General features: G+C 37.6%; 3 protein-coding genes across 10 annotated transcripts; all 3 read left to right on the forward strand.

Annotated features, from left to right (window-relative positions):
* The first annotated feature begins 360 nt into the window (after positions 1 to 360).
* LOC104000646 (amino acid permease 3-like) lies at positions 361 to 2,241 on the forward strand. Its single transcript, XM_009422742.2, has 6 exons — positions 361 to 490; positions 569 to 802; positions 887 to 980; positions 1,070 to 1,284; positions 1,369 to 1,508; positions 1,594 to 2,241. The coding sequence occupies exons 1-6, from the start codon at positions 361 to 363 to the stop codon at positions 2,239 to 2,241; spliced, it is 1,461 nt and encodes a 486-aa protein (XP_009421017.2).
* Positions 2,242 to 5,795: 3,554 nt separating this feature from the next.
* On the forward strand, positions 5,796 to 27,973 carry LOC135599192 (ubinuclein-1-like). 5 transcript variants are annotated; one of them, XM_065094040.1, is made up of 14 exons: positions 5,796 to 6,223; positions 7,062 to 7,145; positions 7,298 to 7,387; positions 8,651 to 8,727; positions 11,616 to 12,252; positions 13,783 to 13,879; positions 13,970 to 14,079; positions 22,288 to 22,374; positions 24,551 to 24,640; positions 24,722 to 24,847; positions 24,975 to 25,112; positions 25,411 to 25,458; positions 25,875 to 25,976; positions 27,262 to 27,973. In XM_065094040.1, exons 1-14 carry the CDS (start codon positions 5,942 to 5,944, stop codon positions 27,679 to 27,681), a joined length of 2,388 nt encoding a protein of 795 aa, XP_064950112.1. In that variant the 5' UTR covers positions 5,796 to 5,941; the 3' UTR covers positions 27,682 to 27,973. The 5 variants fall into 5 exon arrangements, with proteins under 5 accessions (XP_064950112.1, XP_064950111.1, XP_064950114.1 ...); XM_065094039.1 differs by having other exon boundaries at positions 5,797 to 6,223; positions 13,780 to 13,879; XM_065094042.1 differs by lacking the exon at positions 24,975 to 25,112 and having other exon boundaries at positions 5,797 to 6,223; positions 13,780 to 13,879.
* Positions 27,974 to 44,911: 16,938 nt separating this feature from the next.
* Positions 44,912 to 59,059, forward strand: LOC135599193 (uncharacterized). 4 transcript variants are annotated; one of them, XM_065094044.1, is made up of 7 exons: positions 44,912 to 46,659; positions 46,890 to 46,945; positions 48,953 to 49,258; positions 49,387 to 49,623; positions 50,762 to 50,881; positions 51,096 to 51,224; positions 58,747 to 59,059. In XM_065094044.1, the coding sequence occupies exons 1-7, from the start codon at positions 44,955 to 44,957 to the stop codon at positions 58,852 to 58,854; spliced, it is 2,661 nt and encodes an 886-aa protein (XP_064950116.1). In that variant the 5' UTR covers positions 44,912 to 44,954; the 3' UTR covers positions 58,855 to 59,059. The 4 variants fall into 4 exon arrangements, with proteins under 4 accessions (XP_064950116.1, XP_064950117.1, XP_064950118.1 ...); XM_065094045.1 differs by having other exon boundaries at positions 48,953 to 49,228; XM_065094046.1 differs by lacking the exon at positions 58,747 to 59,059 and adding an exon at positions 58,049 to 58,305.
* Positions 59,060 to 72,089: the final 13,030 nt, after the last annotated feature.

The following is a 72,089-nucleotide window of genomic DNA, read 5'->3' on the forward strand; positions in this document are numbered from 1 at the left end:
GTTACATTGAATGTGAAACTCTTCTCATCAAACTTGAATTTGATTTGCGTTTTGCATGAGATATCACTTTTTCACATTTTAATGCAATTAATAGCCTCTTGGAATTCGGACAGATTTATGTACCAACACTTATTCCCCCGCACTCAATGGTGGAAATGCGACGCTTAGTATGCTGTGTTACATTTGCTTGAAGGCAACCTTTTCTTTCTCTCTCTCTCCCTATAAAAAGGCCACGCTCCTACTCTCTCTCTCTCTCTCTCCATCTCTTGTTGGGGCTTCTTCTTCCGCTGCTCCACTGCGGTAGAACTATTAGTACAAGCAAGGAGAGGTACATTGTGTTTTGCGGTGGTGTGGATGAAGATGGGCGAGAGTGGCGATGCCAATCATTACAATCATATAGCCTTGACACCCGCTGAGGCGTCCTTGGAATTTAGGCTGCAACATGAAGCCTCGGAATGCTTCGACGACGATGGCCGGCTCAAGAGAACTGGTAAAGGAAACCTGTTTGTGTTTCGTCTTGGTTTACCCTCTCTGTTATCCATGTGCTTCTCACGCTGTCTGCATGCAGGGAACGTATGGACTGCAAGCGCACACATCATAACAGCGGTGATCGGTTCCGGGGTGCTGTCCCTAGCTTGGGCGATGTGCCAGCTCGGATGGGTCGCCGGCCCTGCTGTCATGCTCCTCTTCTCCTTTGTGACGTACTACACATCTGCGCTTCTCGCCGACTGCTACCGCTCCGGCGATCCCCTCACGGGCAAGCGTAACTACACCTACATGGACGCGGTCCAGGCTAATCTCAGTAAGTTCCCTCTCGCATTTTGTTCCTTCCTTCTTCCAAACAAGCGAACAGATCTAGCAACTTGTGTTTTCTTTTGATAAACAGATGGGATTAAGGTCAAGATATGTGGCTACCTCCAGTACCTCAATATTGTTGGAGTCGCCATTGGATACACAATCGCGGCTTCCATTAGCATGGTGTAAGTTGGGAAAGAACTTGCAGTCATGTTCTTCACTCGTTTAGTAGATTTCTTTTGTGTAGTTTGGTCATTTGGATTTCTTGGAGCAGGGCTATAAAGAGGTCGAATTGCTTCCACAAGATTGGGGACGACGGACTCTGCCCAGTAAACAGCAATCCTTACATGATCATGTTCGGCGTTGCGGAGGTTTTCTTGTCTCAGATCCCTGAGTTCGACCAGCTTTGGTGGCTCTCCATCGTGGCCGCCATCATGTCCTTTACGTACTCCTCCATCGGTCTGGCTCTTGGCATCGTCCAAGTGATCCGTAAGCCAATTTACCGTCGCTCTTGCACCGCCCGAGTTCAGCTCATGCCGACTCCGTTTTTTACTTTTGAGCTCCTGTTAACAGAGAATGGAGGATTTAGAGGCCGCCTGACGGGTGTTAGCATCGGCACCGTGAGCCAGATGGACAAGATCTGGCGGATCTTGCAAGCTTTAGGCAACATCGCCTTCGCTTACTCTTATTCCATTATACTTATTGAGATCCAGGTATTAATTCCCTACTCTCGATTCAATCCAACAGTAAAGTTCAGCCGTATCCTTCACTCGCATCGTCGTGCTGGTGTGCGCTCAGGACACGATAAAGGCTCCGCCACCATCGGAAGCAAAGGTGATGAAGAAGGCGACCCTTGTTAGCGTGGCGGTGACCACCATCTTCTACATGCTCTGCGGGTTCATGGGCTACGCCGCGTTCGGAGACTTGGCTCCCGGCAACCTCCTCACCGGATTCGGATTCTACGAACCCTACTGGCTCCTCGACATCGCTAACACCGCCATCGTCATCCACCTCGTCGGCGCCTACCAGGTCTTCTGCCAGCCGCTCTTCGCATTCGTCGAGAAATGGGCTGCCCGGGCGTGGCCGAACTCGGAATTCGTCACCAGAGAGATCCAGGTGCCCATCGCCTCCGGCACATCTTACAAGCTTAACCTCTTCAGACTAACATGGCGCGCCGTGTTCGTGATCGTGACCACCGTCATCTCGATGCTCCTGCCCTTCTTCAACGACGTGGTCGGCTTCCTTGGCGCGATCGGCTTCTGGCCGCTGACCGTGTACTTCCCCATAGAGATGTACATTGTGCAGACGAAGGTCCCGAAGTGGAGCACGAGATGGGTGTGCCTACAACTGCTGAGCTTCGCGTGCCTTATCATCACTATCGCCTCAGCCGCCGGCTCCATCGCCGGAGTAGTAAGCGATCTCAAGGTTTACAGGCCATTCAATTAACGTCTCACGGTCCACACAGAATATGTTGGATTGTTATGATCTACCATTGTTGCTGTTGCTTCTGCTGTTCCGTTTGTGTTGTAATTTGATAGTGAATACATACAAACTGTTGGGCTTCTTATTTTTTAGTTGTCAATGAAATTGATGATAAGAACATAACTTAATATTTGTTATATTCAGTTGGTTGTCATAAGAATATAACCCATGATAAAAATATTTATTCTTTTAGTTGCTAAGGTTGAGTATAAATCCTTGAGTGTTCTATCATCTGTATAATTAATTCAATCCTATTAGTATAAAAATATAATTTAAAAAATTTTATCTACTCATAACAAATGTCATAATTAAAAATTTCCTTGATATATCTAAGATCTCTTTTAATTGTTCCAAAATAATCCTTGCTAGGTCTATGAATAAACCTGGACAGCAAAGTAATTATATATGTGCTGCTTCTCATCTTTTTTTTTTCAATTTCATCATCTAATATAAATTTATTATTTGTATTCTTACAAATTTTTAATAAATCTCTTAACATATTTTTCTTGGTACAAAACAAATTCATTTGCATCTTGAATAATTTTTATTACTTGGGCTTTTATATATATAATTAGTTCATTTAAAATTTTCTTTGTAAAATTATGTTTAAGAAATTAATTGTCGATTCTACTATACCATAGCCTAATGGGATATAAACAGGAATAACCTTTGTATATGAACAAATATTAGAAGATCATAATACGTAGCGGAATTAAATGGAACCACAATCAAATAGAACACCAAGATATACGTGGATAACCCCTTCAATGTGAAGGGTAAAAACCACGGAGCAAACTAGAGATAATCCACTATGAGAATAATGAATATACAAATCTCAATCTCTTGTCCTAAACCCTAGCAACAATCACAAGAGAATAACTAGGATATAAGGATCACGTCATTGTCTACAATATCTAAAACCTCCCCAAGTAATCACAGCAAGAGTCTACTGTAGATTTGATCTAAAATGAGATGAGAACACTACTAGATGATTGAGAACAGTTTGTCCTTGTCTTCTTCCCTTTCTTTCTCTACATTTCTATCTTGTTTTCCTCATATTCTTTGGAATATCGTGGTTGTTTGCTTCTCCCATATTGCTGCCTTATTTATGCCTTTTTCTGCCTCAAAAAACGTAGCCACCACACCCTCCAATGTTAATTAGGGTTAGATTAAAAGGGGGTAAGTTGTGGGATGCCAAGCCCACTATGGGCTACTAAGCCCAACATAGAACTGTAAAATGCTTTCCCAATTTATAGACCTTTTATCTTTCTACCTTTTGATTTCAACACCTTCTGGCTACTTGAAATAAAATTTCCCTTGCAACTTTTCATTCACTAAAATTGATTTAACATTAAATTGATAAACCTACTATCGTTTCTAGGTTGCCTAAGCTAACACTATTTTAATTGTATCAATTCTAGCAATTGGAGTCAAGATTTTTGAAATATCATTATCTAAATTTTGAGCATACCCTTTGATAACTAAATAAGCTTTATATTTTTACAACGAACCATCAATATAAATTTTTGACTTATACACCCAATTGAGTTCAATTTCTTCTTTTTTTCTAAGGGCAATTTTACTAGCTTCCAAGTCTTGTGTTTTTTCATTAGCTTATAGTTTATCATTCATTGCTTATACTCATTCGTTTTTTTTAGCTACAACATCAAAATAAGTAGGTTCTAAAGCAACACTTGCAATCACTAAATTGATATATTTACAAAAAAATATGAAATTTCCTTGGAGGTGTTTTATTATCACTAGAGCGACTAGAATTAGAATCACTCAAAATACAAGATTTAATTGAGGTATTAACAATAGACAATGTATCATATGCCTTTTAGACTTCTTATTCTCCTACAACTATTGAAATTTTAATTATATTAAAATTTTAGACTTCTTCTTCATTAAAAATAATATTACATTTTTTTAGTTGTAATTTGTAGTCAATTCCCCTTATATTTTTATAAAAAATAAAAAAAATAAAAAAAGAATGAATTCACCGCCTCTATCAATATGTCTGAGTTTTAATAAAATAACCATGTTGCTTTTCAATATAAGTTTTGAAATTTTAAAAAACAAAAAAGGCTCAGCATTTTATGTATAATATGCAATTATTCCTTGGTTCTCCAAGGATTTTTTGTACTATTTTTTAAAAATATAAAATTCACAAATAGCATGTTTATTATAATTTTTAGTAAATCAACTATCATATTTTTTTAATTTAACAGTTCTAATCCACTATAATTTAGATCTACATCAGACATTAGCAACCTAACTCTCAAGCCTTGAATCCAAAATCTCGGATTTGCCCACTAATCTATCACCTCAGTAAGATTGTGAGGAAATCAAAAAATTCTTTAAATTATGGTGTCTCTATTAGACCTCTTGCCAATTATGTGAAGAGGTCTAAATGTATTAGAACATGGAAACGGGGCTCAATTGATATCCATTTTGAACCTTGACATGTAAGAAGGAACATAGTTTCTATTTATTAAAAAAAATTCTCTTTTATGAATTTTAGCGGCTATCAGCTCATCATTTCTGCAACTACGGAATGTAAATCAAAGATATATAAGCCATTTAATGGATTTCTACATGCGGATTGAGAGCCCTTTTAATAAAGAAAACGAGGCAAGTATATTTTTTTATTAAAAACGTTAAATATGGACTATTTACAATATTTTTATTTTGACTCTCACAAGCATCATTTTTTCACGATGATTTATGTATTTTTACTTTTTTCATAATATATATATATTAGGGTAATTACATATTAGTTAGTTATCTTTAGCATCTTAGTCCTTATATTTTAGAAATTATATTAATTTTTTTTAACTATGAAAGTGAAACATCTATATCCATTTATCTTAACGTTATTGGTTTTACCAATAAAAATATGAAAATAAATGATAAAAACTAAAATTTAACATTTTAATTGATAATGACGGATGATAATATCGTTGGAGGCCATGAATGGTTGTTGTGTATGAGGAGAACAACAATGAGAGATGAAGACCGCTTGACAACTGCGTTAATATCGACGTAGTTGTTGAGCGATAAAATGGCTACCAATGCAAATGCCTAGTAATTCTTTTGTTGCTTGAAAACTATATTAATACCGACATAAATGTTAAGCGACAAAACGATCGCTCGACAACTGCATCGATATCGATGCAGATGTAAAGCGATCCTCACATCTCGTCATCGCTCTTCTCATCCACAACAACCACCCATGGCTTACAGCGTCATCATTGTCCCAACTACCAACGTCATCCGTTATCATCAACTAGAATGTTAAAATTAATTTTTTATTTTTATTTTCATATTTTCGTTGATAAAATCGATAGGGATAAATAAACTTAGATATTTTATTTTTATAATTAAAAATATTAATATAATTTTTTAAAATATATAGATCGTAATTAATGAGATAATCCTATACTTTATCACTTAATATGGGGGGAGAGTCCAAATATGATCGAATTTAAAATACGGAGACGGCTTGAAACGACGGCGTATCTTTGTCCGATTAAGACCTTGACATTGGGACAATACCGCGCCTTCCCTCGCGAGCCAAAGCGATCGGTCCGATCGATCTCTTCCCCCATACTTCTAACCCTAAAAGTCTCTCATCTTCTTTGCATTAGGATCCCCACCCACCATGGATGACCAGAAAGGGGCCCACGTTAGGGCCTCCTTATCCCTCTCCTCTGTCTCAGCTTCGTCTTTCGCTGCCGCCGCGCCCCCGAAGGAGGAGCTGCTGCCTCCCGTAGGCGGCGGCCAGAGGGTGCGGTTCTCGGTGGATCTCAAGCCCGGGGAGACCACCATCGTTTCCTGGAAGCGGCTGCTTAAGGAGTCCAGTAAAGGGAGCGGGGGTGGATTCCCTCCCAATGCTTCAGCGGCTGACCCACTTCTTGATTCCCTCGCCCAAGCAGGTGGTCCGGTAGGGTTTCCCAGCCTTCGAGAATTTATTATTATTATTGGCTTCTTGTTTGTTTGTTCCTGCAAATTCTAGGGTTTTGCTGATTTAAAAGTTGCTTCCTCCTCTGCCATTTGAGTGTGTAAAATATTTGTTCATTAGGTTATAGTCATGCTCAAAGTGTTTGTAATGTGCTACCTGACATCGATGGCATACACTTTATTTTCTGACTGGTCAATACGCTCAATTGCTATATGCATTTCTTTGTTCTTCAGCTTCTAGATGCTCAATTACTAGTGAATGTCACATCGTTAACATATTAATTAGTTGTCATCGGCTCTTGAATATGACAATGATTGCACTAGTTCACTGCTGAAAGAAGAATGGCCGAATAGATGACTATACTGATAGTAATTAAGTTTCAGCAAAACACCAATACCTGTAGTTGAATGTTTGATGCTGTTATTATGAGCAGTCCAGTGTTGACACTCATATTGCAATTAACTAATGTATCTGAATTATCTAAAGTCATCTGTTACCTATTCGGTTTAGTTCTTGTTTTCAGTTTTTTAATATGTAAATCTTGTGTCCATGCACATTGAAGAATTTAATTGTCTTAGGAGAGTTATGGTTTTTTTTTTTTTGCGGGCAGAACTACTTATGTGCAACCATGCAAAAGCCATGTTTCTTCATTGAGCTTTTTATATCTCCCTATTACATTTCCTCTTATCTATATGCATGAACATAGACATAGCAATGTACCAAATGTGAGAAAATTGATGACCCATGTTTTATAATGTTATTGTGTATTTGCTATCATCCTTGAGAATTCTTTTTAAATTTCTCTAATTGTTGAGTTCAGCCTGCAGCAAATGAATTAGAAGATGCAGTTCCACCTACAAATCGTTTTAGTGCAGTTATTGAGAAGATTGAACGCCTGTATGTGGTATGAACTATGAAGTGCTTTTTTGGTCAAATGGTTTATGAAAAGATTATTGTTATTTTGAATATAAATCTTGTTGGCTTGTGATTTGGTGATTTAGCTAATCTTTAAAGTTCTTTGATACAGGAGCTAATCTTGAAAGTTCTTTGATTCAGGGCAAACAAAGCAGTGATGAAGAACTTGATGATATCCCATGTGACGATCAATATGACACCGAGGATTCTTTTATAGATGATACTGAGTTGGTTAGTGCTGTTTACCTACGTATAAATATTATTGGCATATGGTCAGATTCTATAAGCTATTGATTGCTGGAACTCCTGACTTATTTTTTAAATCCAATGATCTTTGAACCATTGCTATATTACACTAATGAACTTTTTTATTTGCTGTTTTCTAATGAAAGTGCTTGCTAAATTTTTGGAAAAAAAGCAGTATCTTATGAATGCTTTGAATAATTAATCTTTTTCAAGTTTAACTTAAATGCTATTGAAGCTGGGACTGTGAGGAGTGACAAGGATAAAGAGGCTTCAAATTACCTGGATAGGTTTCTTTTTGTGGCTATGATCTCTCTACACTAGAGTAGCTGGAAAGTCAAATATATCAGATTTGTTCTTCACTATGCTGAATCTGTCCTATCAAGAAGCACCTCTACTCTGGACATAGAAAAGAGAAATTTGCTTCTCCAATGTTTCTAAAATTTTCTTGAGAAACCCGAAAATTAAAAAAATGTTGTGAAAATTCTGATTCTTCTGGTAAGTTATGTACATTTTCATTGTTTAGCAGGTTAGTTCTGTTTGGAGGTTGTATGTTTTAAGAGATTCTGAGATCAGTTCCACATGTATCTTCATGGAAACACTTTCTCTTGTGGCCTGATCTCTCTATTCCAATTTTGGTAGTTTAGAGCTGAGTTTCAAAGTTTTCTTTCGATAGTGTGAGAAGCTGCGATGAAGGAGGGGAAGAGAGAGGAGGGAAGAGAAGGGAGAATGCAATGGTGAAGGAAGTGCTCGCTGGAGAAAGATGCTGCCGCTGCTACCGCCATTCACAACCATGGTTTGCCGAAGAAAACACTGGATTTCCTGGATAAGAAGACATGCTGCGATTAGGGCTCGGGTGCGTTGGAGGGGGGGGGGAGGGGGGCATGGTGTTGACACTATTTCATATAGTTCAATCGAACCAGATGACTCACAATTGACTCGACCTAGCTTGATTTGAATCAAGAGGGTGCCTGGCCCGCCCATCACTTGGGCCTAGGCGAGCACCTAGGTTGTGCTCGGTCAAAGTCGCTTGCCTGACCCATCTATCGGGCGCTCGGGCCTCACCTTGCATCGCTTGGGCACCTAGACAAGCGTCCAGGTGATTGGTGACTTCACCAAATGGATCTAATATAGCAAAACAACTGTGAATGAACAATTTATTGTTTATTATGGATCACATGACTTAATTTTTTTATTTTTGCCACCTTTACTTGTTTAACATTTAATTTTATGGGTAATACTATTTTGCAGGATGAATATTTTCAAGTGGACAAAATGTCAACCAAGCACAATGGGTATTTTGTCAACAAAGGAAAGTTAGAGCAGATGTAAGTTTTCTCCACATGGTTCAGTTTTACGATCGCCTTCATATTTCTCTAAGCCAATCACTCTTTTGGTTAGTTGATTAATGCAAAGCTTTTTATTTGTTTTCTACTTTTAGATCAATCTTTCTATTGGTAGGTTTTCTTGTGTTTGTATATGCTTTTTTTTTTCCTTTTTTTCACTAGAATGTTGTCTTCATATTTTCATAGCCATTTTTCTCAACTCCGTTTTATAGCAAGGATAACAATGCTGATTGACAAAGTTAGAATGTGCCATGCTAAAAATTATGGAATTTGCCACGTTGACTAGTTTCATTCATTGTTTCATTTTATTTCTTTTTTCATTGACATTGACATTGTCTTTGACGATAATTTAAGGATAATGTATAATCCATAACAACACTTAGAGTTTGATGAGGGGAATGGTATGATTTACTCCTTTTTTATGGGTTCTTTTTTTCCAAAGTAGTTCCTAACCAAAAGGCTCTTGCTAAAGCTTTATGTCTTTCATTTCTTAATTGATTTGCTATTGACATAGACATGAGCTAACTGAATTTGGGTATTGGAGGTGCCTATTAACACAGCCTTGGTTTTTGGTAAGTTTGGCCTTTTATGATTTAGGTAAACTAGGTTCCAGTTAAAAAAATGTGCTTTTTTCTTGCAAGGGCTGTTGGATTGTGCACATCATAATATTTAATTTTAGCCTACCTCTGTTGGATTGGTATGTAGTTCCATACTTGGTGATATGTTGATTTGCACCAGCTGATATATTTGAAATTATAATAAAAACTGAATACCCAAGCCATATGATCCAATGTTGATGCATGATCAAACAGGTAAACCAGTCAGTACATAACAATCTGAACTCTGCTTGAACCTTGCATTGGCAACAGCCTTGTTCATTTAGCTATTCTTTCTAGAGAATGAATTTAAGTAGCATGCAATAGTTTTGCATATTGGGAGTGCTCCATTGATGGTGGTTGCGGATATTCCAAAATGTGATCTATGATGTTATATCACCATATTTCTTTGGGTTATGTAGCTTGACTGACTGCAGTGATTGCATATATGGTCTACCTAGACATGTATATGTAGCTATGTTCACAACCATGAATAGTCATGTGGTTGCATGTGCAGTTCTCATAAGCAAGAAATATGTTATTGTCTACTGTTATATTGTTTTGATATCATTTAATAATTTGATTATATACGCCTTTGCACATATATTATATCTTTTCACTTGATCTCTTTGCAGTGTTTTTCTTACATTTGATTGTATATATAGCTTTTTGATATTTTAATATTTACTTCATGCGTACCAATTGCCCACATATACATCTGTATTATGTATGTTTTGCCTTGATCTTCTGCATATTGAGGACATTTTAGTAAATTGGTGGTTTGGTTTAAAACAATTTGTAGATGGTAAATTTTATCTAATATGGAAACATCAATTACTGGAGCTGAGTTTCTCTTCTATTTTCTTTGTCTTCTCTTGGAATTACTTTTTCTCGGTAGTGCACGACTAGTGATTGTGCTGGGAGAAGCATCAATTATACTTCATTCTGTTGGTACCATTGGTCGGATATCATGGGCAAACATGTGAGGGAGGCTGCCCTAAGAAAGTGTGGTACTTGGACATCAAGAAAGTCCAACGTATTTAATATAGTTGTATTCTTGCCAAGATATTCTGGTTTGTTTGATTTTTTCTAGCTTCAGTGGCCATTAGCTTTTTTGTTTTATCTCTCTGTATTTTTTAAAAATAGAAATTCACGTTAACCATGTGTTTAGTTGTGGTCTCACCTATGAGTTTTTTTTTTTTTCCTTCAGACAAGATTTTAGAACTGCATGTACTTTTTGACCGTTCACTCTGTCCCTGTGACCAGTGATTTCAATAGGCGCTCGGGCGCTCGCCTAGGCGCTCGGGCGAGGCGAGGCGAGGCCCGAGCGCCTCGCTTCATGTCCAGGCGCCTCACTTCAAAGAGGCGCCGCCTAGGCGCTCGCCCGAGCCCAGGCGTCGGGCGCTTCGGGCGAGCGCCTGGGTTAAACCAGGCGACCGAACCAGATTTTTAGGTCTGGTTCGGTTGTTAGTTGGTTCAATCGAACCAACTAAACCGATATACCCCCAACCCTAACCTGCCGCCGCTACCGCTGCCGATCCCGATCCCGATCGCGATCTCGCTGCTCGTCGCTCCTGCTCCCGCTACCGCTGCTCGCCGCTGTCGCTGCTCGCGCCTCCCGCGAGCCTTCCCGCTGCTCGCGCCTCCCGCGAGCCCTCTCGCTGCTCGCGCCTCCCGCGAGCCTTCCCGTTGCTCGCGCCTCTCTCGAGCCCTCCCGCTGCTCGCGCCTCCCGCGAGCCCTCTCGCTGCTCGCGCCTCCCGCGAGCCCTCTCGCTGCTCGCGCCTCCTGCGAGCCCTCCCGCAAGCCTTCCCGCTGCTCGCGCCTCCCTCGAGCCCTCCCGCTGCTCGCGCCTCCCGCGAGCCCTCTCGCTGCTCGTGCCTTCCGCTCCCTTTCCCTTTCCCGCTGTCGCTGCCGTCGCTCGCCGCTGCTGTTGCCGCCGCTCGCCGCTGTTGCTGCCTCCGCTCGCCGCTGCTTCCTCGATGATTAATTTTTTGTTAATAGATTAATAATATATTATTTTGATTTTAATGTTGTTAATTTTTATTTATTTGAAATTATTAATTATATTATATATTTTTATATTTTAGCGCCTCGCTTCGCTCGGGCGAGCGCCTGGGCGAGCGCCTAGCGCCTCGGGCGTTTGTGGACCTTGGCGCCTTTTGGCGCCTAGCGCTTTTTAAATCACTGCCTGTGACAGTATCATCTAGTGCAATTTTGTTTGTAAACAATCAAACAACAATTCTAAGTGTTCTATTTGATCTTCCTTGTAATAGTGAGCCTAGCACGTCACTTAAGGAGGCACCAAGCAAAAGAAGAAGAAACGACTCCACAAAACTGCATGGTGATGGTAATGTCCTTGTTCCCAGTGGCCCTGTAAATGTTGACAATATGCACATCAAGGATGCTGCTAGGAATGCACCAGAGGTAGGAAGGAAACCAAAGCCTGGAAAAATTTATGCAACATATGGTGTTGGTGAACATTACAGTGAAGAAGGCAGACATATAAAATATAAATCAAAAGGCACTACAACAGCCTACAAAAGTAAATCTTCTGATTTCACCATCAAATCAGAAAAACAATCAACCAAGGTATCTGATTCCTTGCAATCAATCATGAGAGTGCCGTATAAGGATGGTTTTTTGCGACCTTTGGAACTAAAGTGTCTTGATAAGCATAAAGATGTAGTACTTGCTTTAAAAAATACTGGCCACAGGTCAAGAGCATGTGATTCATTTGGTCCCTTGTACCAAGTATCCTGCAATGAAGGTCACATGGAATTTCAGTCAAAAAAATTGCTACATAGTGATGCTGGAGAAGTATATGCTACAATTCGAAGTAAGGAGAGATATGGCTCCGGTGATTTTCTTGCTATGAATTCTCCTGGGAGTGCCCATCCTATGCATGAAGCAGTGAGTTTTCTTCTTTACAAGTACTTTTGAGTTGTTACGTATTATGTTTGTTATACACTTTATGTTAAGAAATTACTTCTTTTAAACTTGCTTTGTATTAGTTTTAAGTGTTTTAATTTTTTATTAGTTAAGGAACTCTATTCGGTGTCAATCTGAAATTTTAAATTCTAGTTAAACCAATCTGTTGTCTATAAAATACGTCATATGTGATAATATCTTTATAATATCAATTTTACAATCCTGTTAATTGCTGATAGCTGCAGATATTATAGATGTACATGAAGTAAATGACCTCACAGTAATTCTAAACTAGTAATATTATTATATGTTATGATTATCTTTCTAAATATATATGGCTGTGAACAGATGTTTTGAGTCTTTTGACAACTAAAAAATTACTAAAATCAGTATCCGTAGTAATGGTACAAATCCACAATGGATGGTTTGAAATGAAAATTCCTATTTCTTCCTTTTGTTTGAAGTTGTTGATAGGATCATGAAATAAACTGAAACAAATAGATAAATTTGCAGCCTTTAGGTTACTCATCTGCCTTCACTGTGACCTGCTTCTTTGTATAAAGAGCTAATCCTCCTATCTACATTTTCTTCCATTTTCCTCTTTTCACAAAGAAAATAATAACTCTTGAATCTAATAATGTATGTATTTAAAGAGGCATGTTTTGGTACCTGCATATCTCCACTCAAGATCATGCACATGAAGAAAACTGCTCTTGGAAGGATTGCTGTGGTTCTTTGAATGCCATTTTCTTTCTTTACAAGACCAATGAAGTCCTATCTCTAGTCTTATACTTGTGTTATGTGCTCTTCTTAGCTTTGATCTGACTAGTCAACATTGACCGTGAAGTAGTTATAAATTGAATGACTATTTATTGTTCTCTTGTCAGAATATATTCATTACTGGAGCAAGAATTCTACAATGTGCCTGTTTGCTGTAACTTATAGTGAGTCAGTCAGTTAGGGGAAGAATTATGGATCTTATTAATATCTTAATGGGCTAAATCTATCATGTTTCCCTCCCAAAAGGGTAAGAATTTGAAAGGAACTAATATAAGATGTTGGCATGCTTGTAGCTGCTGCTAAAAGTTGACCCATATATTATTCTATGTCTTCAGGGACATTTATCTTTATCAACATGGGCAACCTGCAATGACAACCCCCTCCCCCCAATAGAATTCCTGAAAGATTAATATTTTGCACACACTAGCAACTGTGATAAATTATGATGCTCCTATTAGCTCTTTGGATCTGTCCTTTGGAACAAGTGAATTAGTTCTTACATGACTGCCTATGTAGTTATCTTCTATCATTGTTTGGGTACAGTTTGGAACTTTGGATGGAGGCTGGAGCAATTTATTATTATGATAAATAGAAGCAAGTGGTTTCTTTTGTTTGTTGACCCTTCAGTTGGATATAGTTCCTGTTATTCATCATCTGAGAATGACAATGTTCTTCTCTATGTGCTCTGTTCAACGATTTTATGTTGCTATTTGATCTTATCTACTGCAGCAGCATCTGTCCACAAGGGCGAAAGGAAGTTCCTCTGTCAGGCCTAAAGGGACCACACTTGAACGAGCCATCTGTGACCTCGAAAAGATAGTGGCTGAGTGTTATGTCTCTGAGAATATCAGTTTGCTTTTTTGTTAACAAGAATCTTCCTTATTTGTAATTAGTTATTAATTTGAAATTATCTTTATAGGTAGACCACCAAGTCTTGATGTTCAGGAGGTGGATCTGGCATTTCAAGGCACTAAGAGGAGACTTCCGAAGGAAGTAAAGCAGAAGCTTGCTAAAGTTGCAAGATTATCGGTATTACTGAGTAACCCTTATTTTTTATTGCTGCTTAGTGATTGACCTAATGATCTGCACAGCTATCATCGGGCTGTGTACTCAAAACCTATGACTTTATGTTTCTTACTTTGATGCCTACACTTACTACTGAAATATTTTCCAACAGTTTGATATACTTCAGTCTTCTGCAAGGCACCTGGAGTTAGTAGCCTTTACTTTAGAATAACAGGACTTTCTAAGAAATCTTTGCGTTGAACTTGAAAAGCATAATTCATGTTATGACTTAAGAGTGGTTTATCAAATGGGAATGCAAAACCAGTCGTAGTAGTCGGTACGGTTCAATCGGTATCTATCATTCCGACTGCCAACCGAGATGCAGTCCGCCACCATTTCAGGCAGTCTGGTTCAAATTATGCTAGAACTCCTACCCAATCCTGGTGCACCAGTTGAAATGTGGTTATCACTATAGATGATTCGTTGGATTGACTCAATACGCTACCACTACTGCTACCACTGCCATACTGTGAGTCCCCCCGACTGATGTCTCATCGCTTCCTCATTTGTGTTGGTACTCCAAGGAAGCCTGTATGAGAGCTGTGAGGTCTGGGTCAACATCATTGTTGTGACCTTGTACTCATCATAGACTTGTGGCTTTGTAGAACACTTACCAAATTCCTCCAGTTGGCCTTCCCCTGCAGCTGCAATGCTTTTCAGGTATCAAAGTTCTTCTTGGAGGGCCCTTCTTATCTTTTGAGAAACTTATATGCATTTTGCAACATTGGGAGATCCATCGGCCACATGTTGCTTCAAATGGATTAATCCTCCACTCCTATTGATATAATTGTAATGGATGCATTGCCAATGATGGCATTTCCCCAAGTGACAAGCATGCTACCATGCCAGATTGTGAGATTATTGCTTTGGGGCTATTTTCCTATGAAGAAGTTGTCAAATTATAACCAGATCCCCAAATTCATAATCCTACCAAAATGAGGACTTGATCCACACAGATCCAGGCTTGATTCACAAAGATCGTACTGGCCATACCGTACCGAACTGGCCAAATTCTCATTCCATGGGTAAAAGTAGTCAAATAAGACTGGCTTACATTTGTTCATTGAGGTTCAGTTGAGTTATTAAAGTAGAAGCTTTCAACTATTATTGATCCATCTGAAGAAAAGCAATTCAAGTATAATAAAAAATGTTATATAGTTGATGGAGAAACTAAGAAGTGAAAATTAAGTTTATGAGGCTATGAAAATGGCACCAGAATGCTCTTGGATCTTACCCATAAATATATAAGAAATAAAGATTTAAGATGTAATTGCATCAATTTCTAGGTCTCACATTGCAAGATCTCCAAATCTGCTCTATACCACACTTTTGTTTCTCACTAGGTTTTTCTTGCTTTTTCGTCATTGTCCTTGACTTCCCTTATAATGAAATTGAGAATAATTTCAGGCATTCTTGCATAAATTTTTGAGAGATTTATAAGAAATAAATAGTCAAAATACGATTACAATCTTTGGCGATTTGATGATGGTTTTTAGGCACAACCGACCTAATTGCATCCTTCTATTTTTATGTTATGTTTTTTGCAAGGTCTGCATCTTCACTTGTGGCGGTCCCCTAGTCCATGCCCGGACTAGTATCGGGACATGTCGTGAACCTTTGGGGGAGGTTGAGGGAAGGAAGAAGAACTAGGAAAAGAGGAAGAAGGAAGAGGAGGATGGTTGAAGATGAGGATGAGGGGAAGGAAGAAGGAAAAAAAACAAGACAACGAGAGGAGGGATGGTGAGCCACGAGTGGCGAGCGTCTGCCATGCGAGCGATGGTTGTACGAGTAACGAGTTGCGGTTATGAGAGTGACAAGCAATGGCCATGCAACTCGTGCGGCTCATGAGCATGAGGAGTTGTGGAACTATAACTAAAAGGGGGTAAAACTGTTTATATATATATATATATTTATATATAAATAATATTTGAACCATTAGATTTCTCAGTTTGGGCTGGTCTGTGTACAGATTGGCGGTCAGATTGTTACTTTTGCGTGTTTGTCTGCAAAGGGTCAGACTCCCGAAAACCTCTTATGGTTCTTTAAGGACCTATAAAAGAGAAGACGGGTTAAAGAAAGCGTTTAACTCGAGATTCACAAGTAACCATTTCATCAAACATTTGATAGACAATGCAAATTACAAACATGGACTTCGCAAGCTCTGAACGGTTATGAGACAAAGGGCCTAAGGTGGTTTGCCACAGCCTAAAGTCCCCGTAAGTGCTCACATGACACTATTGTAGAACAACACAGCGAACTAGCCTTAGACACTATCCCAAAGGCCCATCCAGTCATGTGCCACCCGAGTAGCTCTTGGGTGCTATATTGGCTGACACTCCGCACCACTTTACGGAGCTAGAAAACCCTCAAAATGACTGTCTAGATGGTTTGTTTCTAGGTAGTTTTACCTTTGCATGATGACTGCACACAACCTACGTTTACAAGCCTGAAACGACTATAAAAGCCAACCAAACATGAACAAAACCGAAAGATATGGGCATACATGAGTATTACATCAAACACTCTATTTATAATTTTATCCATGACATTCTCCCCAACTTATTCCTTCGACATCCTCGTTAAAGCCTTTGCGGATGCTGCATCTTCTCGCTACACTCTACTGCTGTTGATGAGTAGTTGAACTTTGATCCGCTACGCTGCTTAAACTTTCCAATGCTTTGACTCTGGTGTGGGGTCGGTCGAGTTGTGCTGATCCTTGTTGGTTCTTGCGGATCCTTTAGATAAAGTAAATGACTTTTCTTGTTATGCGTCAATATCTCAAACGTTTCATGTTGCTTGAACTAGGTGAATGCTTTTTAGAGCTCTAATGAGCATTGCCTCACAAACTTTGGAGTTTTTGGGGTCTTTCCTCCATAAAATTTGCCCATCGAATCTTCTTCTATTTAGTTATCGCCTCTAAGTAGGTTTGCACCACTTCTGCTTTCGATTGACATTCTGTTGGGAAATGAAGCGAACAATTTACTTTCGATAGAACCGATCACTATTGATGAGGATTTAACAACTGTTGTTTTCTATTAAGTTTTTTGAAGGGTTTTTGAACCTGTGTAGAGCTTCTCTACTGGGTAAATAAGAGAACTAGGTTACTCGGTTTTGCCCATTCTCTCAAGAGTTGAGAAGGCAAAGGTTACTCGACTTTGCTCGCCTCCTAGAGGGTTGTATTCTATGCATTGAGTTGGTTACTAGCCTTCGTCTACTTTTTTCTTGCACTTCTGAAGCACTCGAAGTGTTTGCACTCCTTGTGTTGAGTTAGCTACTACGATTTGCCTTCTCATTGCCATCGAACTTCTGGAATGCAAGAAGTTTTGCTCGAAAAAAGCAAAATTTCTCCCCAACTTGGAGCAAGTCTCTAATAGTTTTGGTCGCATCTAGGATTATACCATCATCTTCATTATTTTTGTCGCCTACTCTTTTGAGTATAAAAGATACAACACCGTGTACTGCTTACTTCATCCTTTAGTCAAGCATTCCTGCGTCGACCTAAAGTCCTTCATTTTCGAGTATTTTGATGAGAAGCCTGTTGACATTGGTCTTACGAAGTTCCCAGGCCTCCATCCTTCAGCCTTGCTTCAGTGCTTGGAGTTTGCATCTACATTCTTTACCTCCTCGGTCCCTTTTGTGACCAAACACTCTCCCTTCATATGAGCAAGGGATCAATGACTCCACGAAAGTCCCACCTTTGTGGTACCATGGCACTATAATGCCCATGGCCCTACTATCCGTTGCCTCGCACCTGTGTTCTTTTCTTCGTGATTGGTAGATCTGCCTTTATGACATCGTGACACTCTTCCGAGTTCATCTCTATTCTAGCCAATGCTCAGTTTTGAGTAGCTGAGTCCCTCTGGACTCGTCGTCGCTTTCTCGCCCTTTTCAACCACTTGCTTCAACACATTTGTGTTCTTCCAGCAGTTTCCCTTGGTTGATGGAAAGATAGATTGCAACTCCTATCATCCTATGCATGGTTTCAGCCATTATGTTGCAGGGCTCGCGTCGATTCTGTTCTCCCTAGCTTTATTGGTAGCAATGTTCGTTTACTTGTCTTTGTCCTTTGACTTGCCGGGCTTCCTTAAGCGAATATGAGCCTTGGAGTAGTCTAACTCTCTAACCGCTTTAATCATACCTTTGTATGATTAAGCCCCCCCATGGGACTCACTAGAACTTGCACTCGAAATTCTCCCTCGATGGTGTATAGCCCCCATATGTTGATGACCAAGGTTTTCATCCGATGCAAAATTCGATTCACGCACGGAAGAACCGCCTCTACAGTATCATGACATTCACTCCTTGAATCCATAGCCCTTTTTATCGTCATGTTGTTCACCGAAGTGGAGCTCCCAATAGCTTCCAATCATTCCTTCGTATGACCAAATCCCTCACGGGACTTCTCTTGTGTGTCTCGTATTGTCTCGAACTGTTCCACCACGATTCGCTACACTATGTGTTGCCTCTTGGTGACATCTCCATTATATATGATCTTTGTGGGATGAATTCGGACTGCAATCTCTCTATGTGTAGCCTCTGCCAGCACATTGTAGGGCCTCCGTCATCTCTGATTGTATTCGCTCCTTTAGCAACGAACCTTCGTCCACCCACTCTTGGGTCACACTCGGACGAAGCATAGCTCTAGGATAGTCCGTCACCCAACAGCTCTCGAAGTCCACTGACTTCGTTGAAATTGGTGCGCTATTGTCTGGATCCTAGGCCTTTGTCCCCATAGCATACTCTCCGTTGTGCATTGTTTCCATCACGACAACTTGAATGGTAGCACTGTGGCATATTCTTCAAAAGTACCCGCCTTTGCGTCCTCTTGCCTCGTGCCAAGGCCTTCTGACCCCAACTTTGCCTCTGCTAGTTGAGCTGCCTTAGTTCCTTCGTCAAATGCTTTGTCGAGATGAGGTGCATGTGTCTCGAAGCTCCTTTCATCTTGGGCACCATGAAGGATAAGTCCACTCCATTAGAATGAGGGACCTATGGAACGACATGTTCCTGCTCTTGCCTCTGTAAGAGTTCATGTCCTTGACCTTTGGCCAAGGAAAGCTTCGTGCCTATGTTCCATGTTCCGTCTTCTATGTCGACTCCCTTCGTGCGACTTTGGCACTTCACCAAGTGCCACCGAAGTTGCTCCGTCCCTTGGTTTGCATTGAGTTGATGGTGGCTCTCCCATGCATCATTATACGAGTTAGCTCTCCATTGAGTTCGATTTCCACATTGGCTCCAAGTGTGTCTTCGTTTGGTGTTGCCTTGGGTCGGTGCCCCACTTGATCTCACAATGCATCCACCAACGCATTACCTCATGCGAGATTATGCGATGACTCATTGTCACTTGCTCAATTCGTTAAGCTTTGTGGAGTTACTGTCTTGAGGTACTCCTCAACATGTGCGATCTGTTGCACATGATTCTCCCTCTGGAGAACCGAGATTTATCTCTCTTGGATATATGTCCCGTTGAAATAACTTTCCTCTTCGCATTATTTCCTCTGGAAGTTTCAAAGACCGCCATCCCCTTAAACTACTTCGTTTTGCTGAACAAGTTGTTCATTGTTCTACCCCTGTGAACGCACTTGCTAAATTACGACTCTCCGCCAATACAACCTCCGCTGCAACCCTCAATGCCTAGTAACATGCTGAACTTGTTGCACACTTCAGCCTCCTACGGACGTATCCTTCCCATGCCGAAGAGAGTTTCAATGCTCCATAGCGTCGAGTTTCGGTCGCCTTGGGATGGCCATGGATAATCTATTGTCCGCATACAAGCCCTTGCACGAGTACTAAAATTTTCAAGTTAGCAATTCCCTCACCTTTGTGAGCTTTGCACAATTCTTTCGGTCATTGAGCAACCCATCCCACCTTGCACAGTCTCATCCTTTGCCAAGCACCCCGCTTGCCTTGAGCACCGTCAAATTTAGTTGCTAACGTCGAGCCATAGCTCGAACTCAGCCATCCCAATCTTTGTGTGCTACGCGCTCTTTCTAGCTTGATTGTCCTCGTGGTGTCTCTCACGCGAAAGGTTGGTCATTCCTCTGAATGCCAATCTTGGATGTCGGCTCCTCTGAGCGACTCCTTTCCTTACACCTCAACGCTCATTTCCCCTAAATGATCGCACGTACTAGTTGCCCTCAATGTAGCCTCGTTAGGTCCCTCATGTTTGCATGCCAAGTGTTTCTAAGTGTGCTTGTCCTACTCTGATACCATCTATCATGAACTTAGCTAGTTTTACTTAAGTCGTGCAATAGTGATTTAAAAAGCGCTAGACACCATGGTCTAAAAATGCTCGAGGCGTTAGGTGCTTGCATAGACGCTTGCTCGAGCGAAGCGAGGCACTCTAAAATATTAAAATATAAAAAATATATAATATAATTAAAAATATAATTATTTAAATAAAAAATTATTAAATTAAAAATATATTATTAATAGTATATTACTTAAGTTAGAGGGAAAAAATTTCTCTAAAATATTAAAATATAAAAATATATAATATAATTAAAAATATAATTATTTAAATTAAAATATGATATTAAATTAAAAATATACTGTTAACAGTATATTACTTAAAGTTAGAGGGGAAAAAAAAAGTTAATAATAACAAAGGGAGATAGCAGCAACGGCGGGGGATTAGTTTAAGATAGTTACGATAGCGTTGTGAACAACAGCAACATCGATAGCAACGATGGAAGCTGTGGACAGCAGCAGCGGCAGCGAGGGAAGTTGCAGACAGTAGCAGTGACAGCGTCGAAAGCTGTGGACAGTAGTAGCAGCTACGGCAAAAGTTGCGGACAACAGCGGCGGCAACGGCGGAAGTTGCAGACAACAACAGCGCAAGCGATAAAAGCTTCAGACGACATCTGTTAGTGGTGGAGGAACCTGCGGTCCTCTCCCTCGACAGTGGAAGGAAGCGAAAGCGGAAGGAAGCTACTAGGGCCGTCAAACTCGTTCGTCGACAATAGAGGAAGGCTTGGCCCGCTATGTCTGCGGCGGAGGTAGAAGCAACGCTAGGGTTCCTCGGGGTCGCACGAGCATGAAGCATGGCTTTTGAGGTAAGAAACTACGAATTGAACTAACCTTAAACCGATTTGGTTTGCTTAATTGAATTGGGTGCTCACTCAAAGTGCCCAATGCCTATGTGCGGGCGAGCGCCCAGGCGGCGCCTCATTTAAGCGCGTTGCCTGGTGCGCACACGAGGCGCTTGGGCCTCGCCTCGCCTCGCCCGAGCGCTTAGGCAAGCGCCCGCGCGTTAATTTAAATCACTGTCGTGTAGCATCTTTGCATGTCCGTCCACAAGGGGTCAGCATCCTTGAAATCTCTTATGGTCCCTTGAGGATCTGCAAAAGGGAAGATGGGTTAGAGAAAGCATTTAACTCGGGATATACAAGCAACCATTTCAGCAAACACCTGATAGACAATGCAAATTACAAATATGGACTTCACAAGCTCTGAACGGTCGTGCGACAAAGGGTCCAAGGTGGTCCGCCGCGGCCCAAAGTCTGCGCAAGTGCCCACATGACACTGTTGCAGAACAACGCAGCGAACCAGCCCTATACACTACCCCAAAGGCTCATCCAGCCATGTGCCACCAGGATACCTATTGGGTGCTGTACTGACTGACACTCTGTACCACTCTACGGAGCTAGAAACCCAAAATGGCTTCCTGGATGTTTTGTTTCTGGGCAGTTTTGCCTTTGCACGATGATTGCACATAACCTACATTTACAAACTTGAAACAACCATAAAAGCTAACCAAACTGGGGCTGCCAAGCCTACTGCAAGCCAACTACATGCTATGCAAAGTATGAACAAAACCGAAAGATACAGACATACATGAGTAGTACATCAAACACCTGTTTACAGCTTTGTCCGTGACAGAATGGGTAAATATAACTTATTAGTCAAACCTCTTACTTTTCAGTGTATCAATTATAATGCTGTAGAACACTGACCTGCATTCGAATACTTGATTTTTTTGCTCTTCCCTTATGCACTCCCCATAAAGTATGTTTTGGATTGTACCTTCAATCTGTACAAAAATAGCTTCTACCAAATGTATTTTGGCCAGGATTTAGAGATTTCTTGTCTCCTAGTTATGATTTGACAAACACTTAGCTTTGCCTATTGAATTTTTGGCAACATAAAAGCAAATAACGCCCATTGTTATTGCAGGCAAGCCAAGGTAACATTTCTGAAGATGAGCTGGTTGATCGGCTTATGGGTATTCTAGGTCACCTAGTACAGCGCAGGACATTAAAGGTAACATTTTAGAAAATCTAAGCCTTGTTTTTGACTGTTTATCAGGAGCTAAAGTTTGCTCATCTATTATATCTAGATTATGCTAGTCATGAAACTTCATCTTGCATTTTCTGTGCGATAATATGGCATCATTTAATAGGTTTCCCATACAGTGGACATACAAAGATCTATGCTGATAATATTATTGATATTTATTCAAACATTTGGGTAGTTATTCTTTCAAGAAGCAACTGAATTTTGTTTGGTTGTTTTATACTCACAATTATCTCTTTCCTCATTAATTCATAGCCAGATGAATGGGTTTGCCAATTAGGGGTGCCTCACATGGTACAGTTGAATTAGTAACTTCCATAGCCCACTTTGCCCTCTTTTCCTTTAAGATCACTCGAGTAATGAAGGCTTACATTATTGCTGTCACTTTTGCCAATATAGAGATCATTTTTTTGAGAAAAGTTGGTCTTGATAGTTTGACAAGCAAATCCACTTCTGTCAATGAAGTTCTAATTCCTAAGGGATAAAATTGGTTGAAAAAAAATGCTATTTTTCATCTTCAAGAATTTTTTTAGACTCTTTTTACATGGATAAAATAAGTTACAAAATTGAAAATTGCTTTATCAAAATTTCCGTGTTGGACTAATTATCATTCCCTGAACTCAAAGGATAAGCTGGATGTTTACAAAGGATTTTTCTCCTTAACATAATGCTAGGCCTTTAGTGTACACATAAGAGAAGACACCTAACCTCAACACTAACATAGAAGAAACATATTTGTAGCCTTGATTAATATTACCTTAATATATATTGTCTTGGATGTGGGAAAAGTTCTGTTCTACAAATTACTTCTCTACTGTGTCATGTAGGGTCAAGTGAACTATCACAAATGACTAACGCATGCTTGTTAGAAACATCTTGAAGATAGTCAAGCTTTCAGCATGGAACAATCATGAATTGACTGATGTGAAACATGAATGTGATCTAACAGTAGTCACTCATGATATTGGAATGTTTCTGTCATACTTGGATTAGGAAAAAGTCTCCTTACTGCATCTGAAAACAACATGTGCCAATAAAATTTTACTTGGAAGTCCTTTTGTTTGCTTTAAAAGCTAAAAAATTGAAAATGCTGCGATGATTTTCTACTGCAAGAAAAGATTTGCTAAGGGAATTATGACAGTGGTTGTATATGATATCATTTGAATACCATAGAATGTGTAAATTGGTACTCCAAATTTTCAACATTCCTTTGTTTACGAGCCTGTGGATAATTAGAATTACTGCCGCAGACTAATAGATACAAGGAACTAAATACTGTTGGATCGTTCTATACAACCGGTATTTTCTGGTCTGACCAAGGACCAGTACTGGTTGGTATTAAATTTTTTATTTTTATTTTTCTTGTGATACTGGATGACATCCTGTATTGTACTGGTCAGTTTCCCAAATCAGTATCCGAGATAGATTTAATTCTTTTAGCAAAAACTTCTGCATTTATCAATGAAATAGCAAAACATTTGTCACATGGGACAAACAAAAGCTAATAATGCATTGCTGTTGGCATGTCATTGTACAATTATTAGAAATGAAATCTTAGTCAAAATAGAAATTAATAACTCAATGTTTTTGGTCATTTTACGTTTTATTTTATGATTTTACTGTTAGCAGTCCACTTTATTTAGTTAAAGGCTTCAAAATACTTCTAATATACATTGTGATCTTACAAAGTGCATAAAGAGTTTTGGTCAAAATATATTTGGAAACTTATTTTGTAGATCTAGTTAATATGGTTGCAATGCTGTTGATAGTAATAATTAATAAAAGATAAAATAGGTACTTTTGTTTTTAAAAAAATAATCATGTTGATGAGATAATTTATGGAGTTTTTCTTTTATATTTTTGTTATGTGCCATCACAAAGATTTAGCTGGAGATGGTGCCGGCTTTTTCTTTGTTGTTGATGGATATTATATGGTTGTATGCATGGTCTGATGTATGGCCCGAAATGGTCCGAAGTGAGTGGAATGCTCTTGTTATTAGTGAAATATACTAATCATATATTGTTATTAGTATGTACAATAGCCTAGATAATTTTTCATCCTTATAACCTAAACTTCTTTTTCATTTATGTCTTAGATATACTTTATTTTTATCTAAATATACTTTATATATGGAGAATTTAGGAGAAAAAGACTCTTAAGGTGAATTTAGGAGAAAAGAACATCGGTGCATACTGTTCCACCTATATTTGCACGAGACAACATGCCTTGATTGTATGTAGTATTTTGGTTTACTTCTAAGGTTTCTGCCATTTCTGTTTCCTACAGTCTAATAGTTGATATTTCTTGCTGTAGAGAAATATGAGAGTGATGGTTGAATTAGGTCTTTCAGCAAAACAGCAGAAAGCTGATAGATTCCATCAAGTAAAAGGGGCAGCCACTGAGATGATCAGAGCACGTGTTTCTCAGTTGAAGTCCAAGGTATGCTTATCATGTTAATGGAACCATATTTCATTGACTGGTTGACAAGCTAATTGAATCTGGTTTATTTTTAGAAGTCCACTTCAGCTATTGCCTTTTCATTTCTTATGATGTCTTTCTGTGACAGTTACCTGAGCTACAAGATGGTTCAGCTGATAATTTTCAGAAAATTAATAATGATGAAAAAAGAGTTTTGAAAGGAAGATATAGTATGGATTCTGCTCTAGAAGACAAGATCTGTGATCTCTATGATCTTTATGTTGAGGTACCAAATGTAACTAATATCTCAAGGATATTTTGTATCAAGATGAAATCTGGAAACCTATTTTCCAATGGGAAGAGAGGATTTTGGTTGAGGAGAGCATTTTGAGATGATATGTTCTCTAGAACTGGATCTTCTTAAGGCATTGTTAGAAACAATTGGCTTTTAATTTTGGAGTCTCGTCTTATACTTTATCATTTTCTTTTGCGGATCAGAAGTTAAATGCTGACAGTCCAATAGAGTCTAGGCATCTTATGTAGATGTATTTGGTAAATGTCTTTATCTATGTTCTCTGTTTCAGGGAATGGATGAAGACAAAGGCCCTCAAAGCAGGAAGCTCTATGTAGAGGTAGTGTTACTAGTTCAAGGCTTCTCTTGATTTGATGTTTTATTATACTTTTTGTTTCTTGATATATTTTTAGTAAAAGTCTACTTTTAGAAACTTTGTAGCTTTCAATAAAATTTGTTTCGTATGTTTAAGAATTTTCTGTTTAATCAGAATTTTGATTTTACTGGAAAAGTTTCTCTTGATACAGATTATCAGTCTCTCTTTGTACTCAGGAGTTTGATTTTCTTCCTGTATGCATTTGTTTTCGGTTGGTTACTGTCAATGAGACCCAGCTAGTTTATCATTTATTTTGCCTATAGGTCAAATCATCAATTGAAAGTAAAGTTTAATAATGTCATTTTCTTTTTTGCTTATTTTCATCTTTAAGCTACTTTATTTTTATTTTTTTTATTTACATGTTTATTCCTACATTCCAGCTTGCAGAACTGTGGCCCAGTGGTTACATGGATGATGTTGGAATTAAAGATGCCATTCAGAGATCAAAGGAAAGGAAAAGAGCAATTTATAGTCACAATAAGGTCTTGATATCCCTATTGTATCTATGTGACTTTATGCATCTAGTTCTTTTATTGAGCTAAACTTTGTGTTATTTAATTAGCATGTTCTCTGTGTAAGCTTCTTTATATGTAATGATTTGCACATCTCTCTCATCTAGATTCTGGATTCCATTTAATTTTCAATCTTTGACATTCTTATTTAGTTTTACTAAAATGTTGTCACAGTAAAATCTTAAATGTCAACATTTTTGTCTTGTATAATTAGCATTTAACACTAACTCATGCTTTAAATTGTTATGGAAGTTGCGAGTGAGATCATATATCTGAAATTTTGGTCTTGATAAAATTAATGATATTTATGTTTTGAGAACGATAAATGTTGTCAGTAATGCCAACTAAAACTTGATTGATCATCTGATAGTCTTGAAACAGCCTGGGCTTCTTTTCACATGGATAATTTCTTCTTTTGGGTTCTATCCTTAAAGCCTTGATAAATACTATGGAATATGAAAATTGATATCTTTGGTATTTAGGTCCAGGTATATTGTAAACTTCTGGTTTCTCATTTTGCTTGTGTATTCCACTTGGTGCTCCCACTAGTGCCGGGCAATTCCATTCCCCGGGAAAGTGTTACATCACTTTCCTGATTCCTTTTGCTTGGAAACAGCAGCATGCACTAAATTGAACATATACCTTTTCTTGCTAAATACTGGTCAAAGTAATGGATAATAATCTTTTTGTCGAGCTATTATAGATGTGATTATAAGAAGGTGCTAGTCAATAGAGCTGCCAATCTCATTCTTGACTAGCGATTGTGTGATAAAGATTTTGTTAATTGCTAATGAATTTTACAACTTGTAGATTCCTTTCCATATGATTAGTTAATTGTGTAATCTGATACAAGAAATTGGGTTTTTTTTATGGTGTCAAACATATGTACCACGTTAATCACCAATTTTTTTGAACTAATCTGTGAACATTTTTGCTGGGGCGCTGCACAATTTTAATCTTATTTTCAGAAGTCACATTTAAAAATGAAAAGTTACAATTAGCAATGTAAAGTTACAAGTAATGAAAACTCTCTTTCCTAAGCCTGGGATATTATAGTAATTAGCAATGTTATTCTGACATCTAATTTATTTCAGTTCCAGAGGTTTCCAATTTGTTACGAGGATTGACACAAAGCAGGGTCTTTCTTGTAGCTCTACTTTCGTTGATGCTTATGTTTATCCTGATTTTGTTACAATTGTGGTTTCGATGCTTTGGAATATGCATGTAATATATCATTCTCATTTACTTTGCTTAGGTTCACAATGAAGAGAGGATCAAGAGGAGAAAGTTGGCTTCCACAGTGAGAGTGGCTGAGACTAATCCAGCTGCTCAATTACAAGCCAGACAAGAGAAGCCAGTTCCAATCGTTGATTCCACTGCTCAGTTTCTTGCTCCCTTGGAGAAGCTAGGTTGCAATCGAACTGCTGCTACAACAGGCCGATCAATGGATTGTATCCCACCTACCAATTCTGGACACCATGTATCAAAAAAGCCCAACAAGGTTAGAGCTGTTAAAGTGAGCACAAACTCTGAGGACACAAGCAAAGCTTCCATGAAGAAATTGAAAAAGTTAGAACCTGAGTTGGCTGAAACTCAGGTTCATTCCCAGAGAGTTCCTATTCAGCTTGTCACTGAGAAACAAAATTTCCCAAGCTTCTGGATGACACAAGCCTGAGTCACCAGCCCGAACTGGTGTTGAACTATTAAGTGCTTCAGGTTCTGACGAGCCAAGCTGATTTGTTGCAGCTTACACTTACAAAAGTAATATGCTAGTTTAGGTTTTAGTTGATTTCTTCTGTTTCTTTATTGTATGACCTTAAATCTGAATCCTAGTCTTCTTAATCTTTCCCACCAACCAATCCCTTTGTGTATTACAATTTGATCGTCTTTTGATAGATGCGCCATCCTTTTCCTCCATTTAACAGTTATTCAACAAGTAGCTACCCCCTCATAAGCATTTGCTTTCATGAGCTGCAACATGTACATGTTCTTATATCTCTCTATGGGAGCTGGTTTTCCTGTGTAACTGTCAGCAAATTGTCATATCTAACTTAAAAGGGGTCGTGGTGTTGTAATTAAAGTGTTGATATTTGGCATTGCAGTAATGAAAATTCCCTTTAGTTATCTACATCCGTTTTATTGTATTACTTTAAGTAATGTTTTATTGTATCTACATCCATTTTATTTGTATTTCTTTGTTTTGTAACATTTATTTTGCCAAGTCTCTTTGTTTTATTCTTTTATTGCGGTAAAAGGTCCTGATTTATATAAAATAAAATGAAAGATCATGATTTATTTGGATAATTTTTTTAGTAATTAATAAAAAAAGATTATATGAGAATAAATAGCAAAGGGTCTTTAATTATATATTATTAAAATTCATGAGTCATCTTTATACATTTAAGAGTAATTTGAGATATGAGTCATTTTGAAGAGTATCATATATTTAAGAGTAATTTGAGAAAAAAAAGGTAGTATTTGTGTAAATATATTTTAGTGAAAAATGAGTTTGAACACTTTTGAATTATCTACAATAATTAACTTTTAAGAATGTGCATTTATATATACTTCAATTCATTGGGTAAGGTTTTTTTGGAAGTAGATATATCCAAGTTGCTTTCGGAAAAAGAATCATCATTCAAATTTAATTTATTAAATTTAAAATAATTATTAAAATTATTCAATGATTAATAAAAAATAACATAAATAGATTATTCAATGATTATGGATCTATTATTGAAAACTTGATAAGCTTTAGAGATAAAGGAGTATTCAAGAAAAATAAATTTATCGGATTTTACATTAAATTTTTTAAGATATTCTTGTCATTTAAAATAAAATATTTATAACCAAAAATTTTAAAATATGAGATATTAGGTATGTTATTGTTGTTAGGATCGTAATGACACTAAGAGGGGGGGGGGGGTGTGTTCAATTAGTGTTATAGTAATTTTATACGATTTTAAGGTTAGATCGATAAATCTGTATCAGAAATACATTTAATCAAAAGTGCGAGTGAGGGTAGTGAGTGAAGTAAATCAATAAGCAATAATAAAACAAAGGAAAGAGAAGAGATGCAAATATATTTATAATGGTTTGGTCTTTCTGACCTATGTCTACTCCCGATCCATTTCCTTCGAGGCCATTGATTTTCACTATCGATCTTCTTTCCAATGGGTGAAGATCAACTATCAATGTTACAACTTTTTTGCTTTTAACTGGCTTAGGAGAGAACATTCACACTCTCTTTTTTATAAGATCTCTCACCTCCTATAACTTAGAATCATCTCTAAACTCAAGAAGGAGAAAGAGACTCAAACATTTCTCAAAGAGAGAGTTTAAAACAACACTTTTGTACTCAAGAATTCATGCTCCATTAAGCAAGTACGAGTGGGGTATTTATAGACTCCAAAACACTTCAAGAATAAAGCAAAAATTCAAATCCTCAAAATTTTGGGTATTGGCGGTACTACCATCGGCACTAGGTAGTACTACCACTGTAACGGGGCCATAAATCAACGCTCTCATGGTACTATCACTAGCTTAGGTGGTATTATCATCGCCCTGGGTGGTACTACCATCGCCCTGGGTGGTATTATCATCGAAATCGTCGAAAAAGCATAAATAGTACTTTTCGACTGACTTATGTAGTACTACCACTTGGGCCTAGCGGTACCACCGCCCAAGCTTACTTTAGGTCACAAATTTAGCCTTCTAATAGGCCTAATTCGGTCCTAGTTCAAGCCCAATGGGTTTCTCGATAAGTTGGTATGGTTTCGACCCAATACCAACTCAATTTGAGCCAAAAAGACCTTGATCACGACTTTAACAATCCAATTATATATCTGACACAATTATGAAGCTTTCAACACATTGTACGCCATTCCGGCATGTCATCTGATCTTTTGGTACTTCGTCCAAACCTCTGGCACATCATCATTTCCTTCGGCATATCGCTTGATCTATTGGCATATCGAATTTCTCATGACATCTGACCTTTTAGTGTAATACCCGATCCTTCTGGCACGATGCTCGAACTAATAGCACGAAGTCCAATCTTTGGCACATCAACTAATCCTCTGACTTGACGTCCAATTTCTAACATGACACTTTTCTCGGCACAACATCTAATTTTCTTACTTTGATAATTTACTCTTTGATGGTTCGAGTCCGTGATCAAAGTATTTCCTACATCACTTATCTCAAAATCATATTAATCCATAAACTCACTAATTGATTTCATTATCAAAATATGAGATTCAACAATTATTTCACAATTCATAAGGAGTTTTAGATAAATAAGATCCTATAAAAATCCTATTCTTGACAAAACATGTTGTGTTAACGGTTTCGGTCCAAAAGTATATATTAAGCATAGTCCTTGTCATCTCTTGTAAGTTCATATTCTTTCTCTCAACAACTCCATTTCGTTAGGGATTTCTTGGAGTGGAGAAATTATGGTCATACCTATTCAAATTATAAAATTATTAAAAAATAATTTTTAAATTCACCACTATAAATAGAAGAAATCTTAAAATATTTTATTTTAAACTTGTTTATAAAATTTGATAAAATATTTGAAATAATCATTTTTATGTGCCGAGAAGTATGTTCAAGTATATCAATAATCATAAAAGTATATTTGCTACTTCATAGACTTATGATATCAATAGGTCCAAATAAATCCATATGAATTAGTTGTAATGGTCTAGAGATACTTCATTTTTGGGTTTGAAGCTACTCCTTATATATGTTCCTAGTTGGCATGCATCATAAATTTTATCTTTGATAAATTTAATTTTAAGCATTTCTCTTACAAGTTTTTTTAGTTCCAATTTATGAAATTAATTTCATTAGCATGTCTTAGTCTCTTATGCCCAAGCCATGCATCATCATTTAAAATCAAAAAATAAGTTGCATTACAAAAATCATCCAGATCAATAATATAAACATTATCACTTGTTAAAGCTATCATGTATTTATTCTTATTTGGTATTTATATGATGTAAGCATGAAATTCAAATTTAACATTATATCTCTCATCACAAAGTTGGCTATTGCTTATTAATTTATATTTCTAACCATCTACCAAAAATACGTTCTTAATTAAAAGATTTAATTTGTTACTAATATTTCTAATACCAATGAATTTTCCTTTATTATTGTCTCCGTAGGTAACATATTTTTCATCTCCACTAATGAGCTTTGAGAAGTTTGTGGGATATCTAATCATGTGCCTTGAGCATCTACTATCAATATATCATCTTTTGCTCTTAGCTCTTGTTTGGAGACGTACCTTCAAGAATAAGAGGTTTGTTCTAGGTATTCATTTAACTTTGTTTCTTTTATGGTTAGATTTATCTTTTGGCTTCAAATTATTTATGGTTTCTTTATGAACCCAAACTAATTTGAGATGACTATATTTCTTAAGAGAGCATGTGTAAGTATAATGATCAAACTTTTCATAAAAGTTGCATTTAACTTTAGGAGAAATATGTAGTGTAGGTCATTCTATAAATTTAGTTGGCTTTTGATATGTGCTATGACTTGTGAAATCAGTACATTCTTTTCTAAATACACATCCTTGTTTAGTAAGAATTATATCAAGTGACTTATATCCAATTTTAAAATTCTTTAATGTTTGTCGTAAAAATATGTTTTCCTTTTAAAATGATTCTAGTAGATCATTACTATTTTAATTTTTCAAAATTACTCCTTTTAAAATATGCATCCTTTTAAAATGACTCCTTTAAGCAATATTTTAAATTTTCATTCATGACAAGTCATTCTTTATATTTTTCATAGCAGGCAATTCTAGTGATTTTTGAATTAACTTACTTTTAAGTTCAAGATTAGATAATTCTAAATTTTCACATTTAGTATAAGAAGTACAAGATATTGACATATAATTATCATATTTATTTTTTAATATATCAAATTCATTAGCGAGTGATACATGATCACTTTTTAAGAAACTATATTTTTTACTAATCTTTTTAAGTTTACCATATAATAGTGAAATGCTTTAAGTAATTCATCTTAGGATCTAAAAGTTTCTAGAGAGCCAAATACCTTATTGTTGAAAATTATTAAGGCATAATTTGCCACTTCTTCTTCATCATGTGCTTTGTATGTAATTTCATATATAATTAAAGATCCTATAAATTCTTCAAGAGGAAGATTATACAATTCTTTAGCTTCTTGGATTGCCATTATCTTTGGATTCCAACATTTTGAAAGAGACCTTAAAATCTTACTCACCAATTCAAGATTAGTATAGTTTTTATTAAGAGCTTTTAATCCATTGACAACATATATAAAATGGGTTTAATGTCACTAATAAATTCGCTTAGCTTTATTTTAAATAACTCAAAACTATAAATAAGAAGATTGATTTTAGATTCTTTTACTCTATTGTTCCTTCATATGTGACTTCAAGGATATGTCATATAGCATATGCAGGTCACAAGTAGAAACTCGATTAAATTTATTTTTATCTAAAACATAAAATAAACTACTTATAGCTTTAGTATTTAAAGAAAATCAAACTTGACAATATTTCATAAATTAAAATCCATAGAAAATAAGAAAATCCTCATTTGTATTTTCCTAATCCGTCTTATTGAATATGGGAGGACACGTGATGAAGTGTCCCTCTTAATTGTTTAAAAATATCATTTATTTTTTCTTAGGTATTAAATCAAATGAGAGAATCTTACTTTAATACCAATTGTTAGGATCTTAATAGCACTAAGATGGGGTAAATTAGTATAATAATATTTTTAACCAATTTTTAAACTTAATCATTAAATCAACACATTTTAAAATTTTGATTGATTAAGTTAAAATTGTAAGTAAATAAAATACAATAAAGGGAAGTAAAGAAAGACAAACCAATAGGCTATCGGCTTTCACTATCGATCTTCTTTCCAATGGATAAAGATTGAGTATCCTTATTATAACTTTCTTTTTTTTCAAAATAACCTTCATGTTCTCTTTTTACACAAGATCTCTTACCTCCTACAATTTAGAACTATAACCAAATCAAAAGGAGAAGGAAACTTAAACTATACTCAAAATGAGAGTTTATAATACTTTTATTTCTTAGAAATAGATTCTCCATCAATCTAAGCCTAAGTAGGGTATTTATAGGCCCCAAAAGGCTTCAAGAATGGAGTTAAAAATTTAAATCTTTAAAATTTTTCAGGGTATGAGCGATATTATCACTAGCACTAGATGGTGCTACCACTATAACTAGGTGGCTCTTGTGGTACGATTGATGGCCTAAGTGGTACTACTATCGAACTAGGTGGTACTTCCATCGGTATAGATAGTACCACAACATCAAAAAAAACATAAATAGTGATTTTCAATTGGCTCAAGTGGTATTATGACTTGGGCTTGGTGGTACCACTACCTAGGCCCAATTTAGGTCAATGATTTGGCCTTTTAATAGGCCCAATTTAGAGCTGGTTCAAGCCCAATGCTTCCTTGACAAGTTGCATGATTTCGACCCGATACCAATTCAAATTGATTCATAATGACCTCAATCAAGACTTTCATAGATCAACCATACATATGACATATTAACAAAACTTTCGGCACATTGTATACTATTCTAGCATGTCATCCGTTCTTCTGGAACTTTGTTGAACCTTTGGTATATCATTATTTTCATCGGCATATCGCCCATTCCATTGACATGTTGATTTTCCCACGACATACAATCTTCTAGCACATTATTTGATCCTTCTGGCATGATACCCAAACCTATAGCACAAAGTCCAATCTTTGACACGTCAATCAATCCTTTGGCTCAACGTCTAATTTTTGGCACGATAATTTTTTAACATAACATCTGACTCTCTTTTTCGATAGTTAGCCCTTTAGTGATCCAAGTCCGTGATCGAAATATTTTGGACATCACTTATCTCAAAAATATATTTAGTCCAATAAACTCATCAATGAGTTTTATCATCAAAATCTAAAATTTAATATATACAACTTATCAACTTCCTTGGGAATAATGCCGAGATATTTGCCTAGTCATTGAGGGACATGCTAGGCAATGATTCGGATGTCGCCCAACATCACTTGAACATCTCCAGCAAAGCCTGACCTATGAAGTAGAGGCATCATAGGTTCGCTTTCGAGCACCAATATGCAATTAGTGATGAGGTTAACAGGCTTTTAGGAGTGAGATTCATTACTAAATTCTAGTACCCTAAGTAGCTTTCTAATGTTATATTAGTAAAAAAATCTAATGGAAACTAGAGAATATACATTGATTATATTGTGTTGAATCTTAGATTTTGATAATGAAGTCAATTATAATTTATTTGATCTAATCTATATGTTGAAAAAAGTGTGTAGGATTAACCATGATGGTAGTAAGACATAAAGCAGGTGTTGTGCTAGAGTCAAGATCGAGATCTCATTGGGAGTTCGAGAGTTCGACGGAAGTCCGGACGTTCGTCAGAAGTTCTGTGAGAACCAACCGAGAAGTCCAGGAGCTTACCATAGAAGCTCGTCGGAACTCACCAAGAAGATCGTCGCAAAGTATAGGAGCTTGCTGGGAGTCCGTCGGAACATTGCCGAGAGTTTGTCGGATGTTCGTCGGAAGTACGCCGAAAGCTCGTTGGAAGAGCAATTGATGCACCGGAATATGAAGTGTAGTAATCATATCTTAATTATCATAGTTAGAGCATAAATTAAGTTAGGATTTGGAGGTAATCCCACTAACTTAATTTGGGGTCAATTGGGCCCTAAGTTGGGCTAGTTTGGGCCAGATTCAAGACCCAACCAGGACCCTGAATTCCCGGTCGACGGTGGCACTACTTGGGAGACTCGGTCTCTCAAGAATTCTGGGCGGTGGTACTGCCCCTGTCAGGTGGTGGCACCATCGGAAGTTATTGCTGCTAGCGGTGGTACCGCTAGAGCTCGGTCTCCGAGCTTTGTCATATAGTGGTATCGCCCAAACTGAGTGATGGTACCACCCAGACTAAGCGGTGGTACCGTCCAGTGTCAGGTATCAAGCGGTAGTACCGCCCAGTAATTGTGGTGGTACTGCCAGGACCTCGAAAATCTAGGATTAGACACTTTTTGGCTCCATTTTTGAAGCCATTAGGGCTTATAAAAACCCCACCCTTTTTTGCATGAAAGGGCACAAAACTTATTGGCTTAATCTTGAATTCTTGAGTCTTAAATTATTGTAAAAGTTAGAGTTCTCCTCCTTTATCTCTTAGCCTTGTAACCATCCAAGAAAGAGGAGTGAGACTTGTAAGGGTTCATCTCCTAAACCCGGGAAAAGGAGAAAGTGCTATAAAGAGGTGTTCGGTCTTCACCTATCGAAGGAAGGCCTTTAGTGGACGCTGGTGACCTCGTCGGAGGAGGAATCCGAAAGTGGATGTAGGTCACATTGATCGAACCATTCTAAAACTCGGTATACATTTACTTTGAGCAACTTTCTTTTATAGCAAACTGCCTCTCCCCCTTACTGTGCTTTAACTACATTTACATATGCTTTCAAGTAAACACCTTCTGAGATTAGCTTTAATCGTACGAAGACTTTGCGAAACCGACGCTTTTCATTTGTGCAATTTACATTACTACAAATCACCTTAATCTTCTCTTGCACTTTTACGAAGGCTTTCAAGTTTAAATTCTTTCCGAAATAGATTGAATCAAAACCATTCTTGTTGGAATTAGTTTTAATCGAAACAAGTTTTTTGAAATAATGAAAGTTTTCTGCTGCACTAATTCACCCCCCTCTTAGTGCCGCTCTTGATCCTAACAATTGGTATCAGAGTAAGGTTCACTCTCATTTGGTTTTAAACCCAAGAGAGATGACATTTGCCGACAATCTAGAGGGTCATTCAATTACACGTCCGCACATGTTCAATGGGATAGATTATGCATATTGGAAGACTAGACTAAGGATCTTCCTAATTTGAATGAGTTTTGAGCTTTGGAACATTGTCGAAAATGGTTTTCAAAAGTCTTCTCTTCCAATGAACAATTGGAATGAGTTGGAGAAGAAGGCTTTTACTTTAAATGCTAAGGCTATGAATGCTTTGTTTTGTGCATTAGATAAAAATGAGTTTAATCGAGTATCGATTTGTGAAACGACTTTTGACATTTGGCACACACTCGAAGTGACTCATGAAGACATTAGTAGAGTGAAGGAGTTAAAAATTAATCTTTTAGTGTATTCTTATGAGTTATTTCAAATGAAACCGAGTGAGACCATTAGAGATATGTACACCCGATTTATGGATGTTGTCAATGGTCTAAAAGGACTTGGTAAAATTTTCTCCGATTTTGAACTCGTTAATAAGATTTTAAGACCCATTCCAAAAAGTTGGGATCCTAAAGCAACGACCATTCAAGAGGCCAAAGATCTAAATAATTTTCATCTTGAAGAACTAATTAGGTCACTAATGACCTATGAAATGACTTGTAAAGCTCATGAAGAGCTTGAGGACACCCTTCCAAAGAATAGGAAGGACATAGCACTAAGAACACAAGAGACAACTTGAAAGAAAACTCAAGTAATGAGGACTTTGATGATAACTTGACACTCTTAACAAAGAAGTTCAAAAGATTCATAAAAGAAATAAATTTAAAAATGATACTAAAAATAAATTTGAACCTAAAAAAGAATAAGTGATATGTTATGAATGTAAGAAACTAGGACACTTCAAGAGTGAATGCCTTCAAACAAAGAGGAGGCAACCAAAGAAGAAGACGCTCAAAGCTACATGGGATGACTCAAGTGCTTCCGAAGAAGAGGAGCCAACCAACACCGAGCAAGTTGCTCACTATGCTCTAATGGCTACTGTAGATAAGGTAACAAGTTCATTAGATGCAAATTTAACTTTCGATGAGCTTTCAAGTGCTTTTCATGAATTATTTGATGAATATAGAATTTTGAGTAAAAAGTATAATTTTTTTAAAAAGGAACATGCTTATCTTATTAGCAATTTTGATAGAGTCAAGATTGAGAATGAAAATAGTTTAGCTCCCTGCACAAAATGCCATGATTTAGAAATACTTCAAAAGGAAAACTTGCTACTCAAAGATACCTCGAAGAAATTTTAGGTTGGTAGCAAGTCCTTGAGTATGATCCTTTCCAACAAGGGTCACGTTCATAGGAAAGGCGAAATCGGATTTGTAAGTAGTTCTCACCAAAATCCAACCACCTTTGTTAAAGGCCCTATCTTGCATATTTCACCCCAAAATAAATGTAACTTTTGTTACAAACTTGGACATATAACTTATCATTGTCCATTTAAGAAGTGCAGTCCACATAAGTTGATTTGGGTTCCTAAAGGAACCGTAAAGAATTCTATGCAAAATGTTAAATTAAGCTGATCGATTTTTGAGGCACCCAAGGTCAAATGGTTACCTAAACATTATCATCTTTTGTAAAAACGTGTGCCATCATAAGCTAGGAGCAAGAGATGATACTTTGATTTTGGATGTTCAAGACTTATGACCAAAGATCCAAAATAACTCATAAAACTCTCTAGCCAAAATAATAAAAAGGGGATCATAAGAATTAAAACTATTAGTTATAAAATAATACTTATAAGATCATGATGTAATAATTATTTGAAATCTTGTGTGATAAACACTTGATCTTGATCTCTTAAACTTGAAAAATCTTATGCATAAGTTCCCTTTCTAACTTCTTCCAGATTTCTAAATTTCTAGGATACAATCCTTCCTAATTTTTTTTTTTTGGATCGAATTCTGTCTAACAAGATCATGAATGTGTTAAATTTTCACTTTCAGACTTTCTTGATCACTCACCTGAATCATAATCTTATAGTGTGCGCAATGAGCTATATGCATTTTTCCATACGAGTTTTTATAATATTTGGATACAAATGATGAATCATGAACTTATAGTATATATTTTTATGAGTTTTGACGAGTTGATATGAATCATATGTATTTATGAGTTCTATATGAGGTTTAGATATGAATTGTTATGATGAATCGTTACGTCAATATGAATCGTGCATGTGTGGTATGCATTTGTGTGTTGACATGAATCCACTCTCCTTATGTTACATTTTGATATGAATGCGAATGAGTAAATTTTGTGAGCAGTACTCATTGCCTGTAGGCGGTGGCACCGCCCCACTTGGCGGTAGCATCGCCCAGCTAGAACCTGTTGTAGGCGGTGGCACCGCCCCACTTGGCGATAGCACCGCCCAGCTGGAACCTGTTGTAGGCGGTAGCACCGCCAGCAAACAAGTGTTGTAGGCGGTAGCACCACCTAGCCAACGGTGCCATCGCTCACAACCTGCCTCTTTATAAATCCAAGCTAGGGCCGGTGGTAGAACTGACCCCAACTCATTCTCCACTCCCCCAAATAGCTCCAAACCCCCTTTGAACACCATTCTCTCCCTCTAGCTGCCCAAAAAAAAAAAAAATCATATTTCCTACTAGATCAAGGATCAATCTCCTACATCCTCTTGAAGATCACAACTAAGGTATTCTCTAAATGACATTGATTTCTCTTTTGTATTATCTACTTTTGCTTATTATCTATCTTCATATAGCAATCTTTATGGGTTCTAGAAGATCCTCAACAAAGGGAAGAGAAGATTAGAAGAAAATTAGGACTCCCTACTTTTCGATTCTAATCAACATGCCCTAAAATTTTCATCTATAGAATCTAGACATGTTCATAAGGGAAAATATGTTGATTTAGATGAATTAAGTGATTTAGAACCTATTCAATGGTTTATAAATCTAGACATTATCTTAATTCTTCAAATAAGTGAACCTATCTACCATAGACTTGTTAAGTTATTTTACAACAATTTACATGTAGACGAAGAAGAAAGGGTATCTACTTATATATTAGGACATCATATATCCATTACGGATAGATTAATTTGTGACATCATAGGAATCCCGGTAAAAGAAAAGGGTGTTATTTTAGAGGACAATGGGATGATGAAACAGTTGGAACCACTTACGTTGATGCCTTAGGAACAATTTTTGACAATATTAACTTAATGATACTTCCAAAAAGTTATGAACATTTACTACATTTAAGCACCAAAATACCTCATCACATCCTAACAAGTATTGTTCTCCTAAAGCAATATCATCATGATGAAGTAAGCCAAATGGAACTAGGTACCATGTATTGGATTATGAAGGGACATAACAATTATTTTGGTTACCTAATTCAACAAAACATGATTAAAATATCAAAAAGGGACATGATGCTTCCATATGATGGCTTAATCACAAAACTACTCCATGCCTATGATATTATCATTCCACCCGACGAAGAAATTATAAAACTAGACATATTTAGTATAATAAATAAAAATCTACTTTGATGGATGAGATGTACATTCAGAAATAGTACATGGACTAGAATGCCTAGAAGGACTGATCCCCTCCAACCAGAACCAGAACCCAAAATACCAATATTTAGGGGTAATCAATCTCCTCCAGCTGGTCTCTTTGAGGAATCACCACTAGTAGAGCAAGCACCTCCCTTATCTATCTACGACATAGGGACTCAGATGGATCGTTTTGAACAATAACAAGATTGACTTGAACAACGCCAAGATCAAATCTTAACTGAGTTGCAGTACATTCATCAACAGTTTAATACTTTGTTTAGACATTTTGACTTTCCACCACCTAAATAAGCTGTGTATGTATTTGGAGAGAAGTGGACACAATTCCTCTTTGTTATGTTGTAATCCTATGTTGTTTACCTTAATGTTGTAAACTTAAAATGCTACTTACTTTGATGATCGCAATGCTGTGCTTTGATGCTTAAAATGATACTTACTTTGATAGTAAAATTCTGCGCTAACTACCTTGATGGTTAAATTCTGAGCTTATTTTAATGAATATATCACTCTAAGAATTAGACTTGATATATCTTTTGAATGGATAAATTCCTTAATACATTTAACTGTTGGTATCTATGACTTGATGTATTATGATCATTTGCGGAGTTAGGAATGTTAATTTATCCGAATGCATGAATTTGATATATATCTTTTCTAGACTATCTTTCACTTAATGTATTTCTTGAATGAAACTTTCATGAACCTATTTCATTTTTATCTTCCTTAGTATCAAGTTTACTTCATACCCTTGCTCTATCACTTAATTAATTTTTATACATGGAATTAATTGACAAATGCATCTCTCACGGATTTATCTCTTGTGAATTTTTAATGAGAAATGGATTTGATGTGATGCTCCTCTCATTATAAAGGTTTATTCATGAAATTTCTTTTGTCCTTCATATGATGATTTTTTCACATGAATTCTTTCTTAATAAAGGAAGAATTTTTATAGTTTTTTTTTGTATGAGATGAACGCTTGCAAGCTTGCTATTTTATAATTGATATCTTGCCATAGAATGATGATATCTTTGTCATCTTTCATATTTAAAATATCGTACTTGAAAATGGATGTCATGCCTTGACATCATTTTGAGAATGTTAGATCATGATAGGAATCATGATGTGTGTATTGATAAGTTTAAATGAACTTAACTTATCAATATGTCTCTTGAATTTAAAGGCCTTGAATTCAAGAATGTCTTTTCTCAAGTATGCCATATAGATAGGGAGAGTTAAGGTTAACTCCGTCATCAATTGATTGTCATTATAAAAAAGGAAGAGATAGTTAAATCTTGGATTTTGATGATGAAGTCAATTATAATTTGTTTGATTTAATCTATATGTTGAGAAAAGTGTACAGGATTAACTACGATGGCAGGAAGACATAAAGTAGGTGTTATACCGGAGTCAAGATCGAGATCTTATTGGGAGTTTGAGAGTTCGATGAAAGTCCGGATGTTCGTCGGAAGTTCTACGGGAACCAACCGAGAAGTCCAGGAGCTTACCATAAAAGCTCACGGAACTCGCCAAGAAGATCGTCATAAAGTTCAGGAGCTTGCCAGGAGTCCGCCGGAGTATTGCCGAGAGTTCGTCGGATGTTCGTCGGATGTTCGCCGGAAGTTCGCCAGAAGCTCACTGGAAGAGCAATTGACGCACTGGAACATGAAGTGCAGTAATCATGTCTTAATTATCGTAGTTAGAGCATAAATTAATTTAGGATTATGAGGTAATCCCACTAACTTAATTTGGGCCAACTGGTCCTAAGTTGTGCTGGTTTGGGCCGGATTCAAGGCCCAATCATGACTCTGAATTCTCGGTTGGCGGTGGCACCGCTTGGGAGACTCAATCTCCCAGGAATTATGGGTGGTGGTACCGCCCCTGTCAGGTAGTGGCACTACCAGTAGTTATTGCTGCCAACAGTGGTATCGCCCTTGTCCGGCGGTGGTACCGATAGAGCTCGGTCTCCGAGCTCTGTCAGGCGGTGGTACCACCCAGACTGAGTGGTAGTACCGCCCAGTGTTAGGTGTCGGGTGGTAGTACCGCCTAGTAATGCCAGTGGTACCGCTAGGACCCCGGAAATCCGAGATTAAACACTTTTTGGCTCCATTTTTGAAACCATTGGGGCCTATAAAAATCCCACCGTTTTCTGCATGAAAGGGCACAAAACCTATTGGCTTAATCTTGAATTCTTGAGTCTTAAAGTGTTGTAAAAATTAGAGTTCTCCTCCTCCATCTCTTAGCCTTGTAACTATCCAAGAAAGATGAGTGAGACATGTAAGGGTTCATCTTCTAAACCCGGGAAAAGGAGAAAGTGCTGTAAAGAGGTGTTCGGTCTTCACCTATTGAAGGAAGGCCTTTAGTGGACATCGGTGACCTCATCGAAGGAGGAATTCGAAAGTGAATGTAGGTCACATTGATTGAACCACTCTAAAACTCGGTTTATATTTACTTTGAGCAACTTTCTTTTATAGCAAACTACCTCTCCTCTTTATTGTGCTTTAACTATGTTTACATATACTTTCAATTAAACACCTTTCGAGATCGGCTTTAATAGTATGAAGACTTTATGAAATTGACACTTTTCATTTGTGTAATTTACATTACTGCAAATCACCTTAGTCTTCTCTTGCACTTTCACGAAAGCTTTCAAGTTTAAATTCTTTCCGAAACAGATTGAATCGAAACCATTTTCATCGGAATCAGTTTTAATCGAAATAAGTTTCTTGAAATAGTGAAAGTTTTTCACTGCACTAATTCACCCCCCCTCTTAGTGCCGCCCTTGATCCTAACATATTGATCTCAACAAAGCTTATCCAAAGGATACCTATTCTCTCTCTCGAATCAGTTAACTGGTGGATGCCATCTTTAGTCACAAACTCCTTACTTTTATGGATGTATTCTTGAGCCTCCGCCTTCGTTGCGTCTAGCGCCTCCTTTGCCGATTGGGCCTCCATCTTCACTGTGTCTAGTGCCTCCTTTACTTCCCGGGCCTTTGTCTTCATCAAGTCTAGCTCCCAAGTAATTCACAACATCTCATCCTCCATCATTTGATTGTTCCCCCATACTTCCTTCAACTGCTTAGCGAAGCTAGCTAGGTGTCATTCTGCATCTTCCAACTAACCTGCCAACTCTGTCACTAAAGCCTCCACCCTACTGGCAGCAACATGGGTCAATCCCTTCTTCAAATTCTTAACCTCATCCTAGAGGTCATCAATCATTAAAGGCTGTTGGTTAATTATAGCACCAACATCTCAGACTCGGTTGATGAAAGCCATCACATAGTGATGATGCTACAAACTAAGAACGAGTTAGCATCAGGGGAAAGTTAAAGGAGATCGGCATGAGATGACTCACCACCACTTCATTACTAAAGAATGTGTTAATCTAGACTTTTGAGGGAGAGCAGTAGATCTGCTTCGCCATCCTCGGGTATAGCGATCTACGACAATATTGTTTCGTAGCCATACCCTTGCCCTATACCTTCTACACACACTTGAGGCCCTCATAATGGGGCTTTAATGAAGTTTTGAGGGGCATCGGAAAGATCACCCATTTGTAATGCCATGAATGACAAGGATTTCCCTCTGCACAAGTCTCTCATCGATCATAGCCTCCCCGACCACATGTGGGCGCTATTGGGGAGCCTCCCGGCCCTCGAGCTGAACTCTTAAATATAGGACCTCAGTCACCTATGGGTGCCATAGGAGAGTAGTCCGATCCCAAACAGAATCTTCAAACATATTCGCCTTTTTGGAGTGTAGGACCCTTTATGCGAGGGTCTTGTGTTTCTTCTTGGGTCGCTTGGCCCTATCGTTGGGACCCGATCGAGGTGGATCAACAGCCTTGCTCGGTCACCTTTGGGACTGTGCAAGGCTCAGTAACACCTAATGTCAAAAGAACTATTTCTCTTGTGAATCAAGAGAATACCTTATGGGTATAGGTTGGTTCAATCTTGGTTTAAAGATCAACTTGGACTCACATAATCAAATCAAATCACTAAGTTAGATCTATGATAGATCTGCTAACATTTGGAAATCATAGATATACTATTATTTGGAAAGAACTCTGGATTGACAATATACTAACTTCTTACTTGGCCTACATACATTAACATGACTGAAATTAGGAATTTTGACATTGAGGCTGATTTAATTGGGGATCAACATTGGAACGTACATGTCATTAATATACATTTTCACCCTGAATTAGTGAGCTAGATTTTAGAATCCACACCTTTCTCTGGAGCCCAATGAGGATAAATAGATTTGGAACCTTCCCCTGGCCAGTTCTAAGAATGCCTATAACATGATTAGTAGATAAAACTTTTCTAAGGAGGAATCTTGGACGGGTTGGAAGGCAGTGTGGAAGTTAAATACCCCTAAATTTAAAATATTTCTTTGAAAATTGATATGGAGAAGGCTTCCCACCTGATTGGTTTGCTAAGTTTAATCATGCTCAACCTATTATTCTTTGTCCAGTTTGTCACCTCCATAATGACTCTTTAAAATATGTCTTTTCTGAATGCTATTTTGCAATGGATGTTTTTTAAACAATCAGTTGTACTTAACTTGCTTTTTTTTTTTTTTTTTTTTAATACTTGGTGAGAAGGAGATTGATTGGCTTGTCAATTAAGGTGTCTTGTTGCTAAATCTTCAGAACAACTCCCATTTTCGTAACCACTATCAAGATTTTCTTATTTAGATTAAAGTTATGATTGTGATTGGCATTCTGAGAGCTGTAGACGGGGGAGCAATTTGGATGTTCTGCTATAGACAGAATGATGGGTCTTTTACTCGACATATATTATAAGGGATGAAAGAGGGAAAATTCTTTGATGCCAAGGAGGCTTTGGACTTTGTCATTAGATTTAGGACATTAGAACAGTACTATAGTAGGAGATATCGATCAGTTTTTGCTGAAGCTCTTAATATTTTGTATTCGAGTTATTTAGATCCTATTTAATGGATCTTTCATGAAGTTTGGGACGATTTCCTAGAAAGGTCCTTAATAAAATAACAAAAGTACATAAAACAATTCTTTAAGATATATATATATATATATATATATTTACCTATATGAATCATTAAATTATATAAATTTAACCTTTTAAGGACTAAAATCAGTAAAAAACTATTTAAAAAGCTAAAAGTAAAAATCGATGGTCATCTAAACATTTCAAATTTATTTTGAAGATTTTTAAATATTTAAAAATATTAGAATTTTAATATTATTTTAAATATATAAATATTATTATTATTATATTGTTTTAGGTTATGTTTAATAAAATTGTTTTTAACTTTTAAATTACTTTTTATAAGAGGATAGAGTTTTTTATTTTTTATTTTTAATATGAGTTAATATAAGGGATTTTTTGGAAAATTCGTCCTTTATCTTATATATATATATATATATATATATATATATATATATATATATATATATATATATATATATATATATATATATATATATATATATATATATATATATATATGTACCACCGAAAGGCTCGAGTATTTTGATCCGCTCCATTCGGGGAAGAGAAAGAGTCATGGAGTCGCCGGAGTGCCCGGTTTGTCTGGAGCCGTACGACGAGAGGTCCACGGTGCCCCGTGTCCTCGCCTGCGGCCACTCCGTCTGCGAGCAGTGCATCGCCGCCCTACCCACGCCGCTCTCCGCTCTCCCCGATGCCGTCCGCTGCCCCGCCTGCAACCAGGTCGTCCCCTTCCCCCGTTCCCTCGGCTACGATGCGCTTCCCAAAAACATCGACCTTCTCCGCCTCATCTCTTCCTCCTCTTCTCACCCTCTGTTCCCTTCTTCCGCGTCCGATGCCAAATCCAAACCGTCTTCTGCTCTGGAGTTTTCCCCCCTGTCCGGGGACCAACGCCTCCTCTACTCTACCTGGAAATATACAATCTTGCCTCCGGACGCCATCTCTCCCGTTCCCGCTGAAGGTACAACGGCCGAGCTTTTGGTGGCAACCATGTCCTCGCCTCTCGGCGGTCCCTGGTTCTCGTCCACGAATCAGCTCGTGAGTCTTCTGCCAATCGTTACGGCCTCGTCTTCGTCTAAAGAACCTGGATGGTTTCGTCTCAGTTACACGGCGAGCGTGGTGGAGGCTATGCATGAATTGGGAGATCGGGTGAGAGACGAACTGCGTTTTCTTGCGGAGGCCACCTGGAAGGAAAGACGGGGCCTTTGTAGGGTTTACGGGTTCTGGATGAACCCGGAAAAAGAAAGATCTAATCTTTACTTGGTTTCTGAAAGCTTTGATCGAACCCTTTCAGATGTTTTGAAAAAGAAGAGGAAGCTTATTTTATCTGGAGGGAGTGTTGAGAACTTTCTTGCATTTGGGAAGACGAGTTTGGACCTATGTGAAGCAGTGATGGGTTTGCACTCGCAGGGCATCATCTGTGGTTGCTTGATGCCTTCCTGCATCTGTTTCGATGAGTCTGGACATTGCCTTATTGATTTAAACAAAGTTTTGCTAACAGGAAGGCAAATTTGGCAAGCTGTCAGTTCTTGTGCACCCAATGGAGGAGGGGATAACTATGGCGAGGCCGAGAACCAAGTGTTTATAAGCCCTGAAGTACTTCTTCAGGTGTATGATGAGGATGCCAGCAATTGTGGATTTAAAGGTGCTCTTGGATATGGCTCGGATGTGTGGTCATTGGCCTGCATCTTAGTCATACTTGTTACTGGTGATGAGTTGCCTGCAACACAGGTACTCAATGGTTGGTTTTGTGTCTTTGATAAAGGGAAACACGAGAATTTTGTTGAATCATATGATGCATGGAAGGTGATAGTGGTCTCTAAGTTGGAAATGTTTTTGCTGGGCACTCAATTTGAACCGTTGCTTCATATTCTCACATCATGTTTGAGTTATGAGGTGCAAAACCGACCTCAAGTATATGATATTTGGCACTGCATTCAGCGTCCTTTTGTAGAAAATTTTCTTTATGATCTTCATCCTTGGGATGGACTTGTAGCAAAAGATACTTTCTTATGCTGCTTAGTTCTTGGGAATTTGTTTTCCTTACATAAAAATTCCCCAAATGTTTCCCCAAGGGAAGTGAACTCAAGTGTTTCTAAGAATGTTTCAGATGTTGCAATGATAGGGAGCAATGTTTCCGATGGGGAGCATTTGCAGCAGGAGAAAATTGATGGAGACTTTGTCAAAGGGCTGTATGGAGGTCACTTGAAATCTGTGTCTCTTCAGGGCCACAAGGATTGTGTAACTGGGTTGGCTATTGGCGGTACAAACAAAATTTTCTACTGTTAAAAGTTCGATATTGTACTGGTTTTATGTTTGTTTTCTTTTGTTACACCATATGCTTCTTACTCAGTATATATAATGTACCCTCTTCTTGTTATAAACTCTATTTTTCTGCTTGAGATTTGAGGTAATCTTTTTCTAGTCATGTTTTGCTAGTTTTCTATGATACTGAAGTTTAAAATTTATCTAATACATATCTTCCTTTTGAAGGGGGCTTTCTGTTTAGCTCTTCATTTGACAAGACAATCAATGTGTGGTCCTTGCAGGTAACTCCTCGCATGGCACATTTTCTACAGGCTGCTCAACCTATGATAGCATTATTGTATATTTACGTGATAGTCAATTGCTATCTGATAGAAATGCATTATTCCTTTATTGGAAGCCACGATTAGCTTCTCTATAATCTGTGCTAAATTCTTGTTGTTGTTCCTCTGATGCAATTATTAGTTGACAAATAACAGCATAATCATTCCACTGTAGAATGAGTTTAAAATGAATGCTGATCCTACTGCTAAACTTTCTCTCCTCTTCTATATTTTTCTGATTTTTTCATTGAATTTTAGCAGCTTAGGAAATATACTTTGTTTCATCAGATCTAGGTTTTCAGTCAGATATCTCACAAAAATATGTTTTGGTTAGGATTTATTGCCAGGTTTAAGGATTGACATCAGGCTGATAGTCAATTGCGGAATTTATTATCTTAGAAGAAACCTTCTTGATCTCCATAGTTCTTAGAACTGACCCTATGATGATTTTTTTGATATGAAAAATAGTTGGAAGCAACTCTGAATTTGAAAATCCGTTAGTTTGCTCCTTGTCTAGAAAAGAAATAGTGAAATTGTTCTCGATAAAGTGGAAGAAAGCATGCTAATTTGCTTATTCTTTTTACCTTTTCTATTTTTTATATTAATAAACAATATGGAAGCACATTGTAGACCTTAGTTCAGACTAAGGAAACATAATTTAAAGCACTAACTAAAGGAATTGCGTTTCATTGAGTCCTTGTACCATTCTGAATTTATTGTTGGCTTTGAACTTTTAAAGACCCACAAGGATTTTAAATATGAGGCAAAAAGGTTAAATTGTCTTCTTATTGGAAGGGTCACTAAGTTATGATAAATGAGTATATGTAGCTTGTATGAACGTAAAAAGTTTCCTCAAGGGAACGAGTGAATATTTAGGTAATTTAGGACCTTTGATGAATTAAAAGAGCTCATTCTTGATTCTGGTAGGATCTGGATGCTTAGAATCATGAAGAGATGTAGGTAAATAATTAAAATATGTTAATGTGTTAATAAATAAATATATGCCTAATTGAAAATCCAGCAAAATTTGTTAAGGTTTGACATTAAAGATGAGGAGAGGAACATCAAAGGTTGTGTGAATATAGTGTGTTTCCTAGATTTAAGGAAAAAAAAATAAAGAATTTCAATCTCACCCATGCTATATAGATCGATCAGTTGAGCATTTAGGAAATATGTATAAATAGTTATTATAGTTGAGATGAATTTTTGTGGTTACTAAAAAATATAGTAAAAAATAATTTTCTTTTAAGAACAATTAATTGTAGTTTTGGACCTTTTGGTAGGGGATAAAAGAAGGAAATTTTTTAATATGGTATGAAAGCTACAAAAGACATATCGATGCCCTCATTAGACGATGGAGTCAATTAGGGTTAGTGGTGCAAGGGGAGAGAGGAAGATCTAAGATAACCTTTTTAGAAATAATAAAAGAGACTGCTCTTATTTTAACTAGCAATGTCCTTTATAAAGCTCAATTGCAGGAACACATCAATGTAGCTTACCCCAATAGTTGGGACATTATAACATGTTCTTCTTAATACCATGATTATATACTTGATTTTCTGGGATCCTGGATAATCCAGGTACAGATATCAGGGAATACGAGCTCAAGTATACATGTTATAAATGGAATATTTCTCTACAAATATTTGTTATATATTCAAATGTAACATGTTAAATCTTAACATCATATTATCTATTTCCCCATTCTTGGTTTTAGGTCTATTTTCCAAGTCTTACATGTCTTTCAACAATATGTTTTTCAACTTATTGACATATATATAGTATGGACATCATATGCATTGTTTGTTTCTTGTTCAATCAATTAATAACTCTGATGCTGAAGAAAATGGACACCCTTGTAATTCTTCTCTCCTTTATCTGTTATACTTTGTTGGTATTGTCAATTTTCCTTAAGGAGAATATGTTATCAATCTTCTTTATTTAAAATTTTTTGTTTGTGTCATGTAGGACTTTTCTCATTTTCAATCTTTAAAAGGCCACGAACACAGAGTGACGGCTTTACTTGTTTCGGATGATGGAAACAAGCCATTTTGCATAAGTGGTGACAGTGGAAGTGGTATTTTCCTTTGGAGCATTGGTCCATCTCTCGGTCAAGAGCCATGGAAGAAATGGTATGAGCATAATGATTGGCGTTATAGTGGCATTCACTGTTTGGCTGTTTCAGGAACAGGATACCTCTATAGTGGTAGTGGAGACAAGTCTATAAAAGCTTGGTCCATGCAGGTTTTATGCTTAGATCTACATTCTGATAAAGTTAATGTTAATCTTCATTTAGAACTTTAGTTATCTTCATCTTCTTCCAAAAAGCAACCTTTTGCATGTTAGATGTGTACCACTATAATTGGAAAGTAACCTTTGTATCTTACCCCTCTTCTTTCCAGGATTACTCCCTTTCATTCACCATGGTTGGCCATAAATCAACGGTATCTTCTTTGGCAGTTGCTAATGGTTTTCTTTATAGTGGAAGTTGGGATGGTACCATCAGATTATGGTGGCTCCATGACCACAGCCCCCTGGCAGTTTTAGGGGATGAGGCACCAGGAAATTCAACCCCTATTTTATCGCTTTCAGTCAAGAGCAATTTGCTTATTTCATCCCATGAAAATGGAGTTCTAAAGGTCAGTGCTGCTTACGTGTTCATTTAATTTTCCATTTCCTTTTAGTGAAAAATTGATACTATAATTTGGAACTTCTACTGTTGTAGTATATTCTAATAAAGTTGAACAGTGAATACTGTGATGTTGCCAAAACTCTGCCTTCGTATATCTGTAACAATTGGAAAATTATTATTACTTCACGTGATGATTTCTGCTGTGACTCCAATTGACTCTTGGAAAATCGACTATTTCACTTGTTATGGGAGTTCATGATACATTTACACCTATATTATCATTTCCTAAACAAACAAAAAAGATTACTTCTGAAATGGTTCACAAGACATCATTTTTGCTGTTTCATTTTTCAATTTCATGAATCTGCATGCTAAAAATTTATGTCCTTATGGCATGTATGAGAAATCTGAGGAGAAATAGTGTGCTTGAAGAACAACAGACTTCCAACTCAAGCAAAAAAACAAACAAATCTGTTTAGCTATAAAGTTTGAGGTGGTTCACTCAATTTACAATGAACACAATTAGAAAATAAGCCTGCCTCATGTTGGTTGTTAGGATTTTACAGTTAATTTGTAGATAGACAGTGGACAATGACAGTTTTGTTTAATTTTTTTCTTGAGTTGGAAGTCTGTTGTTCTTTAAGTACACTATTGCTTTTCAGATTTCTCATACATGTCATAAGGACACAAATTTTTAGCATGCAGGTTCATGAAATTGACAAATGGAACAGCAAAAATGATGTATCGTGAACCATTTTAATTTTAAGATCGGAACTAGTAGAACTTTTATGTTTCCTTTATGTGCTTTGTCATCACATTGTCATATGGCCATACCATTTTGGTCATTCTTCCTTATCGTCTGTGTGAAGGTAAATGAAAAGATTGTGTTGACTCATGAGGTATTTAGTTCTCATGAAAGTTTTGCTTGTTTTTTATTCATCTTGTACTTCTTAGGAGTTACTGATATTTTCTCTGCTCCTTATTGGAAACTGGACTGCTGCTCTTTAACATTGTCCACCATAGAATTATGCTTTTTGTCCATGCACTTGCATGCCTGTCTTTGTGCTTATTTATAGTTCTTTGTGCTCATTTTCAATTGGTCGTAATCATTAAGGCTTAGGCATTCTAGTAACTGATGTCATCAGGTGTGGAGTAATGATGTGCTTGTAAAATCGGAGCAAATTCAGGGTGGTGCAATTTTTGCACTTTACATTGACAGAGGTTCAATTTTCGCTGGAGGATGGGATAAAACCATCCACATACAGGTCTGTGTTTTGTCACTTGATGTTACTTGTATAGAAATTTTGGATAAAATCTCTCTTTTAACTAATGAATTAATGAGTATATGCAATAGTTATGAATTTGTATATTAAAAGTTCTATAGCAGTAAAATCTCTGTTTTAAACTGAGAATGAATCAATCAGTGTATGTCATAGTTCCTGAATTTGTTTATTGAAAGTATTATTGCAATACATACAGGAGTTGTCAGAAAATGAACTAGAAGCAGACATTGGTACTATTGCTTCCATCAATTGTGACTCAGTTATAACTTCTCTTTTGTACTGGCACGGGAGACTTTTTGCCGGATTCTCCAATAAGGAAATCAAGGTATATATCATTTTTTATTTAGTTTTATTTTCTTGCTGTCTGTGTTTCTTCTTTTGAACATTTCACAAACTGATTTATCTTATCACCTGAAAATTGATTAATCAATTAGCTTTCTTTAAGTTCTCTAGAATTCACAAATCGTTCCTTTGTAGAGTTTAAGAGAGTGAAAATATGAGATAAAGAATATGAGAAAAAATGAGTTTGAGGTAGTTTAAGAGAGTGTGAGAGTGAAATGAAGTGAAATAGGGGGGAGGATGAGTTTAAAAACCCATGAGAAAGGGCTCCAACGGTTAATTTGATCGTTGGAGCACTGTTGCAGGTCGGTAACGATCGAAATTTTGACCGTCACTATCCGATACAACCCCGTATTGTTTGATACGGGGCTATATCAAGCGTTCCGCCCGATAGGGGTGGTCTGCATACCGGTCTGCTGGCGGACCGGTGCGTACCGTCTGGTACAGGCAGTATCATTCGAAATTTAGAACCTTGGTTTAATGTATTATGTTGATGATCCCACCAATAGGAACTAATGATGCATAGTCCTGCATCAAAGATGTCCAATGAGATGAATTGTTATATATGACCATGGATACTTTTAATGTTTTGAGTTTAAATAATTTTGGTTTATAGAACATTGTGGGTTATTGAATCAGCAGCTACTTGGTGAAAACCAATGGTGTTAGAGTAACCATGCTGCCATTTAAGTTAGCTAACATTGGCCAAGATGCAGGTTATCTCAATTCACTGAGATGGAACCAACATAGGAAGGATACAAGTGGATTTTGAATTATTAGACAAAGACATTATACCTTTTGTGAAGAAGATTGCAACACACGATAAATCCACATATGTCAATGTTAGGTTGAATTGGCATTAGGAAAAGAAAAAGCATGTGTGATGCAAAAAAATAATAATATAACTTTGGATATAAATAAGACATAAATCATCAATAAAGAGGTAATTAATAATAATAAGGTTTTTAATTTCGGGTACTGGACCCATGCTTGTCTATGGTTGAACCGATATGGGTCTAGTCCATTCTGTTGTACTGATACATGGTATGATAGAATATACCAAGGTATTGCTGGAGGAGGTCGAGGGGGGACAAGGAAGAGGGAGGAGATTTATTAGCGCAAGCTTTCACAAACCTAGTTGGTTTTACCAAGCCCCATACTAACTTATGTGGTATCCGGTTATCTACCCTCAAATGGTTAACCTTCCTATAACCTTGTGCAGTCCATAGAGACTTACAAGGAAAAGATGATTTAGTGGGGCCAATTTTTAAATAAACACCTTATAGGCACTATAAAATATAAAGATGGACTTCGTCATACAAATATGGACTTCGTAAGCTTTGAACGGTTGGGTTACAAGGGTCCAAAGAAGTCTACCATGCACAAAGTTCAAGGCATTTAAGGCTTGCCTCCATAGTTCAAGTTTATAATTAACTCCACTTAGGCTCTTATCAACTAAAGACAATATCATCACCAAATAATATACACTATGAAGGTCTATCATGTAAGTGACTAGTAAATTTATCCATTATCAATGTAAAAAGATAGAGACTTAATGTAGATCCTTGATGTAATTCTATGCTAATAGGAAACTCACTAGACACTCCCTATAAGCTTAACACTAGTAGCTACATTATTATATATTTCTTTAATAGCATTAATATAATTAATGGATACACCTTTCTTTTCTAAAACCTACCATGATAAATATCTGGGAACCCTATCATAGGTTTTCTCTAAGTCAATAAAAATCGTATGCAAATATTTATTTTTCTTCCTATGTTTTTTCATTAATTATATTAATAAATAAATAGCTTTTATGGTTGATCTTCTAGGCATAAAATCAAATTGATTTTCAACGATATTTGTTTCAAGCCTTATTTTATTTTCGATAACTTTCCTCAAAATTTCATAGTATGACTAATGATTTTAATTCCTCTATAATTTGAATAATTTTATATGTTACCCTTATTTTTGTAAATTGGCACCAAATTTTTTTTCTCCCACTATTTTAAAAACATATGATTATTAAATCTACCACTAATATTAAATCTATGATTTAATATAATATCATAGATTTATTAAATCTATTAAATCTACCACTAATATCAATTGGAGGGGCCCTTTAAATTTATGATTATTAAATCTACCACTAATATTTATCATTAAATATAATAACTATGTGGAATATTTATTAAATAATTTATAAAAATAACTTTTTCATCTTTCTTTAATCTTGTTATCATTAAAAAGTATTCTTTGATCTTCGCCTTTAATGCATCTAATATTACCTAAATCTTTACACTTTCTTTCTCTAGCTTTAACACGATCCACAAATATCTAAAAACTTGATTCTCCAAACTTTCGCTAGGTATAACTTTACAATTCTTACATATAACTTTATCCAACTTTTTAGTGAAAAAAGTCTATTTCACTATAGTTGTGACCACTATTATAGGTACTCAAATATTTATCTCTTTTCTTGAAGTAAGTATTTACATTCTAAGATTATATAAGGTGGCAAAATCCAAAATTATCCGACCCTCTTTATCTCTCTCCATAACCAATGCCCCATGCACCCCTTTAAATTTATCATAGGTTTTTCCTGTATGACCATTCAAATCTCCTCTATTCGTAAGTTTTTGTTTATAGGTATTCCTCGAATGATATCATCATAATTTTCTTAAAGTTCTCTTTTGGTTTGGTTATCTATTCCAACTTGAGAGGCATAAATACTTATAACATTCAAAACCTCTTCTCCTAAGACAAATTTTATAATTATAATTATATCTCTAACGTTGTTCTTAAGATCCTTAAGAATATCAATTCTTATACCATTTTTGTGTTTTAACTTTTCCTCTATACCAAATTTTAAATATGCACTATCAATATAGCTAGATTTTCTCCTACCCACTTAGTTTCTTCTTAATAAATAATATTTATTTTCTTTTAGTCATAGTTTCTAACAAGTCTAGTTCGTTAAAGTGTTTCTGTATTCGAAGTTGTTAACCTAATCCTTTATTCGTGGATAAACTACTTTACTCGTATTGGTTCAAAAGAATGAGAGAATTCTTACTTTGCATATTTGGATGCTGATATGATGTTTTGCTTTTGGGCATCCTAGCCCACCGTTTGCAATTCAGGACACCTAGGTGGTGAAGATACATCACGTCACTTATAAGTGACCATGTAGTCCTATACTGAAATCGATTAAGATCATATTCCTGAAATTTGACTTTTACGCATGCTATCAGTGACCTCATGCAATCCTTCAACTTTTTCATCTGTTCTTAGGAGTGACATTGATGGTGTTGAAAACCAATGTAGAATAATCAAAAAAATAATTAAATATTTGCTGAAAATAATATTAAGATAGATGTCAAAACCACTGTTTTCTCTGTCCTGCTGCTTTGCACCTCTCTCTAGCCTTTGCTGAACCACATGGTGGGTCCTATAGGGTTGACAATTCCTGTGTTGGCTGGATAAAGCTGTCTTTGGATCTGGCTGAAACTGAGCAAGTTGGACTGGATTGTTAATGCCCAAATAAAGTCCGCAGACCCCAATCCTAACCTGTTTAGGACTCGACAGTCCCCAATTCAGATGTTCCAGCCCTTTTTTCCATCTCGACTAAAGGAATTGATTTTGTAGTTGACTGAGTCTTCAATCCATTATAATTTAGAGCGGCTGCTAGTGTTTAACACCTATTGTACGTTAGATTTTGTTTTGTAACAGGGAGTTACCTCCAATCCCTTCCAAAACATCACAGCTGCTGTCCCATCCATATTCAACCTGATTATGTGCATCCTGAGGTGTTGTCTTCACTCGCTTGGGCCCCAGATCGGACAAAATTATCTTGTGACAATACTGAGGTTGCCATTACATCCAGATAGGGTCCTATCAGCTATTTATTGAGGCTGAATATGGCCACAGGTCGGTGGCCTAACATTGAGTCTGTTTTGGGTCTGTAGCAGCTCGGTATTGCTTTGAGTTTAGCTGAAAGTGACCATTGAACAATCCCATTTTGTTGATATTATTCTACCTTGCTAGGATAGATGACAAGCTCCTAGAGGTGATGAAAACTATCTTTGAAATACAGTAACCAAAAGAACTAGGTCTAGTATGCCTTTTATTTATGCATTATTGATAAGATCGTTGGGCAATTTACCAAAAAAAGCCCCTAGTGATGGGCTTTTACCAGATGATGCCCCCATATTTGGCTTTTACTAAGGGCATCTCTTTTTTGTGCTTTGACCAAAATACCCTCAATGAAATTATAAAAAGATAGTGATTGTCCTTTGACTAGGTTTGACTTGGTTTTTTAGGACTGAACCAGTTTTATTGAGATGAATCAAACCATACTAGTTCAACTAAACTCTAACTATTCAATTTGATTTAATTAAGCCCTAGATTATCTCTTGATTTTCCCAAACTACCCCCCACCTCCACCACCTCCTCCTTCTCCCACTCCACCACCACCTCCACCGCCTCCTCCCACTCCACCTCCTCACCCTCTCCCCCTTGGCTTCCTCCCCCTCCTCCCACTCCACCAATGCCTCCTCCTCCTACCCCACCTCTACTGTCACCTTCTCCCACTCCATCGCCTTCTCCCCATCCCCCCTAGATTCCTCCACCTTTGCCTCCTTTCACTCCCCCTCTCCCTTATCCACCTCCCTCACCCCCCTCCTCTTTTTCCTTTTACTCCTCTTCCACTACTCCCTCCCCTCCTCTTCTGCCTCCTCTTCATAATTTATCTAGAAAAATCATTATGCTCGAGTTATACTCATTTACAGAACATATTAAAAAAAAATTATTTTTTATATAAAATTATCCTAAATTTATCGTAAAACTAAAAAACTCGAGTTATTCTAAAAATATATTAATTTTTATATAAATTATTCTAAACGACCAAGAAAAGCCATTATGCTCTTAAGTTACACTCATTCAGAGAACATACTAAAAAATATATTAGTTTCTATATAAAATTATTCTAAATTAATCATAAAACTAAAAACTCAAGTTATCCTCAAAATATATTAATTTTTATATACAATTGTCCTAAATTATCGAAAAAAGCCATTACACTCATTCACATAGCATGTTAAAAAAGATATTAATTTCTATATAAAATCATCCTAAATTCATTGTAAAACTAGTCATAAAATCCTACATTTCCTATTTCCTATATTGATTTAGTTACACTCAAAATTGAAATAGTTAAACTCGATTACCTAACCTATTTTAAAATTAATAATTTTTTATTTTTGGAAAATTTTAGGATAATTAATTATTAAAACTTTAAGAACTCTACTAGAATATGATTCTAACAAAAATTATAATATATATTTTTATTTATGATTAATTTAAAATAAGTTTGTATAAAAATTAATATATTTTTAATAGGTTCTATGAACGAGTGTAACTCGATTGTAACATGAGTGCAACTTGAATATTAGGGATCCGACCTGACTCGATCCGAAGTGATCCAACCTGAATTAATCTAATCCGGACTGAGCTGGCTTGTGGATTGGTTAGGCTTGAAATAACTCGGTTCAAGGGCATTATTGGGATTTTTGAAAAAGGGGCACCCCCATGTGAAAACCAAATATGGGAGCACCATCTGGTAAAAACCCATTACTAGAGACCTTTTTCAGAAAATTGCCCAAGATCTTTTACTTCAGATATTATTCTATCAACTGATAAAAGTTGACTTTCTTGTCATTATAGTGAAGAAAATTTATTGATGGCAGAAACATATGGTTTATAAATATGATAGGAAAATACCTTCTACAAGATCAAGAATATTTCTAGGACCATTATGATTTGGTAGCCTTGTCGCATTTCTTAAATCTTCTATAAAAGGTGACTATAGGTTGTTCACCTGGTAGGTTTATTCTTTCATTTGCAAAATCATATTCTTGTCTCTTTTGAACGTAAATATATATTTTTATATATTTAATGATTCTGTACTTCTAAATTCCTAACCTGTTTATGTCCTTATCTGATGATTTGGTTGGATTTTTGGGACTTGCATAAACATTTTAGAGCATTTCTGAATGAAATTGTAGCATATATTAATTAGGGGGCATGGATATGTAGTTTATCTTAGTTAGCCTATCTGAAGTTAATTGAGTTTCCTTCACTGATCAATGTATAGACTGTGCATTTAAATATCCATCTTATGGCATATTAAAATATTTGTTTGCCAACTGATAGATATGGATTACAACTTCATGTTCTCCATAAAATGTGAGACAATAATTCTTGAAGAAGAATTAATTCAGAAGTAAACCTCTGTTGATATCCTAAAAATATGATGTCAAAAATCTAGTTTGTACTCCCTGCAGTGTGCCATTTCAGTCTTTTAACTATTCCTAGTATTGTCCTGGGAACCATCTATTCATTAGGATTCCATTCTTTGGTTGTATCATGGACACTTTGGTAGGTGGTAGTACTGATGCTTAACCTTCTAAAGATTAAGATAAACTAGATTTTACCATCATTTTAGCCAATTTTTCTTGGACACGGAAAATAGTTGCATTTTATTTGATCTTGATTTATTAAGATGATAAAAATGTGCTTGTTTTACATCTAAAATGCTTTATTAAACTGGTTGCATCAACAAAGATTTCTACTTATAATTGTCCTCTTTTCTACGTGAACAATTTGTGAATCTTTTTCCATATATGAAAATGAATACACAAGCAACTAGATTCTGATTCTGAATCTTTCTTAATGAAGCTCTTTTCTTCTAAGTATTATACTCGAGTCTGCTGAGATAATAACACTGCAGAGTCTTCTTGATTTCACCAGGTGTACTACAATCCTATATGATGATCGAATTATCTGATCTGCCTCAACAATTTTGTTAAGTGCATGCTTGCTAAGACATGAAAACACAAAAAAGTATATCACATACTAGTGTACATTTTGTATACCAGAAGGTTTATACCTCCTATTGGTGGCGAACCATTAAATGGTTTGTTTTCTCTCTTGTAAATAATAATAGAGTTTACTCTAAATATTCGATGCTCCTGGAAATCAGATGTTTGTCGAAATGTTACACTTCAGGGTATCAAGTGCATGGCTTACATAAGATCATACTGGTTCTGTCCAATTTCTGCTGCTGTTGGTGTTATCACAACATACAACCATTGATAGGTTTCAGGAGTCCATTTCATCCGTGGAATTCATATATCAGATGACCAAGTGCTGATTTACTTGGACACCACTGATCTGGTTGATTCTGAATTTGGTAATGCTTGTGAAAGACAAGGATTGTGACTATCAGCAGTCATTTAGGGATCAGATATGATTTCTTGACTGTTGTATGATCAGGTGGAAGCTTCTTAATTAAAAATTTAGACTTAAAGACCTTTTCGACAGGGAAACATGAATGGAACTGAACCATTCAAATCATCTGGTATCATGATTGCTGCCGTCACCGTGAGGGAAAATTGACCTTGAGATCTTTGAAACGAATAAGTTTGTATATGGTTTGCATTTTGCAGAATGCTGTAGCATTTACTGGATATGAAGGAGACCCTGCATGGGATGGCATGACAAAGCTAAAGGAAGGACATCAAGAGCACCAAGTTTATGCGAGGAATGCGAATTAATGGAAGATAACTTAGAACCTCATTTTAAGGTGTGTAAGGAACTGCCTTCGATGACAATAATCAGGTACAAAATCCATTTCGACTGGAGTGGCCTGTGTTACTTAAGCAACTCTTTGAGAATGTATGGACCTCTTTTGTCGTTTGAATCTTACACTAGGTCTTTATCGGTTAATGACTTGAGCCTGATAGACTAATTGGCCATTAACTTTGTTTGACTTGGATCACTAATATAAATATTAAAGTTAAAGTTGATAGTAATATATTCATCAGGTTATTATAATTTTTTTCACTGAAGAGTTTTATGTCCGTCTAGTATAGATCATATCAAATCTTAGCATGATGTATATGAAGTCAGTCTAGTGGTGATTTTATGTCGTGAACTCAAGCTTCACATCATTCTCAAATATTAGGTTGATTTTGATACTAAATGTTACGATTCGAGTCCATGGAGCTAATTGATCTATCAATTTCATTTGATTTAGTCAAAATGATTAAGCTAAAGTTAATAGTAATATAATCATCAGACTCTTATAAGTTAATCTTATTCTTGTCTATTTTCGATGTGTGACTAATTGACGGTGTTATAATCTTTCTCACTCAAGAGTTTGACATCCTCGTCAAGGTCTAGCATAAAGCCATATCAAACCCTAGCTTGGTGCATATGAGGTATAATTCAGTGGTGGCTTTATCTCGTAACGAATCCTCTAACAAGTTCTTTGATATCAAATGTCATGATTCAAGTTTGTTGAGCTAATTGACTTATTAACTTTGTTTAACTTAAATCATTAATCAAAATACTTAAGTTGAAGTTAATGGTTCTATCTCGTAACGAATCCTCTAACGAGTTCTCTGATATCAAATGTCATGATCCAAGTTTGATGAGCTAATTGACTTATTAACTTTGTTTAACTTAAATCATTAACAAAAATACTTAAGTCAAAGTTAATAATAATACACTCATTAGACTCTTATAAGTCATTCTTAGTTTTGCATACTTTTGATGTGTGTGAGACATAGCCCAGTGGTGACTCCACATTGTGACGAGTTCTTTGACGCTATCCACATATTGTTCTTTTTTACTTGAGCTCCTTTATCATGCCCAATTACTAGGTTGGTGTTAGGATCATTTTATTTTCTAAGCTTTTGAATAATGTTTATTGAATCTGTTTAGTTCAATTAGAGTCGGATAGAGGTTTATTTAATATTTATTTATTATTAAGAGTCCAAGTCCTGGTAGACTCTAGGTGGAACTCTATAAATAGTGATGTAACTATTTCTTTTTGACAGATAATAAAATATTATTAAGTTTTTTGATAAACACTAGGACGCCGATCCCCTCGAAGTGATCATATCCTTTTCTCCCCTTTATTCCATGATAAAATCCTAGGATCTTATCATTTGGTATCAGAACAGCAATCCTTAGCGTTTTCGCTACAGTCATCATCATCTCAAGAGAGAGAGAGAGAGAGAGAGAGAGAGAGAGAGAGAGAGAGAAATAAAGAAAGAAAGAAAAAGCCGGCAGCCACGCATGACTGAGAACCCTTGCTCCCCTCTCCACCACCACCACCGTCGTCGGTTGAAAGGGCCCCTGCTTTCGGCTAGCCCCACTGCCGTCATTGCTTTTCGACCAACGACCACCACCGTCGTTGTTTCCCAGCCAGCGCCCCTCCCCCCTTCGTTACGCTGTAGCCACTCACGCCCCCATCCCACTCGAGCGAGAAAAGGGCGCCTCATCCCACCTTCCACCGCAGTCATCCTTCCGAACCTTCGTCGGAGACAACACTGCCAGCGTCTTGTTCCATCGCAGCCCCGTGATCGTCTTCCCTTTCACTCCTAGCCTCGGCGACCACCACTTCCTCTCCTCCACCGACATCAACAACAGAGCATCCTCTAATGTCGCAACCGTTGGACCCTCTACTGCCGCTCGACCTTGTCAACGTCGTTGCAACCACCCAGCATTCAATCGGCACGCAGCCTCCTAGCCCTCAGCCAGCAACCTCCCCTCCTCGTTGTGCTGTAACCGCCACAACCACATTTCCCATTTGAAGCCCATTTAGCCGAAAGGGGCCCATGCACGACCGAGAACCCCTGCTCTCCTCTCCACCACCACCGCCGCCGGTCGAAAGGGCCCCTACTTCCAGCCAACGACCACCACCGCCGCTGTTTCCCAGCCAGCGCCCCTCCCCCTTTTGTTGCGTTGCAGGCGCTCACGCCCCCATCCCGCTCGATCGAGAAAAGGGTACCTCATCCCACCTTCCACCACAATCATCCTTGCGAGCCTTCACCGGAGATGACGCTGCCAGTGTCCCATTCTACTGCAGCCCTACGACCGTCTTCCCTTTCGCTCTTATCCTCGGTGACCACCACTTCCTCTCCTCCACCGGCATCAACAATAGAGCATCCTTTGCTGCCGCAGCCGCCAGACCCTCCGCTGCCTCTCGACCTTGTCAATGCTGCCGCAGCCACCCAGCCTTCAACCGACATGCAGCCTCCCAGCCCTCAGCCAGCAACCTCCCCTCCTCATTATGCCATAACCGCCACAACCACATCTTCTCCCATCTGAAGCCCATTTGGCCGAAAGGGGCCAACGCACGACCGAGAACCCCTACTCCCCTCTCCACCACCACTATCGCTGGTTGAAAGGGCCCCTGCTTCTAGCCAGCCCTACCGCCGTTGTTGCTTTCCGGCCAACGACCACCACCGTCGTTGTTTCTCAGCCAGTGCCCCTCCCCCCTTCGTTGCACTACAACCGCTCACGCCCCCATCTCGCTCGAGCAAGAAAAGGGCGCCTCATCCTAACTTCCACCGCAATCATCCTTCCGAGCCTTCGCCGGAGACGACGCTGCCAACATTCGGTTCTACTACAACCCCGCGACCGTCTTCCCTTTCGCTCCTATCCTCGGCGACCACTACTTCCTCTCCTCCACCGGCATCAACAATAGAGGATCCTCTACGGCCGCAGCCGTCGGACCCTCCGTTACCTCTCGACCTTATCAATGTCGCCGTAGCCACCCAGCCTTCAACCGGCATGCAACCTCCTAGCCCTCAGCCATGCAACCTCCGTAACCGCTATAATCACATCGTCTCCCATCTGAAGCCGATCTGGTCGAAAGGGGCCCTTGCTTCCCCTGCTTTCGGCCAGCCCCACCGCCGCCCTTGCTTTTCGGTCAACGACCACCATCGTCGTTGCTCCCCGGCCAGCAGCCTTCCCTCCTTGCTGCTCCACCCTGCTCGAGCGAGAAGGACCACGACCGCTACTTCCCGGCCAACGGACCAACCCCCTCGTCGCTTCTATCGTTGGTGATGCTGCCTCCAACCGTGCCACCATCGCTGCCTCCCCTTGGGTTGTAGCTGTAGTCGCTCGACCATCCCTCCTTGTGGCAATCAAAACAAGGCAACCACGATTGCCATAGCCATAGTCGTTTCCTCAATTGCATGCGATCCCTCGGCGTCACCAGCGCCTCCTTCCATTGTGCGATAGAGACAGAGCAACATTGCCTTCCATCCGTGCCGTCACAGCCACCGCAGCGGCGAGCCCTTGGCGGCGTTGCCCCCAGCTGCACCACCATCGCTGCTCCCAGCCCTTAGTAGTAGCGATCCCTCCACACAGCGATCGTAACAAGCATTGCTACCTCTCACGCAGCGACCATAGCTACATCCTTGCATCCTCGTAGCAACCCTTCATTCCCATAGTGTTGGCTTCGACTACGTCACAATAGCAGCACCGAATAGGGCAATGATTGATGCCCTAGTCCCGACACTAGAAACAGAAGTTGAGATTACAGATTTGCAGTCTTACGCAATGACCACCGATAACTCAGTGAAAGCACAAATGGAAGCATTGGAAACCAGAATTGAGAACCGTTTGTAAGAAACACTTAATGATTTCAAAAAGAGCCTACTAGAGAGCCTTAGCAAATTTCAACAAGATGGGGGCTCAAGTTCTACATTGCACAGATATGGAAATACAAGAAAAAGGCCCCAAGACTGTGACACAAACTATTGACACATGAAGGTGAAATTTCCGAAATGGGAAGATGGAGATCCGACCAATTGGATCTCTAGGGTAGAAATTTTTTTTCGTTTTCACAGAACTCTAAAAGAATCCAAGGTAGAAATAGCCTCAATCCAACTAGAGGGAGATGCAATCCAGTGGTATGATTGGTATGAAACTTGCCACGGAGTCCCCTCGTGGGAGCAATTTAAGAGAGGACTTTTTATTCGCTTTATACTATTTGAATACGAGAATGTTGATGGGTAGCTCGCCAAAATTTATCACACTTCTACAGTGTTAGAATATCAGAACAGATTTGAATGATTGTCAAATCAAGCCAGAGATTGGTTTGAATGATAACTGGTGAGAACATTTATCGAAGGACTTAATCCAGATATCCAATGTAAAGTTAAGGCTCGTCAACCTTGCACTATGATAGCTGCGATCTCATTCGCACATCTGCATGAGAAAAAAATTAGCAGGAAAAATCATGGAAACAGAAGTGATAACAACTAGATGATCAACAAGCCACCCGCCCCATCTATTCCCAACCGAAACCTTGACAATCGAAGACTAACCCAAGAAGAACTCAATGAAAGATAGCAAGGGGTTTGTATTATGATGAAAAGTGGAGTATGGAACACCGATGTAAACAAGGGCAACTTCTGATGATTGAACCAATTGGAGAGGAACCAGAAGCTAAGAATGTGGACTTCGATCATAAAGGTATAGATTCTAATGAAGATGTTGGACCTATCATATATACAATGCATGCATTAACCGGTTACTCTAACCCGCAAACTATGAAAGTTGGCAGAACTCTGGAACATCAGTATGTTATAGTTTTGATTGATACTGGTAGCACTAACAAATTTATGGACAGTGAGACTGTTGACCGATTTGCTTACATTATCAAAAAGTGGAGACCATACTTAATCAACGGGTTGTGATAAGAGGTCGATTCCCTCGAAGTGACCATCCCCTAGGGTCTTATCAATTGAATACCAAATGTCATAACCCACCTGTGCTTGATAGGTTAATTAGCCCATCAACTTCCCTCGAAGTGACCATCTTCTAGTGCCTTATGTTTACCAACTTAATATTGTGGAGAGAGTGAATTTTAATTTGGTCTCCTAATATACATGTCAGACATATTCATATTTAATATATATCTATATTGCATGCAAATATATATACATATCTAGTAGGTGTACAAGTAATCATACATCAAATGAGCAATCATACCAGATGATCATATACCACAGCCTAATGTAATAAGGTTCAAGCCAATAGGCCTAATCATTAACATCAAGATCTATGTGTGCAATGATGCATCTCTATACCCTATGATCGTCCATCTCGCCCTTATCGGTTCTATCGGCATCCCAATGCATCTCCATGCATTGTGATCGTCCGTTTCGGCTTTATGGTTCTCGCTATCGCTTCCATACACTCGCTATATCTCCTCATGTGATTACAATTTAATCATAGGCGCGTAGGCCCGACAATAAACGAGAAATAAAATGGAGGCTCGTAGTTCCCAATAATAATAATCACAAGTACATACATCACACGGTCTATGATCATCCATCCATATATCATACATCAAATGTACAAATCATCATCATGTAGGATTACTAGATAATAATAATAATAATAATAATAATAATAATAATAATAATAATAATAATAATCAATTAAATTTTTAATTAATTAACTTTTTTGAAATTAAGGATATGTAATGAATTTTTTGAATTCTGAGGGATGTTTTGGTAATTTAGACAAAAGGACATAATTGAAATTTCTCAAATTTATAGGGGTAAAATTATCTTTTTACCCAAAAAAATCATAAACGCTTCTCTTCATCCTGCTGCATTGCCGTTGCCACCCTGCCGATGGTGGCCTATGTGGGGGGGGGGGGCGACAACGGTGCCATCGGGCGGGCAGCACCGCTTGTGGGCGGGCACCCCTGTGGACCCTATCGCCCTTGCGGGGGCAGTGCCCGACACCCGTAGGCTACCAATGACAGTGCCAGCAGGCTGCCGGCCTTCGTAGGTTGTCGGCCGCCAGCCGCAAGCCTACTACACGCAGACGGCAGCATTGCTATATTGCTGCCCTTTTTTGCTTTTGCGTTAACGATTTTGATATCAAAAACTCCTCCAAAACATAACACACATTGTTTAAAACTAATCTTTCGCTCAAACAACTTGGCTCTGATACCACTATAGGAAAATCTAGGGGGCGACATCACATATGCACCAGAAGAACATAAAAACAAAATCCCCAAATTTCTCATTGATGTGTTCGTTATCATGTGAAGATTTATGCGTAAAATCTGTAAAACTGAAAACCACGCATGATATAGTTGTGTTAACTAGGGAGATCGTATATCCCTAAATCTCTGTAGATCTGTAGGAGGTGATGAAGGAGGTCAAGCATCCTTCTCTCTAGTGGTGATCCACACGGCAAGTTTACGACAATGCTCCTCAAATCTCCAAGCCTGCTATTTGAGGAGAAGAAGGGGACAGGAGAATAGGAGGTAGCAACCAAGAGAGGCTCTAGCCTATGAACCATTGGTTCCCTCCTATTTATAGAGGTCCCCTGTCAACTTAACCTAATGGATCCTACTCTATTGGGTATTAGATCTCTATCCAACTACTCAAGCATCTTAAATTAGTGAATCTCTATCCAATAATTCTCATTGGCTCTTATTGGATCTCATCCATAAGATCCTATAATTCAGGGGCTTATTGGATATCCAATAAGATAAGAGCTCTGACGGATATCATATCCGAGCCTCTACTCATCGTAATGCCTACCATATGTGTGTGACCCTCTAGTCTCAATATCGAGTTGATCGTAAGTCATACATATTAGAACTCCTTCTAGCCCAGTGAATTATTATCTCTAAAATAATTCACTTGACTTATCGATTGCGAACATATTAGGCCACTACGCCGCAGTCCCTAGACGGTACAGGGGAATCTAATCCATTGGACCTGTTTATCCTTAGTTACCATATATCTATAGTCCCTTATCCATCTAATATCATAGAGATCGTATACCATGCATGATAATATTAGACCCATATGGTTTCTACTCGAGTTTCGCTCTAATCGAATTCTCCTGGAGAACTCTTTCTCTTTCAATTCGAATGACCTTGGTTAGGGATTTGTCTAAGCAAGAACACATGGGATATTCCTCTCATAACACTGAGAACGAATAATCATTTATCGACACTCAATAGTCCTCATAAGGTTCGCTACCACTCTCAATGATCGGTTGTGCTAGATATAAAACCCCCAGACCTATAAGTTCGATATCAAAGAGTGGAGTACTCATATAGGACATCCTTAATGTCTCAAGTCTAAGGACCAAATACATCATTAGGACTACGGAATCACTGTCTAACAATAAGGCATCATCAACCATCCAACATTCCATAAGCGGATTAATCAGTAAACTCATTCTCTAATGAGCACTTGTATTGTATCCCTAATATCCCCATACGAGCAGTTATGAGACTAGCTGCATCCATCATATAGATGAATATACAACACACAAATCTGTACGGTTATCTTGATGTCCCTCTCAAGTAACCTATGACCAGGATTATTTAGGATATGTGTTTAAAGGCGAATCCGTGTTATTATCGTAATCTCATCACGAACTAATTCTCATTGCACAGATCTATGAACATCACAATATATTCAAGCAACAAACAATATAAAGTGATAAAATATCAAATAAAATAATAAGTAAAAAGACTGCATAGCAAGTCACACGTGCCATCACTCACGTGATTGGCTTATAGGGCACCTATGACTAGCAATACCTCCAAGACCTAGAAAACCCGAGATGAGATCTTTTTTTACTCTATTTTTGAAGCCATTTGAGGTCTATAAATACTTTAGTTATTCTTATGTGGATAAGAAAGAAAATAGGGCAGAAAGGGGTTGTTATTTTGAGTTAAAAAAGTGCTAAGTGTCCTTCTTCTCTTTATTTTTCATGCTTAGTCTAGGAGAGGTATGAGGCTTGTAAAGGTTATCTCCAAAACCCATGAAAGGAGAAAGAGTTGTAAGAGGGTAGTTGATCTTCATCCATTGAAGGAAGACCGTTAGTGGGCGTCGGTGGCCTCAATAGAGGAGGAATTGGGAGTAGACGTAAGTCAAGACGATCGAACCACTCTAAATCTGGTGTACTCAGTTTACATTTCTATTCTGCTTTTCATTCTTATATTATAAACTGATTTACTTGCTTACTACTCTCGCTATGCATATGAACACGCTTTCAAGTTAAACTCTTTTCTGATATCAGTTTTCATCAAACGAGAATTTTTAAATCATCATTTTTATAAAAGCACTAATTCACCCCCCCTCTTAGTGTTTACTTAATCCCAACACAGTCTTCTAAACTATGTCAAGCAGTGGTATCGCCCAGTGTTAGACTGATAGACGATGGCACTACTAGTTGTCAGTTTGGCAAGTAGTGGTACCTCCTAGCACTGGTGATGGTACCACCAGTACCCCAAAAACCTAAGATAAGATCATTTTGGTTCTAAATTTGAATCCATTTAGGGCCTATAAATACCTCACTCATCCCTACTCGGTAAACACATCAATTGGGAACAAAAATTGGGGAAAACACTATTGTAATCTTGTGAGAATTCCCATCCTCTAACTCTAAGTGTTGATTTTAGTTTAAGAGAGGGGTGAGTGGCTTGTAAAAGTTGTCTCCTAAACCTGTGAAAAGGAAAAAGAGTTGTAAGAGGGTAGTTGGTCTTCGTCCATTGAAGAAAGACCATTAGTGAACGCCGATGGCCTCAATAGAGGAGGAATCGGGAGTGGACGTAGGTCACGACGACCGAACCACTATAAAACTCAATTTGCATTTATGTTCTTTTTTTCATTATCATTGATATTGCTTTAATTGCATATTATACTTATTCTAAGTCAAGCACACCTTCAACATTTCCCATATGATTTTTTATCGAACGAAAGTTTTTGAATCGTTGAGGTTTTTATTGAAGCACTAATTTACCCTCATCTTTTAGTGCCGATTTTGGTCCTAATACTACCGCTTGCTAGATTAACAACTAGTAGTACTACCGCTCAGTTTGGGTGGTACTACCACCTAACAATCCTACACTAGTAGTACTACTACCAATATGAGTGGTACGACTGCTTGCCATAGCCTGGAAGACTGTATCTAGGTAGTACCGTCACCTAGTCAATTCCTAGGAGACTGAGCTTTTGGGGGTTCCACCGCCAGACCTAGCAATGCCACTGCCATTCCATGCTATAGGTCACTGAATAGGCCAAATAACAAGCCTAATTCAGCCTTGATTGAGTTAGTGGGGTTCTACCCAAAATAAACTTAATTTTTGACCTAACTTCGACAATTAAGACATAAACAATTATAAGATAAGAAAAGTAGGTTGTCATGTTATTGGTTCATCCGACTCCCAACAAACTTTCGGTATTTCATCCGAACCTTTAGCGTATTTCTCGATCCTTCGGCATGTTGACTCCCGCTATAACATCCCTCATTTTTTAAAATTTTATAGATGCTTGTTTGTAAATATGAGGATTAGCTAATAATTCTTTTGTATTAAATAATTTTATATTAGAAGTTTATGGCTAGGGATCTAAATGTGAATATTAAAAATTTGATATAATTTATGAAAGATTTAGATTTAAATTAAGAAAAAAATGGTGCACATGTGTCACTAGCTAACCTAAGGTTGGTGCCACTTATGTTTGTTCTAAGGATGACACATATGCTTCTTTCATGCATGCTTACCACCTCGCAAGTCTTGTATTAACAAAACCTAATGCAATTAGAGAAGAAACCACAGGAAAGATAAACTAAAGGAGGAAAACTTTAGAGCTGCAGCCAGTGTGGTTTGAGAAGAAAAGGGAAGAAGAAGAAGAAGAAGAAGAAGAAGAAGAAGAAGCTTTGATTGAGGTTTTGCATCAACTCCTCACATTTGGGAATCAAACTTTTCTAAGGCAAGTATTCTAACCCCATCCCAAAGAAATCCTAATCTCTATTTTTATCTTAATTTTTACATAATTCGAAAGATTTCAGCTTAGAACCAGACATTTCTTTCATTTTGATACAAAGCAAAGAATCTATAATTTTTTGGTAATCTAACCTCTGTGTACTGTTTTGGATCTAACTTTAAGCACTAAACTCTGATTTAGGCAAAACTAATCTATTTGAAAGTAGACTCAAAGATCTTTATTTTGATATCAAGAATGAATGATTTTAAGTTTAAATGCCTACTAATACTTCTATTTCAATTAACCATACAGATTCTGCAAAATAGGGACTATAATTTCTAACCTCTTATTGCTTAATTGCTTATAACTTTCTGCTAGGAACTCAGATTCATGCAAAGTATAATTTATTGAAACTAGACTCAAAATTATTTCTGTGCTTCCCTGATTGAAAATTTTGAAATATAATTGCAAACTGAAACATCTGGTTTCGTCGACCCTGTGGATTTAGTAAAATAGAGCTGATGTTTTCAGACCTTTCATTACGAAATTATTTGTATCTCCCTATTGTGAACTTCAATTCATGCAAAACATAACTTACTAAAACTAGATTGACACAGCTTTCGAATGACACTTATTTTTTATAAATTGGAGCATAATTGGTTATCTAAATAATTTATACAAAGTGCCTCTTAAATTCTATCAAAATATCATATGCCATGGATATGCTCCTTATGCCAATGATAAGCTCCAATTACCTTTCCTTAATTATATGAACAAAACATGCTACGAACGAAATGACATTGCAATTATGCATTTAAACGAAACATGCTTATGTTTCATTTTGTATCTCTATTTTTTATTTTGATACCTTATTTGTTTGAAAACTATCCTCAGGATAGCTTATGTTTCAGGATAGCTTATCGCTTGCAAAAATGTGTAAATTGAGTTGAGGCAGTGGAAAACTAGAAGATTTTGGGGCAAATCTTTCGTACTTAATAAGTTGATGTTGTATAAGTTCCTTTTGTATGTATCACCGATAAATCTAGATTAATGTATCTTATAAATATTTGAAAAGTACCCATCATATCGAGATTTTAGGAATGTTAAGTTTAAATTATGTAATGATATAAACATATGATACATATTAGTTTTTGTGATTTTATAGAGTCCCATGCTTATGGATTTATGATTGTTAGGATCGAGAGTCGGTACTAAGAGGGGGGGTGAATTAGTGCAGCGGTAAAAATTACGTCTTAAAAAACCTTCGTACGATAAAAGCTGATTTCGACGTAGAAAACCGATTTCGGAAACTTAACTTTGAAATACGCTCGTAAATGAATTGAAGGCAGTAAGCAATTGAAGAGGTTTGTAGTTAAAGTAAATTGCTCAAGATATAAACGCAATCCAGATTTTAGAGCGGTTCGGTCAATATGACCTACATCCACTTTCGGCTTCCTCCTTCAATGAGGCCTCTGGCATCCACTAGAGGCCTTCCTTCAATAGGCGAAGGTCAATCACCTTTTACACGTCTCTTCTCCTTTTACCGGGTTTAGGAGACAACCCTTACAAGCACTCACGTACTCCTCTCTCAAACTAGTCTAACACTTAGAAGAGGGAGAGGAGATCACATAAGATTTTAACAACGTTTCTTTCTTTTTAAACTCTTTGTGCTTGTGTGCTTTAACCAGGGATGAGAGGGGTATTTATAGGTTTCAAGTTGATTCAAACTTGGAGCCTAAAACTTTCCCATCCCGAGTTCCCCGGGCACGGGCGGTACTACCACCTACGTTGTGTCACGGACTTAGCTGGTTTTGCCTAAGTCGTGCGGCACCCTTGCATGTCCGTCCGCAAAGGTCAGCCTCCCCGAAGCCTCCCATGGTCCCTTAGGACCTACGAAAGATAAAATGGGTTACTCGGGATCCACAAGCAAACATTTTAGGAAACACTTCATAGACAATGTAAATTACAAACATACTTTATAAGCTCTGAACAATAGCACAACAAAGGGTCAAAATGGTCCATTACAGATTGAAAATCTCTCACACGTGTCCACATGACACAACCTTTTATTTACAAGCTTAAAGTGGCCACCAACCTAACTAAAATAGGACTATTAAGCCTTCAGTCATCCCTCTACATGCTGTGCAGAGCATGAACATACCAAAAGACACGGACATACATAAGCATTATATCAAACATCCTATTTAGAAGTTTGTCCATGACATTCTCCCCCACTTATACTTCGACGTCCTCGTTGAAGCCTTTGTCGACACTGTAACTCCTCGCCTTTGCTGAGTCTTCAATCTTCTACTCCAGCTGCAATGCGGTTCTTGGCTCCCAATTGCTCTTCGCTACTGTTTTTGAGTAGTCGAACCTTTGATCTGCCATGCTGCTTCAACTCGCCAATGACTCTGACTCTGGTGTGAGGTTGGTTGAGTTGTGTTGATCCCTGTTGGTTCCTACGGATCCTCCAGATGAAGAAAAAGACCATCCTTACTATGCGCCAGTCTCTCAAATGCTCATGCTGTTTGAACTGGGTGGATGCTTGTTGGAGCTTTAACGAGCATCGTCTCACAAACTTCTGAAGTTTTTGGGTCCTTCCTCCACAAAATTTGCCCATTGACTCTTCTTTCACTTAGTTGTCACTTCCAAGTAGGTTCGCATTGTTAGGATTGGAGCGGCACTAAGAGGGGGGGGGGGTGAATTAGTGCTGCGGATTAAAATTTTGGTTTCGACAAATCTTTTGATACAATAAAAACCGAACTTAAAAAGCTTAACTTGAACGCGTGTTCGTAAAGGTATGCAGCAAAGGTAATGAGGAAATAAAGCACGTAAGAAGGTTTGCAATAATGTAAATAGCAATAATGAAATGCAAACCAGAGATCACGCCGATTTTAAAGTGGTTCGGTCAAATGACCTACATCCACTTGCGAGGCCCTCTTCGATGAGGCTCCCACCTTCCACTAGCAAATCTCTTGAAGGGGAAGGGCAAATACCCCTCTTACAACTTTTTACAAGCGGTTCACACTCTTACAAATTTTCAGCAAGAAAGAAGGAGGTGAACACTCTAGCAAATTGAAAACAAGACTTGCTAAGACTTTTCTAAGACCTTTCTCTCAATCAATTGCTTCTAAAAAAGTTGTTATCTCAACTGAGATTTGAGGGGTATTTATAGGCCTCAAGAGGATTCAAATTTGGGCTCCAAAATTTGAATTCTCTTTGGTTCCCGATGCTGG

This window comes from Musa acuminata, chromosome BXJ2-1 (genome assembly GCF_036884655.1).
Source record: "Musa acuminata AAA Group cultivar baxijiao chromosome BXJ2-1, Cavendish_Baxijiao_AAA, whole genome shotgun sequence".
NCBI classification, from domain to species: Eukaryota; Viridiplantae; Streptophyta; class Magnoliopsida; order Zingiberales; family Musaceae; genus Musa; species Musa acuminata.

What these genes read in the sequence shown, in the direction of transcription:
- LOC135599193 (XM_065094044.1), top strand. Translation starts at nt 44,955, where the DNA reads ATGGAGTCGCCGGAGTGCCCGGTTTGTCTGGAGCCGTACGACGAGAGG. An exon ending in TCAATGTGTGGTCCTTGCAG is followed by an intron (nt 46,946 to 48,952) that starts GTAACTCCTCGC and finishes TGTGTCATGTAG; the next exon opens with GACTTTTCTCATTTTCAATC. An exon ending in ATAAAACCATCCACATACAG is followed by an intron (nt 50,882 to 51,095) that starts GTCTGTGTTTTG and finishes CAATACATACAG; the next exon opens with GAGTTGTCAGAAAATGAACT.
- LOC135599192 (XM_065094039.1), top strand. Translation starts at nt 5,942, where the DNA reads ATGGATGACCAGAAAGGGGCCCACGTTAGGGCCTCCTTATCCCTCTCC. An exon ending in CTAAAGTTGCAAGATTATCG is followed by an intron (nt 14,080 to 22,287) that starts GTATTACTGAGT and finishes TTGTTATTGCAG; the next exon opens with GCAAGCCAAGGTAACATTTC. An exon ending in TTTCTCAGTTGAAGTCCAAG is followed by an intron (nt 24,848 to 24,974) that starts GTATGCTTATCA and finishes TTTCTGTGACAG; the next exon opens with TTACCTGAGCTACAAGATGG.
- LOC104000646 (XM_009422742.2), top strand. Translation starts at nt 361, where the DNA reads ATGGGCGAGAGTGGCGATGCCAATCATTACAATCATATAGCCTTGACA. An exon ending in TGGCCGGCTCAAGAGAACTG is followed by an intron (nt 491 to 568) that starts GTAAAGGAAACC and finishes GTCTGCATGCAG; the next exon opens with GGAACGTATGGACTGCAAGC. An exon ending in TGGCATCGTCCAAGTGATCC is followed by an intron (nt 1,285 to 1,368) that starts GTAAGCCAATTT and finishes TCCTGTTAACAG; the next exon opens with AGAATGGAGGATTTAGAGGC.